This window comes from Mytilus californianus, unplaced genomic scaffold (assembly GCF_021869535.1).
Source record: "Mytilus californianus isolate M0D057914Y unplaced genomic scaffold, xbMytCali1.0.p SCAF_6, whole genome shotgun sequence".
Classification (NCBI taxonomy): Eukaryota; Metazoa; Mollusca; class Bivalvia; order Mytilida; family Mytilidae; genus Mytilus; species Mytilus californianus.
In genome coordinates this window covers 78,781,940-78,854,028 of record NW_026262712.1, presented here as the reverse complement: position 1 = coordinate 78,854,028, position 72,089 = coordinate 78,781,940, and the positions used below count along the sequence as shown (strand labels likewise).

At 34.0% G+C, this 72,089-nt stretch overlaps 1 protein-coding gene across 1 annotated transcript; it reads left to right on the top strand.

The window, feature by feature from the left end:
- The first annotated feature begins 39,802 nt into the window (after window positions 1–39,802).
- On the top strand, window positions 39,803–70,043 carry LOC127705304 (uncharacterized). Its single transcript, XM_052209624.1, has 3 exons — window positions 39,803–39,866; window positions 55,524–56,308; window positions 69,164–70,043. The coding sequence occupies exons 2-3, from the start codon at window positions 55,537–55,539 to the stop codon at window positions 69,205–69,207; spliced, it is 816 nt and encodes a 271-aa protein (XP_052065584.1). The 5' UTR covers window positions 39,803–39,866; window positions 55,524–55,536; the 3' UTR covers window positions 69,208–70,043.
- Window positions 70,044–72,089: the final 2,046 nt, after the last annotated feature.

The window sequence follows — 72,089 nt, the reverse complement described above, 5'->3', positions numbered from 1 at the left end:
TTAATTGTCGAAATGCGTATCTGATGCAGTAAAATTGTTACTGTTTGATTGATATAACACTTTGATTCCTTTTGTAAGGTAGGATAACAAACAACAAAAATGGGTTCGGTTTGCACATGCAATGTCATACCGTACATAATCATAACTATCAGTCGTTTTGTAGTAACAGAAAATGCTATAAAATTTTCAATTAAATAAAAATATCTGAAATATCTTTTGTATTCCATTAAATGTTCTATTATCTTCATCATATGAATTGGGGCAATGCCAAAACGACTTAAATTATATCAAACCAAATAATTATAAGCATCCCTTATAAGACAATGTCAGAGATGTCCATTGCAGACATGATTTACATAAGCCTTTATTACAAATGTAATAGATTTTTGAAAGTAAAGCAATGACATCCTTTTAGAAACAAATTAATATTTGTAGCCATATGACCTTCTCAATCCTTACGATAATTATAAAAGTGATTTAATATCTGCCTCCATGGAAAATTCATTCTTGCTATAATTAATTTAATGAGCACTTCTAACAATAAACCAAAACAAAGCAATTCGTTTCTTAATTTCTGAATCGCAAATTAAAATCAAACGTTTTCCTTAAAAATTCAATTTGTTTGAGTAAAAGAATATTTATTGAAGTAAAAATATAATGCGATATAAAGCTATTAACAGAATTAAATACATATTATCAGAATAGATAAAAGTATCTACAATTAGAAAAAAATCATATTTAAGTTTATAAATTGACATTTAATGGCAATTGAAATTTTCAGAATTGCATTTCATCACTGGTGTTTTCCATTTTGATAATGTAAGCTATGATGTTCGTAATATTTCTTAAACGCATCCCATGTTAATACAAAAATAATCATGTTTGCATTTATATAAAAAAAATATTGAAAACATCTAACGTAAACGCTTTTCACTCTTTCTTTTTTTTGTATTGTTTCAATCATTTTCTTCGGAAATTGCCTGTACCAAATTAGGAATATGGCAGTTGTTTTTCACTTGTTCCGCTGATCGATAGTGTTTGATTTTTTCATTTTTCATTAGACTTCCTCTTTTTGAATTTGCCTTCGAATTCGGTATTTTTTGTATACTTTTTCCAGTACTTGATGATATAGTTTTGGTCCGTATTTGCAGTTATTATTAGGCACGCGGTACATGTAGTACTAACATCTAACTCAATTCCTACGATGAACGATTGTCAGGGTAAGATTTGAGATTATTTTCCCGTAATTTAACTTCCCGAAAACCCTATGTGATACGGCTTCACACAATGAATTAAGTTTTTTGCAAATCTTTAAAAACTCCACAGCTTTCACATTTATTATATCGTCCGCTACATTTTAAAACAGTACAAATTGGTCAAGTCAGTCAATTCTTTCAAATATCAACGGCAGATAAAATATTTTGTTTACAAATAATAATTGTGATCTCTTTTTTAATTGAAGGTTATCATACGTATAATACATATGGTGTAATGTCACAAGCTTGGCCACTGGTAGTTTTCAAATGCTAAAACTGTTCAAAGGCTTTTAAAAAACATCTTAAACAAAACAATAGTTTGACAACGTTTTCATTACATTCATGAGTTTACTTTCCTATTATTGTTATAACTTACCCTGTCGACGTCTATCCTTATTATTCATACGATCCCCCCAGTTTTATGTTGTTTTACTTTTATTTTTATCTTCTTACTAGATTTATCAGATTTGAACAACGGTAAACTAAATTAATTGATGCCTCTGATTTGAAACAACAATACAATGACCAGCAATAAGTATAACATGTTGATATAATACTTTTTAGAAACTAATTTAGATATGTTCCAATCGGAATGCCAAACTCTGTCTCTGAATTAAACAAATACATTTATATCAATTAAATACGCAAGCACTCTAACTATATTTTCCAGGAGTCCTAGGGTATTTTTATGCCGTTATTACTATAAAATCATCTTTCCTCTACCTAAAACCCTAAATGATGCATTTATTGGGTCATCTTCTCTATCAACAATATTATAAAATCCTCATTTTAAGTGTTAGTGGTTCAATGACCTTTTATTGATAGTAAGAAAATCATAATATTTTACATGAAGTGTATCATTCCCGAAACACTATATAAAACATTTAATTCTTAAATAGTCATTTTGATTTTAATATCATTTGAAAATCTGATATTTTCGTACTGTAATTTTGTATTGTTCAGGCTTACACTTTGCTTGCAGTAAATCCAGTACTGTATGGCATCTTTTAAGACAATGCAGAATTTAGTTGTTGTGTACAGGTTAGTAAAAGCTACAGAACAAATCTTAATTAAGTGCAAACGAATTGTCTGAAAAGTACTGAATTAACTGCAGTTGATACAGTGGAGATCACTTCTAACCTCTCATCAAATCTGTCAGAATCTGTCAGGTGAACTGTTCTAGGACAGTATGTAGAACTGTCATCCTGACACCTTTTAGACAGATCTAGCTAGAACAGTTCTAACCTAGAACTGATTTTGTCAGTTCTACCTAGAACTGATTTAGACAGTTCTACCTAGAACTGATCCTGACAGTTCTACCCTAGAACGGTTTTAGACAGTTCTACGACTAGAACAGTTCTACGGCTAGAACAGTTCTATGATTAGAACTGATTTGGTCAGTTCTACGGCTAGAATTGATTCAGTCAGTTCTATCCATAGAACAGTTTTAAGAACTCTTTATCTTAAATATAAATAAGTCAAAAGAATATAATATATATTAAAAAATTGCAGTGATGTCATTTAGAACTGTTCTACAATCCTGACAGGTTTGGTCAGTTCTACGTCTAGAACAGTTTTAAACAATTCTGCTGACAGTTCTACGATTAGAACTGATTTAGTCAGTTCTGCTGACAGTTCTACGGTTAGAACTGATTTGGTCAGTTCTACTGACGGTTCTACGACTAGAACTGATTTGGACAGTTCTACCTAGAACAGTTTTAGACAGTTCTACTCTAGAACTGATCCTGACAGTTCTACATAGAACTGATTTGGTAAGTTCTACCTAGAACTGATTCTGACAGTTCTACTTAGAACAGTTCTAGGGTAGAACTGTTCTAGGTAGAACTGTTCTAGGACAGTTTAGAACAGTTCTATGACAGTTCTTATGAGAGGTTAGAAGTGATCTCCACTGTAAACAAACTGTAATACTTAACACAACTTAATAATTTCTTATTCAGTCCTTAAAGAGCTGTTCAAATCAAAATATCCATTTTCTAGTAAATGTTAAAGATAAACAAAAATGTTGAAAAGATTAACAAACGTCTAAAAATTAAAATAGTTTAGGATTAGTTTTTGATTCAAAACGACTAAATTAAGATTTTTTAAAATAGTAATTCCTGTTTACTATTTCGGAACCCAATTAATGAGGATGTTGCATAAAGAAGTGCCTAAGCAGGAAAAATCAATAAGATGCAGATTAAAATACTTCGTAGAGAGACGGATATCCTCAAATACAGTTATATAGTTTTTGTAGGATAGGAGCAACTGTAGAACATGTTGAAAAACATAGCATTTGTTCGTTTACTTTGTCCGATAAGTTGTGGTATACCTCCCGTACACCTCTGTTTATTTAAGTCTTCTTCTGTACATTTCCTTGAAGACAAAACGAGTTATTAATCCATGATTAGTAACCCCTTAAAGTTGTGATTTGCCATAAACCGATATCGAACTGAGTTGAAAGTAACCTAATGTGTCATCATTAATAAGAGAATCTGATTTTTTTTAATAAATGTCAAATAGTGTTTTCAGCGATCTTGTTGCAAATTACAGATAGTAACGCAGAGAGGGGTTTGAGGTAGATATATTCGATATTTTATTTGTGAAGCGTACAATATAAAGAATTTTTCTTTCCGATGAAATACTCTACCAAGCACATCTGTTTTGCTTTTGTTTTTGGTCTGAACCCGTTTTAATTGAAATTCCGCAATAAAATTCTATAACTTATGTCCATAAACTCAACAATAATGTAAACAGTTGCCATTCTATCTGATTTGATTCAAAGCTTCAAAGTTTCTCTCATAATTAAATGAACAAATGAACAAATCCGTACTCAGCTATTGTTTTCAAGCACTGAACAGGATTTTTTAAGTGACATACATCACAAATTCATAGTATGACAAACCGGAATTAATGACAATGTTTTACACTAAATTATTTTTAATAGTATTCCATGGAAACAGGCACGATGGCTTGAATGAAAGAAATAGCATCTCACTGCCAGTTTCTTCCTGTAGGAAAAGAAGGTTTTGTTTAAATCGTTTGAAAAATAAGAAAATTGTCAATTAAGAAAGAGATCATTACGTTGTATTTTGTTTTAGTTTTAAAGCCAAGGTCAATATTATCGGTCATTGCGGAAATCATCATGTAATACTATTATATAATAGATAACTACAATTATTATATGCAAAAAACAATGACAGAATTTACGTTGGAAAGGATAACTTTGTAAGTATGTAGGTCACTGACATATAAAATAAAAAACAGAGTAAATATACCAGGAACAACAAATCAAAATGTAATGTAGCATTTGATAACCAAGAAAAGCCAGAAAGGAAATAATTAGGAAATTTAGTTTCATAAAAGCCAATTGTATTGGTAAACATTTATACCTTTAATAAGGCAATTAATTTTTATTGACAATAACGTGTATGGTTTTACCCTGTAAAGAGACGTTAATCATTTACGTATGTTGTGGGTCATAAAAGAACCAAGTTTCCTGGGGGATTATTACTGATGGCTTCTTTTCGTCCCTTAATTTGCTCGTTTGTTCATGATAGTAATGATAGTCATGATATCCAAGTCCCTTACCTGAATAAATAAATGAATTTAATTTAAAGACAAAAACCTGATTAGTCACATCCTCGGGTAATAGGTTCAAGTCAATAAAGAACATTAGATATCACATCTGCAAACATGCATGTACATTACTGAAAAATTATTACACCAGGGTTTTCGATATCACAAACACGTCAAAACATTTACTAAATTCTACTGAATATTCTCCCTGGATATTCGGTGGCACTATTAACAGGGATACTTGATGGAATGCTGTACATCAAGTGTTATTGTTAACAGCAAGTTGTGCAATAAAGTATCAATTTGAGTGTTAAAAAAAAAAAAACATTTACTAAATTTTATCATCGGTACAAGGACATCATTCGTAAATATAAATCAACATGCAGACATCTTATACGTTCAGGTATTTCACATCCAATATTTTATGGTAATATTCTTTACAAAGCACAAAAATGTCGGCATTCACCTCAAAAGCTAACCAAACCTTTTAACAGACGTATTCGGAAAGGATATAGTTACGATACTGTTGTCAAGTCATTAAGGATTGCATATTTTGGTATTAATATTAATTCACTCTTAGGGTCTTTGCATCGGAAATAAACCATTTATTCTAAACCCAGTTGTTGGCATGATACGGGCTATGTTCTTCTCATATATTTTATGATGGTATGATACTAAACCCCTAACGGGAGGGATTGTACTTGATTTTCATATGATGAAGACATAATCTTTCAATCAGTTTAATTGAGGTTTGGAGCTGGCATCTCAGTAACTGCAATAGTCCTTTGTTCATTTATGTATCATTGTCATTTTGCTTAGTTTCTTTTGTTACCTATTCTGCCATCGGACTCGGACTTCTTTTAAACTGAGTTTTACTGTGCGTATTGCTATGTGTTTCTTTTTTCTACATTGACTAGAGGTATAGGGTGGGTGAGGGGGGGGGGGGGGGGGGGGGGTGTTGAGATCTCACATAACATGTTTAACCCCGCCGCATTTTTGCGCCTGTCCCAAGGAAGGAGCCTCTGGCCTTTGTTAGTCTCGTATGTTTTTTAATTTTAGTTCATTTATATGTTTTGGAGGTTAGTCTGACGTCCATTTTCACTGAACTAGCACACAATTTTATTTAGAGGCCAGCTGAGGACCACCTCCGGGTGCGGGATTTTCTCGCTGCATTGAAGACCCATTGGTGGCCTTCGACTGTTATCTGCTCTTTGGTCGGGTTGTTGTCTCTTTCACATATTCCCCATGTCCATTCTCAATTGTATGTACATATTCAAAAATAAACATGTCTAAATTGAAAACAACGTTCAAACCTATGATTGTGTTGGAGAAATATCGCAATTTTTATACGTGTGCATGTAAAACAAATTTCCTGGTAGAGGGACCTAAATACAGCACAAACAACATTTTCCAAAAGACCAAAAAAGTGAAAAAGTATATTTTAACAAAACGCATTTGACTAACAGGTCGAACAACGGATGTTCTTAAACCCTGCTGACTGCCATAGGCGATTGCCAAATAAATTGATCACCAGATGTAACAAAATGGATCTTAATATTAATGTAATACCAAACAGAAAACAATAAACTTGCAGAAAAGATGGTATACCACAAACATGAGGTGCAAAAATTTGTACACCATATCCGGATTTCGACAATTAATGTCTCTTCAGTGATGTTAGGGATCGAAACGGTATTTGAAAGGCCATATAATTTCTCTCAATTTAGGATAGACTCTTGAATTTCAAAGAGTCGAAATAGAATGAACGGATCATATAAACCCGAAGGAAAATATAATACAAGCCCAAACGAAAAAAAATAAACAAGTCTAAATTGAAAACAACGTTCAAACCTATGATTGCGTTGGATAAAAACCACAATTTTTATACGTGTGCATATAAAACAAATTTATTGGTAGAGGGGTCTAAATACAGCACAAACAACATTTTCCAAAAGACCAAAAATGTGCAAAAGTATATTTTAACAAAACGCATTTGAATATAAATTTATATGTATACCCAGAAATTTGTTTTGCATGCACACGTATAAAAACTGCGTTTTTATCCAACGCAATCATAGGTTTGAACGTTGTTTTCAATTTAGACTTGTTTATATTTTTCGTTTGGGCTTGTATTATAATTGCTTTCGGGTTTATATGATCCGTTCATCCTATTTCGACTCTTCAAAATTAAAGAGTCTATCCTAAATTGAGGTATATTATATGGCCTTCCAAATATCGTTTCGATTCCTAACATCACCGAAGAGACATTAATTGTCGAAATCCGGATATGGTGTACTAATTTTTGCACCTTTTGTTTGCGGTATACCATCTTTTCTGCATATATTCATATATCAAATTAAATGACGTATTATAAAAATAAGGAGAATGCGGTATGATTGTCAAATAGACAATCCGCCAGAGACAAAGGGCGTGGGTTAATCAACTATAGGACATAGTTCGGCATTAAACAATGAGCAAAACCCATACCGAATAGCTTTAAAAGGCCCTGACAAAATGTGAAACAATTTAAACGAAAAAAACAACACCATTCAACATTATTCTAAAACAATACAAATAAAATGTAAACAAATTCGACATACAACAGCCACTGAATTACAGATTTACGACAGGCAAATATAGAATGTTACGGGGTTAGAAATTTTAGTGTGTCTGCTTTCTTTAGAACAAGATGAGAACAATTTGTTATACACGTTTGTAGATCTCGTTTCAAAAAATAGTTTTTGGTTTTGGTAGATTGAGCAGTTTTTCATCAGGTGAACGTAGATTATAATTTTAAATATTTTACAGAATTTCTTCCTCTAGTTAATTGTTATGAACCATATTATTCAATGATTTAAAATAAAGACAAATGTAACCTTTCATGTCTTTATAATCTGATATATAATTAGTTTTTCAAGTTTAACCCAATTTTGTAAACGTAAAACAATCAAAGATAACCTGTCATTAAATCAGCTTCTACCAAACCCCTTGCAGATTTTTCTGTACATACTGAAGTTTATCCTTTATATTTTCCTTACAAGTACCCCATATTGTGAAATATTAATAGAACAACGAAAGAACATAGACATACAGGATACATTTATGCAAAGTTTAACACTGTTGTATTTTTTGTAATAAGTTGATTCTTTTTGATATTACATCAGGCATCTTATGCAATTGTTCAATCAAATATAAGTTATTGTCAATACATAAACCAAGAAGTTTTTTTCTTCTCATATTTACAGTGTATAATCTTTCTCCTGAAACATATATCTAAATTAATCCCATTCAAACAACGATTAACAAATAAGCATCGATTTACGTTTTATGAGATTTAATTTCATATAATTTTCAGCACGCCAGTTATATAATATCATGTTTACGGAGTTAAAATTGTGAGCGGTCAACCTTTCACTTACCTTGGACATTGGTGTAACAGCACATCATTAGAACAAACTGTTAAAATCAGTTCGAAAGGGTTTGGTTCATAAGATCGACAAAACTGTTAAGATCACTTGAAGGGTTTGGCTCTTTAGATCGACAAAACTTAAAATCGGTTAGAAGGGTTTGGTTCATTAGATCGATAAAACTGTTAAAATCAGTTAGAAGGGTTTGGCTCATTAGATCAATAAAACTGTTAAGATCCGATAGAAGGGTCTTAATAGATTGATACTAAGCACGAAAACAACTTACAGAAAAGACAAACAACACAAATTCAAAGCCGAGTTTAAATTTATAAATCAATGTTTTATCAAACTTAAAAATAATTCAGTACTTCTCAAACGTATTTAGTGTAAAGACGTCATAAGCAGTCTGAGGGCGACATGACCTTATGCAATGCTGAAATATCAACATCGACAGACTGCTATGTCATAAATGTGCATAATGCAATAACAATTCATTTTTAAACCATTAAAATAATGTTAGCACATATAAATACGAATTTTAAAGATCTTACAGCCATGTTAAATAAATAGCCTTTAAAAATAACTTGATTCAGAGGACCATTCAATGTTGTTGGATCGTTTCTGAATTTCCGAGCCCTATAAACATCGTTACATAAATAATTAGTATCTGATATCCCGTTAGTAATTTAAGGTTGCTACAAGTACAGGTAAACTCTCATACTAAATCTTTGTATCTATGAACCGTTTGGGAAAGGTACTAAGACGAAATCTAGGACTTTAATCATTTACCAGTCATAAATAGATTATGTTCATCAAAAACGAAAACGTCACTACAGTCCCGGACATACCGAACGAGCTTTAAAATATACACACCCTACAACTGAATAGACCAAAAGAACCCCATTTACTAATAAATGAAAATGTAGAAATGGAACGACAAATCGTCTCTTTTTCCATACATTTCTTTGTAAAACTTTTCGTGTTAAATTAGAGCATGTAAATCAAGAAACTTATAACTATTTGTACAATGATGTATGAGATTTATGTAAAAGTAGTTTCTTTGTGAACAGTTCTGCAGTATGATTAGAAGTTCTTGATTATTTGAAGCAAAATATCATCAAGGTACCGTTTACTTACGTGTTATTAAATGTTTTTATTAAACGGAATTTAGACGGAGGTATACTGAGTTGTCCAAACTGTAATTCATTTATAAAAAATAGTTACAACTCTGTTATGAAAGGGGCACATGAACTTTGAGGGGTTTCATATAGACGTATTGAATTAAAAATTATGCAGTAAAAACATTTATAGTATCATATGTTTTACAAGTACTTTTGTCCGTGCAATTGTAATCTGTCGTGTTTTCAAAAGTATATCTAGACGTATTCATATTGATATTTCAACATGTCACCAATAACGTTCACATGCACATTATAACGTTGTAAGAATGAGAAATAATACAAGAGTACAAGTCTCATCGGTCTCAATTTATATAAGAATACCTTTTGTTCGCTCGTTTGGCTCATTTGTATGTTTTACGGACAAAATATTTTCTTTTGCGTGTGATAAAATTGTAAAGATAATACTTCATGCTACTTGTTAAAAAGTGTCATGTACGATCGACTCCATAGGTTAAGAGGTCAAAAGTATTACGATGAAACGATAAAGTTCCTTTCTAAGAAGTTATTGTTTATGTTATCGACCCTGTTAAATGCTGGACTTATACATTTTTTGCTTGCCTATAACTCGTTGCTCCCAATATGCTTATGTCAATTCTGTCGCGTTCAATTCTGACATTACGCTTTCTGAACAAGTGGACAGTGCGGCTAGACTCAAGCTAGCAGCCACTCGCTAGCAGCCACTCCGCTAGCAGCCAGTTTTCAGATATGTCTATAAACCCAAAACATGCATAAGATTCAAACTTACTAAAAGTTTTTGTTTTATATAACCACAACAATACATGATTTAAATTGAATTTAGCAGTCGAAAACATAATTCAATGAATTTTGAAATTTCATTTCCTGTTCAATATTTTGAAAACAGTATTATGTGCTTTCAACATCGTGCTGCACGCTTTAAGACTTCAACTGTCAACACTGACAAAATGAAATTATTTAAATATTGGCCAAATATTCTTACTTTTCCATCAGAAAATTTTTGTTCGATATTGTGTGAAATAGCTTTCCATATTCTCGGCATCCTGTAAAATAGTTCCTAAAAAGTAACAATATTTCTACGCTACAAGAATTCATAGTTACGTTCGTACTTTAATACTTTCATGTCAGCCAAATCTGTTTTAGCGAATCATTCTCTTTCTATAACAATGGGTTTCGCGCAGTTTTGATGACATGCAGGGTTCATTTTTAGTAATCAAAGTATGGTGTGCAGGGATATTACTAATTAGCTATATTACCAATATTAAAAGAAAATCCGTGCTATACCCCACCTGGATTTTTTAGTCAAGCATGCCTAAGGGTCCCAACTTTCATTTGCACCTAGTGTGGAAAAAAGTATTGCCGTAGGAAATTTTTTATTAACTTTTAAAGTTAGGGTGGGGTAGGGGGTCGGACCCCAACTTTGGACCAATTTTAAAAAAAATCCGTGCTATACCCCACCTGAATTTTTTAGTCAAGCATGCCTAAGGGTCCCAACTTTCATTTGCACCTAGTGTGGAAAAAAGTATTGCCGTAGGAAATTTTTTATTAACTTTTAAAGTTAGGGTGGGGTAGGGGGTCGGACCCCAACTTTGGACCAATTTTAAAAAAAATCCGTGCTATACCCCACCTGGATTTTTTAGTCAAGCATGCCTAAGGGTCCCAACTTTCATTTGCACCTAGTGTGGAAAAAAGTATTGCCGTAGGAAATTTTTTATTAACTTTTAAAGTTAGGGTGGGGTAGGGGGTCGGACCACAACTTTGGACCAATTTTAAAAAAAATCCGTGCTATACCCCACCTGAATTTTTTAGTCAAGCATGCCTAAGGGTCCCAACTTTCATTTGCACCTAGTGTGGAAAAAAGTATTGCCGTAGGAAATTTTTTATTAACTTTTAAAGTTAGGGTGGGGTAGGGGGTCGGACCCCAACTTTGGACCAATTTTTAAAAAAATCCGTGCTATACCCCACCTGGATTTTTTAGTCAAGCATGCCTAAGGGTCCCAACTTTCATTTGCACCTAGTGTGGAAAAAAGTATTGCCGTAGGAAATTTTTTATTAACTTTTAAAGTTAGGGTGGGGTAGGGGGTCGGACCCCAACTTTGGACCAATTTTAAAAAAAATCCGTGCTATACCCCACCTGGATTTTTTAGTCAAGCATGCCTAAGGGTCCCAACTTTCATTTGCACCTAGTGTGGAAAAAAGTATTACCGTAGGAAATTTTTTATTAACTTTTAAAGTTAGGGTGGGGTAGGGGGTCGGACCCCAACTTTGGACCAATTTTTAAAAAAATCCGTGCTATACCCCACCTGAATTTTTTAGTCAAGCATGCCTAAGGGTCCCAACTTTCATTTGCACCTAGTGTGGAAAAAAGTATTGCCGTAGGAAATTTTTTATTAACTTTTAAAGTTAGGGTGGGGTAGGGGGTCGGACCCCAACTTTGGACCAATTTTAAAAAAAATCCGTGCTATACCCCACCTGGATTTTTTAGTCAAGCATGCCTAAGGGTCCCAACTTTCATTTGCACCTAGTGTGGAAAAAAGTATTGCCGTAGGAAATTTTTTATTAACTTTTAAAGTTAGGGTGGGGTAGGGGGTCGGACCCCAACTTTGGACCAATTTTAAAAAAAATCCGTGCTATACCCCACCTGAATTTTTTAGTCAAGCATGCCTAAGGGTCCCAACTTTCATTTGCACCTAGTGTGGAAAAAAGTATTGCCGTAGGAAATTTTTTATTAACTTTTAAAGTTAGGGTGGGGTAGGGGGTCGGACCCCAACTTTGGACCAATTTTTAAAAAAAATCCGTGCTATACCCCACCTGAATTTTTTAGTCAAGCATGCCTAATGGTCCCAACTTTCATTTGCACCTAGTGTGGAAAAAAGTATTGCCGTAGGAAATTTTTTATTAACTTTTAAAGTTAGGGTGGGGTAGGGGGTCGGACCCCAACTTTGGACCAATTTTTAAAAAAATCCGTGCTATACCCCACCTGGATTTTTTAGTCAAGCATGCCTAAGGGTCCCAACTTTCATTTGCACCTAGTGTGGAAAAAAGTATTGCCGTAGGAAATTTTTTATTAACTTTTAAAGTTAGGGTGGGGTAGGGGGTCGGAGGGGGTCGGACCCCAACTTTGGACCAATTTTAAAAAAAATCCGTGCTATACCCCACCTGAATTTTTTAGTAAAGCATGCCTAAGGGTCCCAACTTTCATTTGCACCTAGTGTGGAAAAAAGTATTGCCGTAGGAAATTTTTTATTAACTTTTAAAGTTAGGGTGGGGTAGGGGGTCGGACCCCAACTTTGGACCAATTTTTAAAAAAATCCGTGCTATACCCCACCTGGATTTTTTAGTCAAGCATGCCTAAGGGTCCCAACTTTCATTTGCACCTAGTGTGGAAAAAAGTATTGCCGTAGGAAATTTTGTATTAACTTTTAAAGTTAGGGTGGGGTAGGGGGTCGGACCCCAACTTTGGACCAATTTTAAAAAAAATCCGTGCTATACCCCACCTGGATTTTTTAGTCAAGCATGCCTAAGGGTCCCAACTTTCATTTGCACCTAGTGTGGAAAAAAGTATTGCCGTAGGAAATTTTTTATTAACTTTTAAAGTTAGGGTGGGGTAGGGGGTCGGACCCCAACTTTGGACCAATTTTTAAAAAAATCCGTGAAATACCCCACCTGAATTTTTTAGTCAAGCATGCCTAAGGGTCCCAACTTTCATTTGCACCTAGTGTGGAAAAAAGTATTGCCGTAGGAAATTTTTTATTAACTTTTAAAGTTAGGGTGGGGTAGGGGGTCGGACCCCAACTTTGGACCAATTTTTAAAAAAATCCGTGCTATACCCCACCTGAATTTTTTAGTCAAGCATGCCTAAGGGTCCCAACTTTCATTTGCACCTAGTGTGGAAAAAAGTATTGCCGTAGGAAATATTTTATTAACTTTTAAAGTTAGGGTGGGGTAGGGGGTCGAACCCCCACTTTGAACCTATTCAAAAAAATCTAAGATATACGACAACCTGGATGTTCTTCCCCAACTTTCGTTTGTAACTAGTATGGGAAAAAGGACTTTGATGAGTTTAACCACTTTTTTGTCATCGTCGGTTTTACGTGATCGCTCAGATTCAGTCGTATGTTTCAATTGAACAATCACCGTGTCGAGGTATTTGGTTTTTGTTTTGCCCATCGAGAACATGCTTTCAACAAGCTCATAAATCAGCTTTTCATTTTGATATAGTTAATGATCATATTTTATAGAAGTAACACGACTGGTGTCACATGTGGAGCAGGATTGCTTACCCTTTAAAAATATCCTTTTGGCATCTTTCGCCTCTCTTTTAATCACAAAGTGAGCAGACCCTAACCTAGCAAAGAGAATTCTGTAGTAAAAAAAGATGACTGCGAATGTAACGGTGCCGGATCAAGGAACCTACCAAGATTTTAAAAACAATATGAGATAAATGAAAGTTCCAATCATAGTGTACGGAAAGTGTTTAGAGAAATGTTCCCTTGATCCGGATGAATTCCAACTAAGGGCTTGCTATATCAAACGAATTAAAGTAGACACGACTACCCAGTAAACATGAATACGCGACTACCTAGCCAGCCTCAATGATAAATGTGTATTGCGTTACTTGCAGTAGAAGGGTTTTTCTTATGATACTGGACTGCGGTGAAACTCGGATTGCAAATTATAAGCTGGAAAAATTAGACAAACACTTTAATTTGCTAAGACCACATGTATGAGATTTACACGAAGAATGGTCACCAAATTTTACTTTACTTTGTCGAAAACTACATACCTCGGCTGAGGTTTGGATAAATGTACCATCTTTTGTGTTCGATGGATTATTTTTTTCGCAAAGAATATATATCACGCAACAGACTGCCTTGATTAATCAATGGTGTTCCCAGAAAGTAAAAAGTAATTGATTGTGACATCACGTTTCCTGTTAAGAAAATCGAAGGAGATATGATAGCAAAAGAAAGGTTACCTAATGATTGTCCACTGGCTCCACAATCTTTGTAAATTAACGGAGTCAAATCAAGAACCAGTAGCTAATCTTCAGAACAAGACAACATATGTGGTGCATCATGTGCACTTAAAGAGATATCTGGCCACGTGGTTGAAACTTAGGAATCTACATAAAGTTATCATGTTCAACCAAAGCCCACGGTTGAAACCTTACATTGACAAGAAAACGAAACTCCGAGCCGAACATATGGCAACATTTAAAAAAGAATTCAATAGGATGATGAAAGTGTTTGCAAAAGCATTGAAAATATCCGGAACCGTGTTGGTATCCGTAACAACACGAAAGCTTTAAAACTAGCAATCATCCCCAAATTCAAGAAACGGACTATATTTAATGATTTATTGGCTGTAATCCACATGACACGAGCCAAGCTGGTATTTGACAAACCAATCTACCTACGTTTGGAGATTTTGGACCTGCTAAAAACACTGATGACTGATTATGAATAAGACTACCTAAAAACCAAATACGGAACGCGAGCCACGATCTGCTTCACACACAATACTAAGTCTCGTTTGCAATATTCAGATTACAGACATTTACAAATACATATATAAACATGTGCTCAGTGGTACGTGTCTCCAATTACCCGACTGACCATAAATCCAAAGTTTAGACTAAGGTCAACAAGAAAGTTCTTGGAATCTTTAACGAGCCGGCTGGCCAATCTAAGATATTCTTCACGTTGCCCATTGTACCAGAGATAAAGGTAGATATTGCCTCTAAAATGGCCAATAGCACTTATGCACTAGACCCGTACGAACTTGTCACATTAGTGTGAGGGGTACATGGTGTGTAACATACTAGTAGTCCAATAACTATTGCCGATTGTCCAAACTTAGATATTCTCCTTGTTGGCAATAGTACCAGAGGTAGTGGGAGACATTAGCTCTAAATGGACTTTAGCACTTATACTCTAGACCCGTTGCTTATTCTCCTTCGATATATCATTGGATTTTTGATATTTATCTTTCTGGTACAGCGCTCAAAAATCTTATTCAAGTTTATTCACAATGATCTTGGCCACTGCATTGTACAATGTGTATAGCAAAGTGGTTCTCTTGTTAACACCCTGTCGTCATAGCACTTAATGATATAGCAAATTCCGGGCGGTGTGTGCTTCTGGTAGGGTTTGATGTCTGGTTTGCAGTCATTCATTCGGCACCAGTGACTCATGATTTCTGCGGCTGAGATCTCTTTCTGTTCATTGATTTATTTTACAAAGTCTTTGGCTTGATTTCTCTTCGATCCCTCACAATTTTTTGACTTGACGTCTTCAGTGTAGTGGCGATGAAGACATATAAAATATACAGCAGTTCAAGTCAACCATTTAATAACATCTTATTTTGACTTCCGCCCAAGACGACGTACCGACGTCGACAAACGAAAGTACACTAAAAGAGGAACGTAGTTCACGCTATTTTTCGCGACATTATCCGGGCACGCAAAGAAAATAAATACAATTATATAAAAAAAAAAAATCCAGTTACCAATTAATGACTTTAAATCAAATAATTCTCAAAACATGTCCATGGTTACGGCAGAAAGTAAAATTAACTTTAAACTGTCAATATTAGATTTCACTGAATTTAACCTTAACTTTCACAAATTATTGTCCGTGTATCCACTTCTGAATTCTTTCATTCGCTCGTACTGATGCTTCTGTCAATCTGATTTTCGGCAATGGTGGCGGGTCAGTTTCTCTGTGTGGTTTCCCGCTAACTTTTCGGGAAGTTATACGTTTGTGTAGAACCTTCTTCGCGTACTGGCGAATGCATGGATCCCAATATGTTTGTCTTATCTGAGTTACTGTAGCTAGTACTCCAGAATGTTTCAATGTTTCATGTACATCCAGTACAACCAATGGAGTAAGTGGGGGATCTATAGGTAATAAATAAGGGAATCTAGCAGTCTCTGTCAGTAGTTCGTTGTGAATCAACCCACCGCAACGAATAGTTCCAATTAAATCAAAAAATAATCTTAACTGTTTCACGAGTGACAATCTTTTGCTGGTCTGTGACTTCAAGTTGTTGTAGTTCACTAGTATAAAGCAGCTGGTATGTTTTTCTCTGTGATTTTTGAATTTTACAGTTGTCTACAAATCTCAGAATAAAGGTGGTCACTCGGATCGTTTTGTATAAGGTGCTGTACCGAGTAATGTTCGTAATAATATCAATTCCTGTTTCCTATAGACTGTTTCTTCCTTCTATTGGTGTGTTGTCCTTGTTGTCGTGTTCTACGAAGCATGATTATGCGGTACTACTTGTGAGTTCCATGTCGGCCATTTTTTCTCATCTGTTAGCCATTCGGGTCCGTTAAACAAGAGTGTGTTCTATAATAACTGTTCCGCAGTCAATCCTTGAGTCAGTAAGTCTGCTGGATTCTCTTTATGTGGACAATATCTCCATTCATCCTGTGCAGTCAAATTTTTTATCTCATCAATTCTTTTCTTAAAGAATCGTTTTAACTGTCTCGACGTATTCAACCAGTGTAGAACAATTTGGCTGTTTGACCAAAATACCACTTTGTTGCTAGGTAGGGTAGTCCTGATGTGGCTAGCGAGGCGAGCGCCGTTAAGTGCTTCCATTAGTTCTAGTTGTGGAAGAGTCAACTTATTTAGTGGTGCTACAAGATTCTTCGCCATTACTACTGCTAAATTACTTTCATTACCAATATATGCTACTGCTTCATATGCGCCCATACTTGCATCAACGAAATCATGTAGTTCATTGTGGTCCATGTTGACTGACGAGCTTGTGAAATAGTGTCTCAGTTCTGCAGTTGTTGTGATATTCCCGATTTCCTGGTTCAATTTTACTTCCGGACTAGTTTGTCTGTTGTTGTATCCCAACGTAGTCCAAGTATTTTCGTTTTGGTGTCTTTGTCCAGTACATTTTCACCTTGTGCAAGTTTTCGGGAGATGGTTACTACTTGATGTCCATGAGCGAAGATTAAACCCAGCTTCTGACATTAACGATCTTGCTTCACGGAAGTATTTAAGAGCTTTCATCTCATTTTCAAGGCTTGACAAAATGTTATCAACATACAAATCCTTCTTCATGGTGAACGCAGTTTCCGTTTTGTATTTATCTAAGTGCTTCAGTAATGCTGCATTTAAGATAAATGGAGAGCATTTGGTGCCAAATAATACAGATTTAAACCTGTAAGTAGTCAGCTGGCTAGTTGGATTATTCAGATCCATATGAAGCGTGTTACATCTCTGTCACTGTTGTCTAGAAAGGCGTTCTCAATATCTGTGCTCACTCCAATTTTGTTGAGTCGAAATCTCATCAGAATTTTTGTTAGATCATTAAGTACTGGTGGTATCTGCATTAAACAGTCGTTTAAGCTGGCATGGTTTTGCGATTGTTTGCAGCTTCAATCGTATACTGCTAGTATTCTAATGGGTGTGGTAGCTGAGTCCTTTCTTACAGCATGGTGTGGAATGTAATGAGTTTTGACTGGAATTGTGTCTTAATTTACCTTTTCGATGAATCCTCTTTTCTCCTGCTCTTTAATAATATCCCCATATCTGTGTAGTAACTCTAGTACCCGACAAAGTCTTCTGATTGGGCTCTCTGTTCCCGATTTAGCGATATAAAAGTTTGATGGCAAGTCAAGGTGTTCATGTTTCCATGGCAATTTGGCCTGGTACTGTTCGTTTTCAAATCTTTTAAGTCTGTTTTCAATTCTTTTCTCCTCCATATGATGACTTGATGATGTTCAAAAGGACGGGAGAAATTGATGAAGTCCTGTTATCGCTAACTGATCCTTACAATAAAAAGCCAATCTTGGAGCTAACTGCTGTGAGTCAATCACCTCGTATCACCTTATCCTATACTATCTTACAGTAAAAGTCTGCTCCTATCAGCAACGAAATTTCAAACTGTTCATGTGAAGTCAGTGGATACGCAAATTTAAGACTTCTCAAATACGGCAGATTTCTCACGTTACGTGTCATGTTGGTCTGCATAGGAACGTATATGGTTGGAACAATCAGTGCGTGAATTGGTATATTCTCTCCAGAATCGGTCTGTATATCAATGGTTGCAGATTCAAGTTGACGTACATTGTTACTCACATCTCCAAATGCAGCAAGTTGAACTGTTTCTTTTCCTGTGGCGTTAACATTCACTTTCCTGGCTAAACTCTCAGTTATGAAGGAACGATGAGCACCCTCGTGAAATAAAATGTTTGGTTCTGCGTAATTGTGTTCAAAATGTACTGGTGCTATTGTGGTTTTCAACAAAACATTCGAGTGTAGTTTAACTTTAGATGACGGGTGCATTACAACTGGTACGGCTTTCTCTCCGTTTTGACCTTCCGTCTTTACTGACTGTGACTTCTGTCCAGCTACAAATCGACCTTCACACAGGATTGTATGCTTCTTGCTGCATTTTCGGCATTTATTCTGTGAATTACATTCTTTGGCAAGAAGCGATCCAAGGCAATTAAAACAAAGCTTCTTACGTTTTACTACGGCAACTCAGGCGCTGGGGTCTTTTACCTTTATACAATCATTAGAATCATTAGAATGGTGTGTTCCGTCACAAAATACGCAAACATGTGTCTCCTTTGGCATTTTTGTCTGTTTATGGTCATAATGAGATTGTTGTCTCGACTTCGCTCCAGCAAAACAAGTAGCTGTCATGCTATTAACTCTGTAATCTTTAGTCTTGCCTACTTCTAGAATGCTGATTTCTTTTACAATCGATTTGCGTAATTCAATCAAAGAAATATTGTCGCTGCCATGTTCTCGTGCGATATTTTTGCGAATTTCAGGTGGAAGTTTTCCATGTACACGGCTCCGTACATCTCATGTGCCTGACCCCCTAACATACGCTTCAAGATTGTCTCCATAACTTGTCAGGCTTTGTGAACTGTTGCTAGGAATCGGCATTTCCATTAACGCTATCATGTAGGTATGATTTCTCTTATGGGGCTGTCCAAAACTCTCTTTGAGTAAATTGATGGCTGTGGTGTAATTTGCATTTGTCAGTGCGAAACCTTCAATTGTTTGGGCGACGTGACCATGGAGTTGGGCCTTCTGGTAACTAAATGTCTGTATCTCGGTCAAATTACTGTTGTAATGGATAGTTGATTCATACGAATCCTAAAAGGTTTGCCATTGTAAAATATCCCCATCAAAGTGCGGTAAATCTAGTTTCGATAATCTGTGGTTTTGACTGCTATTTGATACCGAAGAAAAGCCTTGGTTGTACAAATTACATGTAGACTGCAAGTCACGATGGGTATTTACCATGGAGCGGAAATCATCAAAATGTGTTTGTTGTACATTTATTCCATTTCCATTGCTGTGTATGACATTGTCATTGGTAAGCGATGAATTCGTCGGGTAAGTTGGCGTAAAACTGTTTGCATTTGGATCTAAAGACGTTGATGCGACTCTTACATTTTGAGACAGGGAATCAGTGTGTGACAGTTTTTTTCGAATTTTCCGAAGCTTGGACTCTTGATTAAACATATACTCATCAGACTCTTGTATTTCCTCCGCTACATCCTCACCCGACGTTGAATCCAGTATCTTTTCATTTAATTCCACGATAGTCCTCTGTTTCTGTTCAATGGCATCCGCTATCAGTTTCACTTCGTCTTTGTCTAAGTCCGAATTCTTTTCAATGTCCTCGAATTTCTTTAGTTACCGTGTCACTTGTCCTCTGTGTCCTGCCCGTACTGCTTTCAACTTCAAACAGTCACGGCACCAAAATGCAGTGGCGATAGGAGACATGTAAAATATACAGTCGTTCAAGTTTACCATTTGATAACATCTTATTTCGACTTCTGCCCAAGCCGACGTCATTGACGTACCGACGTCGACAAACGAAAGTACAATAAAAGAGGAACGTAGTTTGCGCTATTTTCATGACACTCAGGAAAGCAGTCAAATTCTGCGTACACTACGAAATAATGGAACCTTCATTGATCTCATGTGGTTTTTAAAATCTTGTTAAGCCTCTTGATCCGGCATCTTTTCATTCACAGTTATCTTGTTATTATCTTACTCTTTTTGCTGGGATAGGGTCACTTTGGAAGTGATTAAAAGAGAGGCGAAAGATACCAAAGAGACATTAAACTCACAAGTCGAAAACAAACTGTCAATGCCATGGCAAAAAACAAAGCACGACGAAAAAATAAACAAGTACACAAAGCAATGTGTCAATCCGTCTTTCTCAATCGTCAACAAGTCCACATTCAGTTCTCTTTTCGCAGTGTCCGATATCATCAGTGGGTGGATCCTTTTCTTTTCTAAACCATTCAAGTTGATGTATATATTTGGATTGTTTTTCTCAAACTTGGTAATGTTCTTGAGATTCACTGGGAAATCAATCTTTTCAACGTTAACTCATCTCCCATCGCTGGTACTTGTTCACCCGGCCGTGACTTTTAAGGTCTACCATTCGTGGTGTATTGATGCCAAAACATTGCTCGTCTGGTTCTTCAAATCCACGATCGCTTTATTGTCTGCCAGCCAATTATGTAAGACCTAGTATTGAGATCCGGCAATGGATCTATATTTGCCGATATCAAATTTTATACTAATCACCTCTTTCAGTGTCTCATCACTTTTATCCTATGTTCAACTTGCAAATTTCTCTCCAAAGCTATTATACATCGTTTTCAACATATCTTCAAAGTTGGTCGCCTTTGTGAATACTTTGTCCAGCAATGCATAATTACTAAGCTTCTTCTTCTTCCTTCTTATCACCAACCATCTTTTCAATCATTCAATGTAAAATCACATAATCCATCTAGACTGTGAGTTTAATTGTCCTTGACTCGAGGCAAATAACCCATCCAAGGTTTTTTCCTAGGGTTTCATACTTCTCTTACGATTGTTTCTTGTTTCTACTGGTTTCTTCACAACACTTTTTAACAAAGCAGTCTTTTTCATTCCACTAAAACCCTTCATTCTCTATTTCCGGGTCCACCTTTAAGGTTCCCTGTATGTCTTTTCCTTACCTTTCCTTTTTGTCCGTTTTTTTTGAATCAGTTCAATTATATGAGCTTTTTCTAATCTTTTAATTTTTTCAAGCAGTTGATTCCTTGCAATAACTGTTTTACTATTTTAACATCCAACATCCTTCTTTTTGTTAATGCCATTTCGTTATTGTATATCTTTTTATCATCCTTCTAAACAATTGTTAATCATTTCAAAGTTTATTTAATATTTTTTTTTATACCTCCCCCGATACTAGTGACTTATGAACAAGGAGGGAAAATAAGCCTATTTTGATTTAGGGTTTATTTGTAAACCGTTACTTTTAACATAGGTTCTCACCAATTCATTTTCTTTTTTCTAGTCTAGTGAAAGCCCAGACTGTATTAATTTTCAGTTCTTCTATTCCTAAGAATTAAAAATTTTACTCTGTCAGAATTTTACATCCAATTCTGTAATTTCTGTGATTTTAAATATCACATTTTCTGGTATTTTTTCCCCCATTTTATAGCTTAATGATTCGTTTTCATTCAGATCATCTGTGTAAATACAATCTCTCTCACTTTCCATTTTATTTTTTTAATGTCATGTCTTTATTGTATTTCTCATTTTTATCATTCTCATGCCAGGTCAAATGTTCTTTCGAACTAGACTATTATTTGTAATAGTTAAGGGTTAATGTTTCGGGTTTATATCTTAAAACCCAGTGCTATGTTTTTGTGCAGCCACACTGTCAATTATATAGTACTGGCCTAATGTTTTCTGGAACAAAATACCTAGGGGGAAAAACCCTCGATAGATCTGACCACAGATCCAATATCGAGGTCTGATAATACTTACCTCCTTCCTATGGTCTAAATCTAAATCGAAAAAGATCCCAACTGCAGTACTTTTATCCTGACTATAGCATATGGAAGATAGACTATAAGGTTTTAACGACCAAAAGGCCAAAGATGTGTTTACTAACAGAGGCTCCACATCATAGGCTACAAATCGGGGTCTGAGATTAATGACCCCTTACCATCACTTAATTAAAAAGATTCTTACGACAATATTTTGATCCGCGCATGATGCAAATTAAAGATGTCAGACCACCAATTCAAAATCCCCATCTATTCAACCAATTTTTTCCATTTTCACAGCTTTCGAAATATTGTACCTTAAGATTAACTTCATGAAAACCAGTTATATCTGGAATTGTATCACCTTTCTACATGCTAATTTTCAACCCATGTTCAACACATCCAGCAGCGGCTGCATACGGAGTATATATCTCCAAGTTGATACGATATTCTAGAGCTTGTATTTTCTGTCATGATTTCCTTGATAGAGGGTTGCTGCTCACAAGGAAACTTCTAAACCAAGAGTTCCAAGTGGCGAAGTTGAAATCATCCCTTCGTAAATTTTACGGACGCCATCACGTGTTGGTTGACTGTTATGGAATACCGTATAGCGGGTTATTTTCGCGGGGTGTTTATTTTCGCTTATTTTGGCGGGTCAGGGGAAATCACGAAAATAAATTCCGCGAAAATTTATGCATACGTTCGATACTTTCTAATAGCTAAAGCGTTTCGTAAACTATCTATGTTTTTCCCGTTCAACGGATCAATAACGGTTTATGTTAATTCAAACAACATAAATGCAAAAGGCCATTGTTCACTGGCTGTTAGGTGTTAATTAGTTTATTGGTTACATAATAAAATGAATAATAATATAAGAGTGTTAGGTACGTTTGTCAGGTATTTCATCCTTATTAATTAGTGTCAAATTATATAAGAGTTGCAAGTCACTCATGATAATTTTATAATCTAATTAGTACATCAAAGGTCCGGTCAATTTTGTAACTAATCAACCGTAACATTTACAAGAAGTTTGTACACCTGTGACAAATAAATATGTTCCGGTATTCTATTCATTAACTGATATGATCAATAAATAAAACGTCATGCAGGTAAAACAATCATTTAACCATAACAATAGACCCTTGTTTGTCAATTTTTACAACTTTTTAACTGCAACCATTTCATTATCCGCCAAAATATTTAACTGGGATTAAATAATTCGCCAAAATAAAAACCGCCAAATTTTTTCGTATACTTTGTTGCCCCTAAATCGCGAAATTTTACACCTGCGAAAATAACCCGCTATACGGTATCCGATTCACAGATGATAACCGATAACGGATATGTTTCGATTGTCGTAACTACAATCCCGTCCTCCCTTTCCCCGAATATGACCTACCGAATTAGACTTATTACTGGGTTCCAACATAAGCAACACGACGGGTGCCACATATGGAGCAGTATCTGCTTACCCTTCCGAAGCTCCTGAGATCACCCCCAGTTTTTGGTGGGGTTCGTGTTGGTTAGTCTTTAGTTTTCTATGTTGTGTTTTGTGTACTGTTGTTTTCTGTTTGTCTTTTTCTTTTTTAGCCATGACGTTGTCAGTTTATTTTGACTTATGAGTTTGAATGTCCCTTTCGCCTCTCTTTAAAGTCTTGTAGTAAAATACCAACGTTCCGAAGGTAACTACTACTGTCAATAACCCCTTGTTTTCTGGAAATCTTGAATAAGTATACTATGGAGCGCATTAATCCTCAATTCTTAATGCAAACTTATGGACAAGTAAATTTTGGCTCAATATATATTTTTCTTTCATCAACAGTTTCATTTCTACAAATTTGTTGGTCAGTATAAGTAAACAATGACATCAAAAGTACTATATATATAGTCAAGAAATGGGCTACTTTTACGTTCTAGATTGGAGTGAGTGAATTTTAGGTCTGACACCTAAAGGCAATGACTTCAGGTTTCCTAGACTAAAATGTTCCGGTATGAGGACTCACGCAAGGACTACCTTATATGTTGAATATGGGGGTCTGATATAACAGACCCCTAAGCTACTCTAAATTTTTCTCCATACGTCAATGCTTTTATCCACACTAGTAACAAAATCAAACCAGTGACCTACGGTTTCTTGAGTCAAATTGCACATTTTGACACAACTCTTGGAAGGTCTACAACACATTTCTATTATCGAGTTCTGACGTTACTGACCTCTGTGGGTTGATATGAATTATCATTGATAATTATGGTCATAATCATAAATTAACAAAACTTTAAACTTTTATAAAAAAAGATTTTCTACCTCAGGAATAGGCTACCTTATAAATTAGCTGTATTTGCAAAACCTTTCGGAATTGTTTGGTCCTCAATGCTCTTCAACTTTGTACTTTAATTTACCATTTTAAACTTTTTGATTTTGAGCGTCACTAACGAGTCTTTTGTAGACGAAACGCGGGTCTGGCGTACAAAATTTTTATCATGGTATCTATAATAAGTTTCTTTTCACAGCCTGAATTTAATCTGTGAAGAGATTCCTACGTCGATAATTTTATTTGCACTAGGCGCATATGAAAGATAGAGGCCAAATATTTATTGGACTAAAAGGCCCAAGCGAGACAACTCAAGGAAGGTCTACAGCATTGGTTCCAAATCGTGGTATGCAATACCTGACCCCATACCTACCCTAATTTCAACCCCCCCCCTCCCCTCCCCAAAAAATTGATCCTATAAGGCTTTTTATTCACAAAAGGTACAAATAAAAGCAAGTGGCCTATAGTTTTCTAGATCAAATTGTCTAGTGGGATACCTTTTACGCCCTAGATGCAAATGAAAGGCAGTGGTTTATGGATTATTTAATCAAGAAGACCAGATAGGATACTTCACGGAATGTCTAAACCATATATAATATATAGAATATAGAATATCGGAATTACATAACTGACCCTATCAACCATATTTCCATTCGTAAAAGAAGAATTAATACTGCAATGCTTTCATCTGCACTATAATGTTCAAATACAATCCAATAGCCCTATATTTCCTGGACCAAAAGGCTCAAGGGTGAAAATTCACAGAAGGTCTATACCATGGGTCCAATTTCAAGGTATGACTTATCCAACCTAAATCTAACTCATAAACAAATCCTTATGACCATACTTTTATTTGATCTCCACAAGGTATAAATGCAAACGAGAGGCCTAAGGTTTCCTGGACAAAGGCCCGGGTAAGAAATAGTCTAGTTCGAAAGAACAATTGACCTGGCATGAGAATGATAAAAATGAGAAATACAATAAAGACATGGTATTAAAAAATAAAATGGAAAGTGAGGGAGATTGTATTTACACAGATGATCTATCTGAATGAAAACGAATCATTAAGCTATAAAATGGAAAAAAAAAATACCAGAAAATGTGATATTTAAAATCATAGAAATTACAGAATTGGATGTAAAGTTCTGAAAGAGTAAAATTTTTAATTCTTAGGAATAGAAGAACTGAAAATTAATACAGTCTGGGCTTTCACTAGACTAGAAAAAAAGAAAATGAATTGGTGAGAACCTATGTTAAAAGTAACGGTTTACAAATAAACCCTAAATCAAAATAGGCTTATTTTCCCTCCTTGTTCATAAGTCACTAGTATCGGGGGAGGTATAAAAAAAAATTATTAAATAAACTTTGAAATGATTAACAATTGTTTAGAAGGATGATAAAAAGATATACAATAACGAAATGGCATTAACAAAAAGAAGGATGTTGGATGTTAAAATAGTAAAACAGTTATTGCAAGGAATCAACTGCTTGAAAAAATTAAAAGATTAGAAAAAGCTCATATAATTGAACTGATTCAAACAAAACGGACAAAAAGGAAAGGTAAGGAAAAGACATACAGGGAACCTTAAAGGTGGACCCGGAAATAGAGAATGAAGGGTTTTAGTGGAATGAAAAAGACTGCTTTGTTAAAAAGTGTTGTGGAGAAACCAGTAGAAACAAGGAACAATCGTAAGAGAAGTAGGAAACCCTAGGAAAAAACCTTGGATTGGTTATTTGCCTCAAGGACAATTAAACTCACAGTCTAGATGGATTATGTGATTTTACATTCTATGATTGAAAAGATGGTTGATGATAAGAAGGAAGAAGAAAAACCTTAATAATTATGTATTGCTGGACAAAGTATTCACAAAGGCGACCAACTTTGAAGATATGTTGAAAAACGATGTATAATAGCTTTGGAAAGAAATTTGCAAGTTGGACATAGGATAAAAGTGATGAGGCACTGAAAGAGGTGATGAGTATAAAATTTGATATCGGCAAGTATAGATCCATTGCCGGAACTCAATACTAGGTCTTACATAATTTGCTGGCAGACAATAAAGCGATCATGGATGTGACGAACCAGGACGAGCAATGTTTTGGCATCAATACACCACGAATGGTAGACCTTAAAAGTCACGGCCGGGTGAACAAGTACCAGCGAAGGGAGATGAGTTAACGTTGAAAGGTCTGATTTCCCAGTGAATCTCAAGAACATTACCACGTTTGAGAAAAACAATCCAAATATATTCATCAACTTGAATGGTTTAGAAAAGAAAAGGATCTACCCACTGATGATATCGGACACTGCGAAAAGAGAACTGAATGTGGACTTGTTGACGATTGAGAAAGACAGATTGACACATTGCTTTGTGTACTTGTTTATTTTTTCGTCGTGCTTTGTTTTTTGCCATGGCATTGACAGTTTGTTTTCGACTTGTGAGTTTAAATGTCTCTTTGGTATCTTTCGCCTCTCTTTTTATCACTTCCAAAGTGACCCTATCCCAGCAAAAAGAGTAAGATAATAACAAGATAACTGTGAATGTAAAGATGCCGAATCAAGGGGCTTAACAAGATTTTAAAAACCACATGAGATCAATGAAGGTTCCATTATTTCGTAGTAGTGTACCCAGAATTTAACTGCTTTCCTGAGTGTCATGAAAATAGCGCAAACTACGTACTTTCGTTTGTCGACGTCGGTACGTCAATGACGTCGGCTTGGGCAGAAGTCGAAATAAGATGTTATCAAATGGTAAACTTGAACGATTGTATATTTTACATGTCTCCTATTGCCACTGCATTTTGGTGCCGTGACTGTTGGAAATAATGGATTCGAAGTTGAAAGCAGTACGGGCAGGACACATAGGACAACTGACACGGTAACTAAAGATATTCGAGGGTTTGAAAAGAATTCGGACTTAGACAAAGACGAAGTGAAACTTATAGCGGATGCCATTGAACAAAAACAGAGGACTATCGTGGAATTAAATGAAAAGATACTGGATTCAACGTCGGAGGAGGATGTAGCGGAGGAAATACAAGAGTCTGATGAGTATATGTTTAATCAAGAGTCCAAGCTTCGAAAAATTCGAAAAAAAAAACTGTCACACACTGATTCTCTGTCTCAAAATGTAAGAGTCGCATCAACGTCTTTAGATCCAAATGCAAACAGTTTTACGCCAACTTACCCGACGAATTCATCGCTTACCAATGACAATGTCATGCACAGCAATGAAAATGGAATAAATGTACAACAAACACATTTTGATGATTTCCGCTCCATGCTAAATACCCATCGTGACTTGCAGTGTACAAGTAATTTGTACAACCAAGGCTTTTCTTCGGTATCAAATAGCAGTCAAAACCACAGATTATCGAAACTAGATTTACCGCACTTTGATGGGGACATTTAACAAAGGCAAACCTTTTAGGATTCGTATGAATCAACTATCCATTACAACAGTAATTTGACCGAGATACAGACATTTAGTTACCAGAAGGCCCAACTCCATGGTCACGTCGCCCAAACAATTGAAGGTTTCGCACTGACAAATACAAATTACACCACAGCCATCAATTTACTCAAAGAGAGTTTTGGACAGCCCCATAAGATAATTCATACCTACATGATAGCGTTAATGGAAATGCCGATTCCTAGCAACAGTTCACAAAGCCTGACAAGTTATGGAGACCATCTTGAAGCGTATGTTCGGGGGCTAGAATCAAAAGGCCAGACACAAGAGATGTACTTGTTCTGCTGGAGCGAAGTCGAGACAACAATCTCATTATGACCATAAACAGACAAAAATGCAAAAGGAGACACATGTTTGCGTATTTTGTGACGGAAAACACCATTCTAATGATTCTAATGATTGTATAAAGGTAAAAGACTCCAGCGCCAGAGTTGCCGTAGTAAAAGGTAATAAGCTATGTTTAAATTGACTTGGATCGCTTCTCGCCAAAGAATGTAATTCACAGAATAAATGCCGAAAATGCAGCAAGAAGCATACAATCCTGTGTGAAGGTCGATTTGTAGCTGGACAGAAGTCACAGTCAGTAAAGACGGAAGGTCAAAACGGAGAGAAAACCGTACCAGTTGTAATCCACACGTCATCTAAAGTTAAACTACACTCGAATGTTTTGTTGAAAACCGCAATAGCACCAGTACACTTTGAACACAATTACGCAGAAACAAACATTTTATTTCACGGGGGTGCTCATCGTTCCTTCATAACTGAGAGTTTAGCCAGGAAAGTGAATGTTAACGCCACAGGAAAAGAAACAGTTCAACTTGCTGCATTTGGAGATGTGAGTAACAATGTACGTCAACTTGAATCTGCAACCATTGATATACAGACCGATTCTGGAGAGAATATACCAATTCACGCACTGATTGTTCCAACCATATACGTTCCTATGCAGACCAACATGACACGAAACGTGAGAAATCAGCCGTTTTTTTAGAAGTCTTAAATTTGCGTATCCACTGACTTCACATGAACAGTTTGAAATTTCGTTGCTGATAGGAACAGACTTTTACTGTAAGATAGTATAGGATAAGGTGATACGAGATGATTGACTCACAGCAGTTAACTCCAAAATTGGCTTTTTATTGTAATGACCAGTTAGCGATAACAGGACTTCATCAATTTCTCCCGTCCTTTTGAACATCATCAAGTCATCATATGGAGGAGAAAAGAATTTAAAACAGACTTAAATGATTTGAAAACAGTACCAGGCCAAATTGCCATGGAAACATGAACACCGTGACTTGCCATCAAACTTTTATATCGCTAAATCGGGAACAGAGAGCCCAATCAGAAGACTTTGCCGGGAACTAGAGTTACTACACAGATATGAGGATATTATTAAAGAGCAGGAGAAAAGAGGATTCATCGAAAAGGTAAATTAAGACACAATTCCAGTCAAAACTCATTACATTCCACACCATGCTGTAAGAAAGGACTCAGCTACCACACCCATTAGAATAGTATACGATTGAAGCTGCAAACAATCGCAAAACCATGCCAGCTTAAACGACTAATTAATGCAGATACCACCAGTACTTAATGATCTAACAAAAATTCTGATGAGATTTCTACTCAACAAAATTGGAGTGAGCACATATTGAAAACGCCTTTCTACATGTTGGCCTAGACAACAGTGACAGAGATGTAACACGCTTTATATGGATCTGAATAATCAAGCTAGCCAGCTGAGTACTTACAGGTTAAAATATGTATTATTTGGCACCAAATGCTCTCCATTTATCTTAAATGCAGCATTACCGAAGCACTTAGATGAATACAAAACGGAAACTGCGTTTACCATGAAGAAGGATTTGTATGTTGATAACATATTGTCAAGCCTTGAAAATGAGATGCAACTCTTAAATACTTCCGTGAAGCAAGATCGTTAATGTCAGAAGCTGGGTTTAATCTTCGCTCATGGACATCAAGTAGTAACCATCCCCGAAAACTTGCACAAGCTGAAAATGTACTGGACAAAGACACCAAAACGAAAATACTTGGACTACGTTGGGATACAACAACAGACAAACTAGTCCGGAAGTAAAATTGAACCAGGAAATCGGGAATATCACAACAACTGCAGAACTGAGACACTATTTCACAAGCTCGTCAGTCAACATGGACCACAATGAACTACATGATTTCGTTGATGCAAGTATGGGCGCATATGAAGCAGTAGCATATATTGGTAATGAAAGTAATTTAGCAGTAGTAATGGCGAAGAATCTTGTAGCACCACTAAATAAGTTGACTCTTCCACAACTAGAACTAATGGAAGCACTTAACGGCGCTCGCCTCGCTAGCCACATCAGGACTACCCTACCTAGCAACAAAGTGGTATTTTGGTCAAACAGCCAAATTGTTCTACACTGGTTGAATACGTCGAGACAGTTAAAACGATTCTTTAAGAAAAGAATTGATGAGATAAAAAATTTGACTGCACAGGATGAATGGAGATATTGTCCACATAAAGAGAATCCAGCAGACTTACTGACTCAAGGATTGACTGCGGAACAGTTATTATAGAACACACTCTTGTTTAACGGACCCGAATGGCTAACAGATGAGAAAAAATGGCCGACATGGAACTCACAAGTAGTACCGCATAATCATGCTTCGTAGAACACGACAACAAGGACAACACACCAATAGAAGGAAGAAACAGTCTATAGGAAACAGGAATTGATATTATTACGAACATTACTCGGTACAGCACCTTATACAAAACGATCCGAGTGACCACCTTTATTCTGAGATTTGTAGACAACTGTAAAATTCAAAAATCACAGAGAAAAACATACCAGCTGCTTTATACTAGTGAACTACAACAACTTGAAGTCACAGACCAGCAAAAGATTGTCACTCGTGAAACAGTTAAGATTATTTTTTGATTTAATTGGAACTATTCGTTGCGGTGGGTTGATTCACAACGAACTACTGACAGAGACTGCTAGATTCCCTTATTTATTACCTATAGATCCCCCACTTACTCCATTGGTTGTACTGGATGTACATGAAACATTGAAACATTCTGGAGTACTAGCTACAGTAACTCAGATAAGACAAACATATTGGGATCCATGCATTCGCCAGTACGCGAAGAAGGTTCTACACAAACGTATAACTTCCCGAAAAGTTAGCGGGAAACCACACAGAGAAACTGACCCGCCACCATTGCCGAAAATCAGATTGACAGAAGCATCAGTACGAGCGAATGAAAGAATTCAGAAGTGGATACACGGACAATAATTTGTGAAAGTTAAGGTTAAATTCAGTGAAATCTAATATTGACAGTTTAAAGTTAATTTTACTTTCTGCCGTAACCATGGACATGTTTTGAGAATTATTTGATTTAAAGTCATTAATTGGTAACTGGATTTTTTTTTTTTATATAATTGTATTTATTTTCTTTGCGTGCCCGGATAATGTCGCGAAAAATAGCGTGAACTACGTTCCTCTTTTAGTGTACTTTCGTTTGTCGACGTCGGTACGTCGTCTTGGGCGGAAGTCAAAATAAGATGTTATTAAATGGTTGACTTGAACTGCTGTATATTTTATATGTCTTCATCGCCACTACACTGAAGACGTCAAGTCAAAAAATTGTGAGGGATCGAAGAGAAATCAAGCCAAAGACTTTGTAAAATAAATCAATGAACAGAAAGAGATCTCAGCCGCAGAAATCATGAGTCACTGGTGCCGAATGAATGACTGCAAACCAGACATCAAACCCTACCAGAAGCACACACCGCCCGGAATTTGCTATATCATTAAGTGCTATGACGACAGGGTGTTAACAAGAGAACCACTTTGCTATACACATTGTACAATGCAGTGGCCAAGATCATTGTGAATAAACTTGAATAAGATTTTTGAGCGCTGTACCAGAAAGATAAATATCAAAAATCCAATGATATATCGAAGGAGAATAAGCAACGGGTCTAGAGTATAAGTGCTAAAGTCCATTTAGAGCTAATGTCTCCCACTACCTCTGGTACTATTGCCAACAAGGAGAATATCTAAGTTTGGACAATCGGCAATAGTTATTGGACTACTAGTATGTTACACACCATGTACCCCTCACACTAATGTGACAAGTTCGTACGGGTCTAGTGCATAAGTGCTATTGGCCATTTTAGAGGCAATATCTACCTTTATCTCTGGTACAATGGGCAACGTGAAGAATATCTTAGATTGGCCAGCCGGCTCGTTAAAGATTCCAAGAACTTTCTTGTTGACCTTAGTCTAAACTTTGGATTTATGGTCAGTCGGGTAATTGGAGACACGTACCACTGAGCACATGTTTATATATGTATTTGTAAATGTCTGTAATCTGAATATTGCAAACGAGACTTAGTATTGTGTGTGAAGCAGATCGTGGCTCGCGTTCCGTATTTGGTTTTTAGGTAGTCTTATTCATAATCAGTCATCAGTGTTTTTAGCAGGTCCAAAATCTCCAAACGTAGGTAGATTGGTTTGTCAAATACCAGCTTGGCTCGTGTCATGTGGATTACAGCCAATAAATCATTAAATATAGTCCGTTTCTTGAATTTGGGGATGATTGCTAGTTTTAAAGCTTTCGTGTTGTTACGGATACCAACACGGTTCCGGATATTTTCAATGCTTTTGCAAACACTTTCATCATCCTATTGAATTCTTTTTTAAATGTTGCCATATGTTCGGCTCGGAGTTTCGTTTTCTTGTCAATGTAAGGTTTCAACCGTGGGCTTTGGTTGAACATGATAACTTTATGTAGATTCCTAAGTTTCAACCACGTGGCCAGATATCTCTTTAAGTGCACATGATGCACCACATATGTTGTCTTGTTCTGAAGATTAGCTACTGGTTCTTGATTTGACTCCGTTAATTTACAAAGATTGTGGAGCCAGTGGACAATCATTAGGTAACCTTTCTTTTGCTATCATATCTCCTTCGATTTTCTTAACAGGAAACGTGATGTCACAATCAATTACTTTTTACTTTCTGGGAACACCATTGATTAATCAAGGCAGTCTGTTGCGTGATATATATTCTTTGCGAAAAAAATAATCCATCGAACACAAAAGATGGTACATTTATCCAAACCTCAGCCGAGGTATGTAGTTTTCGACAAAGTAAAGTAAAATTTGGTGACCATTCTTCGTGTAAATCTCATACATGTGGTCTTAGCAAATTAAAGTGTTTGTCTAATTTTTCCAGCTTATAATTTGCAATCCGAGTTTCACCGCAGTCCAGTATCATAAGAAAAACCCTTCTACTGCAAGTAACGCAATACACATTTATCATTGAGGCTGGCTAGGTAGTCGCGTATTCATGTTTACTGGGTAGTCGTGTCTACTTTAATTCGTTTGATATAGCAAGCCCTTAGTTGGAATTCATCCGGATCAAGGGAACATTTCTCTAAACACTTTCCGTACACTATGATTGGAACTTTCATTTATCTCATATTGTTTTTAAAATCTTGGTAGGTTCCTTGATCCGGCACCGTTACATTCGCAGTCATCTTTTTTTACTACAGAATTCTCTTTGCTAGGTTAGGGTCTGCTCACTTTGTGATTAAAAGAGAGGCGAAAGATGCCAAAAGGATATTTTTAAAGGGTAAGCAATCCTGCTCCACATGTGACACCAGTCGTGTTACTTCTATAAAATATGATCATTAACTATATCAAAATGAAAAGCTGATTTATGAGCTTGTTGAAAGCATGTTCTCGATGGGCAAAACAAAAACCAAATACCTCGACACGGTGATTGTTCAATTGAAACATACGACTGAATCTGAGCGATCACGTAAAACCGACGATGACAAAAAAGTGGTTAAACTCATCAAAGTCCTTTTTCCCATACTAGTTACAAACGAAAGTTGGGGAAGAACATCCAGGTTGTCGTATATCTTAGATTTTTTTGAATAGGTTCAAAGTGGGGGTTCGACCCCCTACCCCACCCTAACTTTAAAAGTTAATAAAATATTTCCTACGGCAATACTTTTTTCCACACTAGGTGCAAATGAAAGTTGGGACCCTTAGGCATGCTTGACTAAAAAATTCAGGTGGGGTATAGCACGGATTTTTTTAAAAATTGGTCCAAAGTTGGGGTCCGACCCCCTACCCCACCCTAACTTTAAAAGTTAATAAAAAATTTCCTACGGCAATACTTTTTTCCACACTAGGTGCAAATGAAAGTTGGGACCCTTAGGCATGCTTGACTAAAAAATTCAGGTGGGGTATTTCACGGATTTTTTTAAAAATTGGTCCAAAGTTGGGGTCCGACCCCCTACCCCACCCTAACTTTAAAAGTTAATAAAAAATTTCCTACGGCAATACTTTTTTCCACACTAGGTGCAAATGAAAGTTGGGACCCTTAGGCATGCTTGACTAAAAAATCCAGGTGGGGTATAGCACGGATTTTTTTTAAAATTGGTCCAAAGTTGGGGTCCGACCCCCTACCCCACCCTAACTTTAAAAGTTAATACAAAATTTCCTACGGCAATACTTTTTTCCACACTAGGTGCAAATGAAAGTTGGGACCCTTAGGCATGCTTGACTAAAAAATCCAGGTGGGGTATAGCACGGATTTTTTTAAAAATTGGTCCAAAGTTGGGGTCCGACCCCCTACCCCACCCTAACTTTAAAAGTTAATAAAAAATTTCCTACGGCAATACTTTTTTCCACACTAGGTGCAAATGAAAGTTGGGACCCTTAGGCATGCTTTACTAAAAAATTCAGGTGGGGTATAGCACGGATTTTTTTTAAAATTGGTCCAAAGTTGGGGTCCGACCCCCTCCGACCCCCTACCCCACCCTAACTTTAAAAGTTAATAAAAAATTTCCTACGGCAATACTTTTTTCCACACTAGGTGCAAATGAAAGTTGGGACCCTTAGGCATGCTTGACTAAAAAATCCAGGTGGGGTATAGCACGGATTTTTTTAAAAATTGGTCCAAAGTTGGGGTCCGACCCCCTACCCCACCCTAACTTTAAAAGTTAATAAAAAATTTCCTACGGCAATACTTTTTTCCACACTAGGTGCAAATGAAAGTTGGGACCATTAGGCATGCTTGACTAAAAAATTCAGGTGGGGTATAGCACGGATTTTTTTTAAAAATTGGTCCAAAGTTGGGGTCCGACCCCCTACCCCACCCTAACTTTAAAAGTTAATAAAAAATTTCCTACGGCAATACTTTTTTCCACACTAGGTGCAAATGAAAGTTGGGACCCTTAGGCATGCTTGACTAAAAAATTCAGGTGGGGTATAGCACGGATTTTTTTTAAAATTGGTCCAAAGTTGGGGTCCGACCCCCTACCCCACCCTAACTTTAAAAGTTAATAAAAAATTTCCTACGGCAATACTTTTTTCCACACTAGGTGCAAATGAAAGTTGGGACCCTTAGGCATGCTTGACTAAAAAATCCAGGTGGGGTATAGCACGGATTTTTTTTAAAATTGGTCCAAAGTTGGGGTCCGACCCCCTACCCCACCCTAACTTTAAAAGTTAATAAAAAATTTCCTACGGCAATACTTTTTTCCACACTAGGTGCAAATGAAAGTTGGGACCCTTAGGCATGCTTGACTAAAAAATTCAGGTGGGGTATAGCACGGATTTTTTTAAAAATTGGTCCAAAGTTGGGGTCCGACCCCCTACCCCACCCTAACTTTAAAAGTTAATAAAAAATTTCCTACGGTAATACTTTTTTCCACACTAGGTGCAAATGAAAGTTGGGACCCTTAGGCATGCTTGACTAAAAAATCCAGGTGGGGTATAGCACGGATTTTTTTTAAAATTGGTCCAAAGTTGGGGTCCGACCCCCTACCCCACCCTAACTTTAAAAGTTAATAAAAAATTTCCTACGGCAATACTTTTTTCCACACTAGGTGCAAATGAAAGTTGGGACCCTTAGGCATGCTTGACTAAAAAATCCAGGTGGGGTATAGCACGGATTTTTTTAAAAATTGGTCCAAAGTTGGGGTCCGACCCCCTACCCCACCCTAACTTTAAAAGTTAATAAAAAATTTCCTACGGCAATACTTTTTTCCACACTAGGTGCAAATGAAAGTTGGGACCCTTAGGCATGCTTGACTAAAAAATTCAGGTGGGGTATAGCACGGATTTTTTTTAAAATTGGTCCAAAGTTGTGGTCCGACCCCCTACCCCACCCTAACTTTAAAAGTTAATAAAAAATTTCCTACGGCAATACTTTTTTCCACACTAGGTGCAAATGAAAGTTGGGACCCTTAGGCATGCTTGACTAAAAAATCCAGGTGGGGTATAGCACGGATTTTTTTTAAAATTGGTCCAAAGTTGGGGTCCGACCCCCTACCCCACCCTAACTTTAAAAGTTAATAAAAAATTTCCTACGGCAATACTTTTTTCCACACTAGGTGCAAATGAAAGTTGGGACCCTTAGGCATGCTTGACTAAAAAATTCAGGTGGGGTATAGCACGGATTTTTTTTAAAATTGGTCCAAAGTTGGGGTCCGACCCCCTACCCCACCCTAACTTTAAAAGTTAATAAAAAATTTCCTACGGCAATACTTTTTTCCACACTAGGTGCAAATGAAAGTTGGGACCCTTAGGCATGCTTGACTAAAAAATCCAGGTGGGGTATAGCACGGATTTTCTTTTAATATTGGTAATATAGCTAATTAGTAATATCCCTGCACACCATACTTTGATTACTAAAAATGAACCCTGCATGTCATCAAAACTGCGCGAAACCCATTGTTATAGAAAGAGAATGATTCGCTAAAACAGATTTGGCTGACATGAAAGTATTAAAGTACGAACGTAACTATGAATTCTTGTAGCGTAGAAATATTGTTACTTTTTAGGAACTATTTTACAGGATGCCGAGAATATGGAAAGCTATTTCACACAATATCGAACAAAAATTTTCTGATGGAAAAGTAAGAATATTTGGCCAATATTTAAATAATTTCATTTTGTCAGTGTTGACAGTTGAAGTCTTAAAGCGTGCAGCACGATGTTGAAAGCACATAATACTGTTTTCAAAATATTGAACAGGAAATGAAATTTCAAAATTCATTGAATTATGTTTTCGACTGCTAAATTCAATTTAAATCATGTATTGTTGTGGTTATATAAAACAAAAACTTTTAGTAAGTTTGAATCTTATGCATGTTTTGGGTTTATAGACATATCTGAAAACTGGCTGCTAGCGGAGTGGCTGCTAGCGAGTGGCTGCTAGCTTGAGTCTAGCGACAGTGCGGGTTGGATTGAATCAAACTGGGTGATTTATATAAAAATGAGGAGATGTGCTATAATTGCCAATGAGACAACTATTCACCAGAGTTGAAGTAAAGTGGTTGTAAGTAATAATAGGCTACCATTCAGCCTTCAACAATGAGAAAACCAATACCATATAGTCGGCTATAAAAAGACTCGACAAGAAAAATGTGAAATAATTTAAACGAGAAAACTAGTCAGGCTCCTAACTTGGGACGGGCACATAAAGAAAGTGTCGGGGTTAAACTTGTTTGTGAGCGCTCAACCCTCCCCCTAACCTTGGACAGTGGTGTAACAGCACAACGAAAGAACCAACTGTAAAAATCAGTTGCAATTGACTCAAGTCAAAAGATCAGTACGAGGCACAAAACACCTAGCATAAAAGTACTTGCAGTTACTGAATGTTAGTTCACATCCAATTACAACTAATAAGTAAACATGTTCTCCCAAATAGTTTTTTTTTTTATCTTACATCCTAAATCCTTTCCTGGGTACAAAATGTGTACAGATTATTATGTCTAATTTCTTAACATTACAGATTCAAACTCTTCTTATATCCAAATGCTAGATATATACAATGATAAAAAGGCAGAATAAAACTTGAGAGAGAGCTACCTTGCCGTTGTATGGATTTTTTTCTTTCAATTAATTTTCATCCAAAAATAATCGCTTCTTTCATAGTACAATGCAATATTTTCCTCGTTATAAATTAGCAAAAGTGATAAAAGAACCTATAATACAATTGCATAATCCAAGTACAAGTAAATATTCTGTTTCTGATGTAGAAAAATTGAAGTTCAACATTTTAATTATTTAAGATTGTCAATCAATTTTTCTTTAAATATCTTAGTAGATGTTTAACGACGTAGGTGTCCACTATTTCTTTAATTGCTTTCTTTCGATTTTCCGGTACGATATTGCAGAAAAACTTAGGCTTTTAATTAAAATCGTTCTTAAATAATTATATAAAAGTTTCTTAATTATATGCTTTCAATTGAAACTGCTACAACAAGCGTCTTCCCGCCTTTCACTTTCCACATCCAATAATCAATTGTGATCATTGCATCAGACCATTGACCTGATTGGGCAACTGCTGAGTTTGAATAACAAATCAAAAATCGTAAAACGCCTCCATGTAATTACTAAAGAAAGTGTCTGATGTCTTTGAATGATAGTGAGTAAGGAATGAAGATAGGGTAAATCTGTACTAATAAGGTAGGTTCCTGATTTCATTAAATGTCGTACGACTTAACAGTATTATCAAATGCTAATCTTTGAAATTGTATTGCAAATGCACAATATCCAAATGTAAAAAAGAATTTTGGTTGAATATCTTTGACCTATAATAAAGTTGTGATTTGATGGCAAACAAGGTGAAAAATAATTGTAAAACGTGTTTGTTTTACATTCTATTAAAAGTTAATTTTCAAAATGCTTATTCGAAAACATTCTTTGCAAAAACATAAGATGTTATGGTTTCAAATAAATTGACTGCGGTAAGTCAAACTCTGATTATTTGTTAAACTGAAATATGAGAATATGTTGACAATGATCAGTCAAAAGAATTTGTTAAAATACATGCTTAACTTTTAGGAAGTTGCCTTGTGTACGTGTAAAATATTCAATAGTAGTATTAATCGTATTCCGTTGTCGAATTAAAAATATCCTCTTCTGCTACATATTTGTAGATAAAGTACTTAAATACATTTATTCACTTGCGCAAAAACATAAATTTTTGAATTTTCCTTGTAGTTCGGTATTTTTGTTATTTTACTTTTTATCTCGGTTTTGACCATAAATTTCGAAATATCTGAAATACACCGCCAGTAACACCAAAATGGAGAATCTGATTACTTTTTAATGAGAATTAAGAACTGCTAGATATATGAAAACTGCGTTTGATCTGATCAACTTTATTTTAATTTGAATATGTAAATAATCACGTTGTGATCACTTGAGCCATAACAGCTTAAACATTCTTAATATGTCAAATGCAAACACAAATCGGTGGTTTGGGTTTTGTGAAATCACGCTCGTCTCTAGTGTATCAGGGTTGTCTATTCGTCAAGCTTAAAACATTTTAATAAGCATTTTCTGCATCTTTGTCCAGCACGTGGTATTTTGGGGCCAGATCAAAGCCTTTTCGACTCGGAGTAAGAATGTGTATGAGAAGGGTAGTATGTCGTTGAAGATTTGATTCCGCGTTTCGGTATAGTACGAAGCAAGGTGTATTTAGTTCCAATAGATGTTATCGTGCTGATTATGCATGTAATGTTTGCAGCTGGACGTTAAGCTGTCGTCACTCAATCACGAAGAAATTAACCAACGTCAAAAATTAGTAGTTCTATACTGCGCATGCGTGTAATAATATGTCCTGATTGATTATAAACATAGTGCATTTTATAAATTTCGAGTGCCTGAAGCGCTTTTCTTGCTTTATCTTCACCAGGAACACTCGAACCAAAATAGTTGAAAGCCAGTGTTGTATAAATACTTAGAAAGGTTAGGAGCTATATGAACAAAAGGGACCTTATAATAATTGCCTTCATCAAAGTCAATTTTGCCTGAGGGAGTAAATATATGATTCTAGACTGGTATATCAAAATGACTACTTTGACTTTTATATTAACGGAAACCAGTATTGGTTTATTATCGTAATCTTATTTGATACTGCCTTGTTCATTAACTGTCGTCTATTTCACATGTACCTTCATATTGACTCCTTTATGTTCAAAATATTTATCAATGCCGTTTAAAGGTGGAAAATTATTACATATATAAAGGGTAAATCCTGCGTTAAAATCAATTTGTTATTGAAAGTAAGATTTCTGTAACATAATAGTAATTTCAGAGTTAATTCTTACATAAATATTTCTTAAATGACTTTTGTTCATTTTTATCGACAAGTCATGCCATGACAATCAAGTGCTTATATGACATTCAGAGATCTTGATATTATAACGGAAATTCGATAAAGCTTAAAAAGCTGTAATTTTACCGACAAGTTTCGAAAACGTCGGTATTTAATCCAAGTATAAACTTTCGATAAAAAAAAATCAAATTTTGAAGAAAATGTTGACAAAAGATTATCAATGTGTCTATTTGAAAATATGTTTTTGAAAATATGCTTAAGCGTGAGACTTCTTACTGAACAGGGTGATAATACATTTGTAACTATCTTAGACATTCAACTACATGTAAAATTTGAAGTTAAAGAATTATTTTTAAATCTCGATGGCATCAATACATGCAAACATGTGACATATCAGACAGAACGATACCCATTTATTTAACAAAAACACGTTAACTTTGGCAAAATGATTTCAATGTTGTCATAAAAAGTACTATCAGCTATTTTTCTATGTGTGTGTCTGTTTTTTTTTTAAATAATTAAATAACATTGGAATGATCCACGTAGTATATTTAAAGTGTTATTTGCACTCAAATGTTTAATTCTTTTAAATTGTTTTAAACCTGACTTGCATGTACATCAGTATATGCCAGCTGTATATTTGACACAGAAATTTCAAAAACAAGGTATCAACCTTCTTATGTTGGCATAGTGTGCAATTGATAATATTTATTTTTGTCCATTTTTTCTGACTGCTTTCCGTGAAAAAAGGAATTCCAAAAAATATATCATGTTGAACAAGAAGTCATGTTAAGCTTGTTTGATCAAAAACTGCAAACACAACAACATTATAAAGGTATAGTTTTAGATCTATTAAGTACTTTCATGAAGAGGTATTATAACCCTTACTTTTCAAAGGTTTCACATAAAGAGTTTTCAATCAATCTGAAATAAACTATAAGTTTATAATTTATGATACATATATACGAGTGCTAGATATTGCAAGACTCAGTATCTGCATTTATTTCTCAAACTTAAAACTGCCTAGGTCAAGTACTACTGAAATTGAAAACGAGGTAACACGGTTTACTTCAATCTTTTTTTCTAGTAAAACCTCTTTTGGAAATCCACTTGCCATTCGATTTCTAAAAACAAAATACTCACTAGTATAATGATTATGTATATCAAACCTCACGTGTTCAGTACGGATTTATTTGTAGTGATACTTATCATGTTTTGCTTTCGATGGCAAATAAATGTTGTAATATTAAACATATGTTATATATAATACAGTCTTATTGATACTAGTAACTGGAAATTAAAATATAATATTGAACTATTCTCGACATTTGGAAAAAATATGGATTCCCAATGTTACATTAGTATCAGGAATATATTCAACAATGACAAGAATATGTCCTACATTTTGTGTATTTCTTCTTCACATTCTGTATCAGCACTATTGCATAAAAGCAAGCGGTGCCCAGATTGAAAATGGATTTTACCCTCTTCATTTGAACCTTTCATTTATGATATTAAACCATTACTTTAATTTTACATGTATAGTGTACGAAGCGCAAATTTCTTCATCAAACAAAAGGTAAAGTGCCGGGTCTCAAGTTATTGTCCTGCTCAAATTGTTTTGTGAAGAGCAACAAATAAATAATACACTAAACCAACTCGTGCATCTTTCATGTTAATACGATGCAAGCGAAGTTTCTATTTTGATAGCGAAAAAATATACACGGTGATTTTGAGCAAGTAGTGGGATCCTATTAACTAAACACTGATATACAGAACTGCAAGCTGTCTTGGGCGAAATGGAAAAGCGTAAATGTTTATCTCAAACTTAGCATCATCATATTAAGACCATCACAAGACACATAAATGCTAATTATGAGAAAAATCTACACATGCGTTGATATAGGTTGGATAAACACATTTATGACTTAGATATATGCGAAGATGGTCTTAATATGAAACTGAGGAGATGTAGCATGATTACCAATGAGATGTAGCATGATTACCAATGAGATGTAACGTTCCACCAGAGATGAGATGTAACGTTCCACCAGAGATGAGATGTAACGTTCCACCAGAGATGAAATGACGTAGATGTAAATATCTATAATCACCATCAACCGTTTAACAATGGATAAAACCCATACAGTAAAGTCAGCTATGATGAGTTTTTTTTTTTAAAAGGCCCCGACATGAAATTTTTTTTGAACAATTCAAACGAGAAAACCAACCGGACTGATTTATGAAAAAGACACATCCTAGTCATACAATGTAAGACACCTTCGACAAACAGGCCACTGGTGACATTCGAATCGTGATTCGTTTTGTGATCATGCTTCGTTATTATTACAATTATTTTGAGGGGGATACCAAATGGAGCGATATACGGCACCCAATTTGATCATTTAAGTATTAAGAAGGAACAGAACGTATGAGATACTAAAACGCTGAATGAAACATATGAAAATATAAAATCAAAATTAATTTGAATTGTCAAAAATAATTTTAATATGGATAATGTCACGTGACCATTTGTTAACAGCCAAATGAGGGGTAAAATTTGAAAAGTGGTCAAATCTCTTGAGAGGAAATCTGCTAAAGTACATGTATTTCATTTGCATTGGCCTGGGAGAGAGATAATGCAGATAACAAGAAAAAGGCCACGTGAACAGATGTACATTTTCTACCGCCACTAGTCCTGAACTCTATTGCCCTACGTGTCATCGGAACGGACTTGTATTTAACACGTCATTATTGTTGTGACGGTGTAGGAGTAAGTTTTATCGACTAATTATTCAAAATCATAAACAATTAGCACCAAACCACGACAATTAAGATCCTTAATAACAATAAAAATCGCTAGCATTGCACGGTTTCCCTCGTGTCTAGCAAGATTATTATATATACCATTATCGCTAAGTTATGGATTTAATTATTAAATTTTTAAGTATAGACAATTAACATCATAAATGTTTGTCTTATCGTATATAAGCATTGTGAGGTACAATACTAGTGTGCTTAATTTTATCTGCTGAAACAAAGGTAAGAGAGAATTCTTAATTTTTGGGAAACCCTATTTATGTCAAATTTGATTTAATTTTTCCCCATATTTTTGTTTAAATGTAGCAATATTTGCAGTAGGTAACATTTTGCTTACTGTACTGTAACTTATGCTTTTGTACCTGAAATTCACATTATGTCTTTCATTTAGTGCGAATTAATTAGAACTATTGTTTTCTAATATTCATTCATATTTGCACGTGTTGTTAAATAACACCTTTTCGCTAGTTTGTTCGTACGTAGTATACGTTATACTTACTCACACGAATACAAGACTTCACCGTTTCAACATTAACTTGGCGTATTTCTGACTGTGTAACAAAATTTTATTTTAATGTAAAACTGTAATTTTGATATAGAGTTTGTTCATTTTTTAGTGTTTATAAAAAATGACGTTTTGTCTTAACCATAGCCAAAGTTCTATCGGAGGAAGAAATTAAATGTATTTTTTGTGATAACTAAATTGTTATTACATGTTTAAGGATGTTCTTCGATTCAAAAGTGTACACAGCAATGTATAGCGCTGAGTATTTCTTTGCTTTTTTATGGCTGTGTGTGAAATTGTTGAAAAAATTATATCGTTCGAGACTCTTTGATATTCAAATTTCGCGTTAATGTTTCTTCGACCTGCTTACCTCGTGATTGAAACACATTCAGTGTAACCTGTCTCCTTGATCTACAAATGTGCTCCTGCTTACCTCGTGATTGAAACACATTCGGTGTAACCTGTCTCCTTGATCTACAAATGTGCCCCTGCTTACCTCGTGATTGAAACACATTCAGTGTAACCTGTCTCCTTGATCTAAAAATGTGCCCCTGCTTACCTCGTGATTGAAACACATTCAGTGTAACCTGTCTCCTTGATCTACAAATGTGCCCCTGCTCACCTCGTGATTGAAACACATTCAGTGTAACCTGTCTCCTTGATCTACAAATGTGCCAAGTCAAAATTAAGGTTTACGTTGCCAAATTGTATACGATACATGAATTGTTGTTCAATCTTTTCAATTATGTGTAGCGTTTTGTGTACTGTTGTTTGTCTTTTCGACGTTTTTCTTTTTGTTTGTTTTTCATCGATGTATGTAATTTGATTACCTCTAAGTATCTTCAGGCTCTTTCTTTTTATTACATACCAAGTTTAAAAATATCAATCAAATTAAATATCTGATAATTAGAGATCCTCATAATAAAGACACTGGTACTATATGGCTCTCATCTTAGAGATCCTCATAATAAAGACACTGGTACTCTAGGGCTCTCATCTTAGAGATCCTCATGATAAGACACTGGTACTCTAGGGCTCTCATCTTAGAGATCCTCATGATAAGACACTGGTACTCTAGGGCTCTCATCTTAGAGATCCTCATGATAAGACACTGGTACTCTAGGGCTCTCATCTTAGAGATCCTCATGATAAGACACTGGTACTCTAGGGCTCTCATCTTAAGAGATCCTCGTGATAAGACACTGGTCCTCTAGGGCTCTCATCTTAGAGATCCTCATGATAAGACACTGGTCCTCTAGGGCTCTCATCTTGGAGATCCTCATGATAAAGAGACTGGTACTATAGGGCTCTCATCTTAGAAATCCTCACGATAAGACACTGGTACTCTAGGGCTCTCATCTTCATGGGAATATCGGCCAATTGTTGTTGTCCATAAAAATTGTTCTATCAAAACATTCTACAGAATCGTTTAGCTTGACACTATAAAGTAACCAGCGCAAAAGCGGGTATGAAGAGTGCTTTAAAACGATAACTATGAATACAAGCCGAGTCGTTCTTTACTTTTTGTTATTTCAGTTTCAATATAAAACATGCTCATGATTCAAATAACCATCGTTAGTGTTTATCAAAGAACTGTGATAGATTATACTATGGAAATTGAATTTTTCCCGCCAGTGTATAACATTTGTATCTCTGGGTAAAGTGTATTTTTTGGATTATAAACAATGGTAAAACACAACTAGATACGTCTTCACGTCTATCTAAGTACCTAGTATGAATATTTAAGACGTAAAAGAATTTCAGAACCTTCTTATGTTGGAAGAATTTAAATTTTCAAAGGCGCATAAAAAATGCATTTGTAAATAAACGCAAACAAGGTTTTTTGCTTGTAAGAGTAGATATGCTAACTTGCACAATCTAAAATATCTATTTCGATTCTAGACGTTATGATTATGGCATCGCTGAACAGTACATTATTTCATGATCATTGCGGAATATCCTTATGCCTAGGTCCTATCTAGTTTCCAATTAATGTCACAGATCTTCAAAATACAATTTGAAATAAAAAAATTATCAATGACCTTTGACAGACCTGAGCTGGTGTTTCTTTTGGAAAAGAATAATCTTTTGGTGTACATGAAAATTTCTGCATTATTATTTAAATGGTTACCGTACACTTTTTAATCAGTTTTGAGGCAATATTTCAGCTTTTTAAAGATTTTTGTAAAACTGTGTATTTTTGTTATCTGCACAACAACAAAAAATGCGTAACATTGAATCAACAGAAACGCATATGAATCGAAAGTAAAAACAAAAATAAAAAAACATCGGACTCGGACTTCTTTTAAACTGAGTTGCTGTGTGTTTGTTTACAGAATTCTACATTGGCTAGAGGTATAGGGCGAGGGTTGAGATCTAACAAAACATGTTTAACCCCGCCGCATTTGTGCGCCTGTCCCAAGTCAGGAACCTCTGGCCTTTGTTAGTCTTGTATGTTTTTTTTTTAGTTTTGGTTCATTTATATGTTCCGGAGTTTAGTGTGACGTCTATTTTTTCTGAACTAGTATACATTTTTGTTTAAGGGCCAGCTAAAGCCCGCCTCCGGGTACGGAATTTTCTCGCTGTGTTGAAGACCCATTGGTGGCCTTGGGCTGTTTTCTGCTCTTTGGTCGGGTTTTGTCTCTTGTTGACGCATTACCCGTTTCCATTCTCAATTTTATTTACAGTTGATTATTGATGGAACGGCACAATCAAGATAATTACATTACTTCCATCAAAAAAAGATGATCGAAGATTGGCACGTATGTGACGCTGCAAAAAAATTAACAGCTTGTAGTTTTCTTGAGATATTTTATATTACCATTTTTTTTCTAATGATGGAGGGGAGTGATTCATTTATAAATTTAGGCGGTTTTGGAGTTTTAAAGGAAATCTTTAGGTATATGCAATGTACATGTACATTTTGTAGACCTTAAACTGTGTGGTAGTTTTTTCTAAATATTGAGGTCATTATTGAATTAAGCACATCAGACTTACCAAAATAAAAAGATATTTGGCCATAAGACATCTTTAAGTTCTATAAATATTGATGTGTGTAAAACTATCTTACTGAATATGAACGATGCATACAATAATGTATATAAAAAAAATATCCAAATGGCTATTTTAGATCGAATATGTTTATTTTGACATGTATTATATATGTTATTCGGGTCTCAGACAGGGTATATAATGTGACATTCTCGGCTTAGCGATTATATTCCCTGAGCCGAAGGCGAAGGGGATATAAACACTAAGCCGGGAATGTCACATTATATACCCTGTCTGAAACATGAATAACACAAATATTACGGATTACCCCTTCCTAAATGTATTTTTCCGGACCGAACATTTGTTAACTGTGCCATTCACCATGCAGAATAGATATTCAGTACATGTATTATTGACTGATCCTCAAAATTATTTCCCTATTGTTAGCCTCTACCATTCTTCAACTGTTCTGTATAGTTTTGACTACGTCACATAGCAACGTTCGTTATGATGACGTTATTGAGGTTCCACATGGGTAAAAAAAAAACGTCGTATACACCCCGGCAGTTTCCGGAATATATACTGACATCTCTGTGTTGTTATCCAATCACAAAATTCGACTCATTTGTAAACAGTAATATAACGTAATATTGACGTAACAGATGGAAGTTCTGTATTAAAGTCACCACATATATACATGTATATCATTATATTCCTTTATATTAAAAAAAATACAATTACGAAAGGATTGGAGTGTTTAACTTTATTTTTTAGAAATTTCCGGAGCAAAATATTGTCCTCATTATCCCCCCCCCCCCCCCCCCCCCCCCCCCCTGTCAGTCAAAATAGCCGCTAATTGTAACTGTTTTTACTAGACGTCAACTTACTTATTAGGATGTACAGATTTACAAATGTAATTTAAAAAGACATTGATATCAGGGAACAAATTTTCCACACTTACATTTTTCAGATATTAATTAGCTTCCATAAAAATTGTCTGGATTTTTTTCATGTCCTTTTTTCTACATATTAACAGATATTGTTGCGTGACACTGATTTTCTCTAATGAACGCGATTCTTTTTTTTCATGTATTCCTAGACAAATTTGTGGGAGAGAAAATCAATTTTAAGATTTTATTATCTATTAAAAAAGAAAATAATGTATAATCCTGTTATTGCATTGTATATTGTATAATGAGGAATGAAAAGTTTGATAAGAAAATTATTTTATCGTTATTTAGTTAAAACTATTTTTATTCTGAGCAAAAATATAGAGACGATAAGGTTAAAGAATATAAAAGATTACACCATAATTCACAAAACCATGTCCTAATAGATAAAACTTTATTTGCTACATTAAATTGACATCGCCAGTAAATCTTACGTTGATCCTATAAAACTGTAATAGAATTATGAGTTTTGAAAATCTCAGTGTTACATGCAGTCAAGTAATTAATGTTTTGTCGAGAACTTAACGAGAGAGAATTGGAACCAACGTTGCATTTAAATCAAATTTAAGGAATTTTTAGAAATCTTTCATGGCAAAACTGTACATGTCTGTTAGAGGTCTATTTTATAAGCAGATAAACTGTAAAACAATTACGTAGCTGATTTCTATAATTATGAAACATAACACGTATAAGCAGTTAAACAAAATTATTAGCGATAAATAAGGACACAAAAGGCTAGTCATAGACAAATGATTGAAAATGAAATTTTTCATCTATTGCACGAAAACTCGATCATCCCAATTTTAAGTACTTTTTATCCGTTCCACTTAAACTTACTCAGGTTGGGTTTTATTCTGCCAAGGTATAATTGTCGGTTTCTCTTCGACTTTTGTTTTATGATTGTGCCTTAGGTATCCTGTGCATCTTTTTTTTTTCTTCTCTTCTGATAGGTTTTGTTTACTTCTTTATCGATTACGTATAGCATGAAAAGTTTATATCATTACCATAATTAAATACTGTGTAAGTTTATATGAAATATAACTCTATAATCGCAACATTTGATAATAATTGAGTTTGCAATCATTTTTCTCCAATAGATTGAAATTAAAATAAAAAGCCTTTTATGTACTCTTATCCATTAAAGAACACGCACAAAACGTGTCCTACGTTTTCAGGGAGGATCTTTGGAAACATAGGCAATTACCTCGAAGTTCGATTTTTCTCTTGTAGTATCAGTCTTAAGACTAAATTCAATTTAGACGTTCATTATCCCTAAAACGACTGCAGCATCACAACTGTCTATTGTGAATTTTTTGTTTCCTTTAATTGTCTTTTAAACGTTTAGTTTTTACGACATTGTAGAAAGAAAACTGGTGTTTAACGTTTTTTCTCTATTGGTAATTACATTGTAATGTAAATTATATTTACTTGAAAGTAAATGTCGTACATTAACTCATTCTATTAGATTCGGTCTAACCTAATTATCCGATTTTCAGCTTAAATAACTAATGCTTTTCATCTGTGGTAGGCTAATAAAGGTAAATAGGCTTTCCTTTGGCATACGATTCAGTTACTTCTAAATGCAATCGGAAAGTAAGTGATTCCTACAGCATGTCATTGTCAAAATGCAACATAAACTTTTTTTCCGATATGCATGGAGCACTACCAAGTCTTTAGTAGGTGCGATGAATTGTCGTTTCTTGCTAAATTTAATATGGCATGCAAAAGAAAAACATTTTTCTTTATTTGGAACTTTTTAGAAGATTAATTGGTTGATGTTTAACAACACCTTCATAACTATTGTCTATATCGTGGCGATTAGTTTTTATTGGTAGAGGAAGCTAGAGTACGCGGAAAGAACCACTGAACTTCGGCAGAAAAAAACTGGCAATCTTCGTCAATTAAGATAGGGGTCGAACGCACCTGCCACGAGCGGGGTTCATAGTCTCAGTCTAAACGGGATATTGACCAATGTAGACGAGCTACTAAGAGCATTTGTCCACCTTGTAGTTTACATGCAGAGTGCAGGAGGTTGTGGGTTCGATTCTGACTTTGAATTTGTATCTTCTGTTTCTTCGCCAAAAACGCGAGAAGTAAGAACAACGACTGGTTGGATCGGAGTCAAATTAAAGTGTCCAAAAAGAGTTCTGCGTCTTCCTACAGACTGTTACCGTGTGAGCATGCCTGCTTAAAAAAACGACTAAGCTCGTCTTTCCAGTACATTTATATCTCATTTTCTTTCTATCATCCTAGATACGCATGAAGTATTTGCTGCTGTACGTTAAGCAACCATCAGTCAATTAAATAATCCTTAAATTTTTTATCTATAACTGAACATTACGACAATTAAAAATTATGATTTTAAATTTCAAGTTTTGAACCTTCATCATTCCAACATCACCTGAATGTGAAGTATTTAATTATCTCTCTTTAGTTACGATATTCCAAAGTTTGTGTTTCAGATCAGGATTTCCATGATAGAGAGTTAACTTTACTTCTTACAAGGAATGAAAGAAACCCAATTGTTCTAATTGGTTAGGGTTCATGTGAACCCTTTGTCAAAAAAAGCTGCGTTTTCACCTCAAAATTTACTCTGAGTACAGACAAACCTGTGCATCTGGAAAAGTTTTAAGGCATAGCATGCCCTAGATAAATAAAATTTAAATGCAATGTATGTTTTAGAAAATTTAAAACTTAACTGGATTTTGCAGTGCACTTTTTTTCGTCCCTGCAGAAGATGATTAAATTAACAAACAGTTGAGTTTCACTTGATATGGTCCACTCATGTACACAGTTTAAATCGCCATTTATTGTCAGGTATCTATTGTCCATCTATTGTCCATGTCAATAAATACAGTTCACTTCAATTATTACCTGTGGGGAAGTTCTCAAACCTCTTTCACAACTTACTTTATTTTGGCACCTTCTGGAGGAAGGAAAAAAAGTCCACTGCAAAATCCTGTTAAGTTTATAATTTTCTAAAACATAAAATATATTCGAATTTTATTTATCTAGGGCATGCTATGCCTTAAAACTTTTACAGATACACAGGTTTGTCTGTACTCTGAGTAAATTTTGAGTTGAAAATGCGGCCATTTTAGCCAAATGGTCCACATGAACCTTAATATGAAATCATCTCATACAAACATTTACGGTTTCCATCATTAAGTCGACCGTTACGAAAATGATACGACATTTGTGTTCAATTTGTCATACATTTAGCCATTTAAACCGTCCTTGTTTCGTCGTTCGAGACTATCATTTAATGGGTCTTTTCATGTGTTTTTAATTTATCTTGGGCACTACTATTGAAGAAAGATTCATTAATCCTTCCGGAGAAAACGATTTCATCCCCGTTTTTGTTTGTTTTTTTTGTTTGTTTTTTTTTTTTTTTTTTTATTTGGTAGAGCTAATTAATTAAATCTTTAATGTGTCTGTGTACAGTTTTTAGTGTACTCTTGTTTGTCTTTCTGTCTTTTTTCTTTTGTGTTTTTTTTAAACATATGAATTTGATTGGTACCTTGGGATCTTCTAATTTTATAATTTTTAACCGATTAATGTTATACGTATTTCTGTCTCTGTTGTTTGAAAGTTGTAGTAATATACATTGTAAATAGTATTTTCATGGAAATGTGTTATGCAAGAGCTGCAAACATTTGCATATCAAACACAATGTAAAATGTTTGCTTAGTAAACCAACAATAATTAATGAATAAAGTTAGTACAAAAAGTTCAATCAAAGTAGAATTTTATAGTAGCTTAGCATATATTTTTCCATATCGTTCTTCAATCGCCGGACTATTCACTGTTCTGTACCAATGTTTTGTGTTTTATAGTTTTAATCACGATTTTTTTCACTGCTTTTAATCTGTTATTAAATATAGTTTGACATATGGCATTGTGGACGCGCAAATGTGAATCAGTTTTATATCAGGATTGTTTAATCTTGTCTGAAACTCCCAATATTACATTTGCATATATATTCATAACATGTTATGTCATACATACTGTTGAATACTTATTCATAGCAAAAATTATTCATAGATGGCTTCAAACGTTTTGTACACTTGAACAAATTTTAGAACTCAGTTAGAAAATAAACAGGTAGGATATTTCAAATCAAAAACCCAAATTTTACCTTAAAAAAATAAGGATATTGAATTTCATAAACACATTTAATAATGTCAGTGCCGATGATTCCGTTACCTTTCCGCTTCCAATCTTGCTGACTGTTCGTATTTTTAATATAGAGTGTTTTGTTTAAATTGCTAGATGCTTGAAAACAAATGCAACATGCGTATTCTTCTGTGTTTTTTTAACATAAAATTTATTACGAGTTGATGTGACGTGATAAATAAATTTTCTGACTATGTCCAGAACGGAATATTTGAAATAGAATACACGTTGTTTGTGAAACAAACAGATGGCAGGGAACAAATAGCTTTTAACTAGAATCAAATAAAAAGATATCTCTTCTGTTTAAATTGTAGTGATTTATGTTCCCTAAACATGCGACAGTTCCGAGATCAATTTCAGTCCAATCAGAATTTTAAATTAAATCTTTATGACCGTAAACTGTCCAATGTAGTACAAATAAGGTTTCTTAACAAATTATTAATAATAAGTTTAGAACTAAAAAGTGTTAAATGTAAAAGTTTAAATGAGTATGACCAACAGCTAATAACATTATTTGAATCGACATTAACCCATGGTATAAAGGACTTTAGTACAATTTATTTCCTTAAAACGAAAAATCTATTAACCAGCCATTCATTTCATACAGTAATTTACCCTATAACCATAATAATTCAGCATGGAATGTTGAACTGTCTCGAAGACACTTCTTTCACATCTTACAATTAATCATCTTGTCTCCTATTTGCTAAAAATGCATTTCTATACATTTGACATGAACTCAATTGAACACAAAAATCTAAGTTGAAGATCGTGTTTCCTGAGAATAAGATTAGTGATTTTCGATGAAAAGATTGTGTTTGTAGTGACTAATGAATCGAAATGGCGATTAATAATTTGTCTTTTATTTTATTACGTGTAATAAAATTACAAAAATCAGTATTATTGGAAAGTGCTACGTTAAGGTCACTTTTGGAAAGATCATAAAAGTATCGGTCATAAGAAAATGAACGAGTTCAGTTTGATAGACGATAAAACTGCATTAATATTGGATTTAAAAATATTGCTCTGTTTATTGAATAATAAAGATTTTAAGTAGATGATATAGAGGCAATATATTTGATTTGACAAAAAACAAACACACACAAATAAATTTCGTATTCATATACTTAAGCTCATATTTGTTATAAACTAATTCAAAATATAACATCAATTTCAACAGAGCATAGTGGCAAGCTGTAGCCCGTCTCCTGGTGCGGGATTTTCTCGCTGTGTTGAAGACCTATATATTGTAAGTGGCCTTAAGCTGTTTTCTGCTCTTTGGTTAGGTTGTTGTCTCTTTGACACATTCTACGTTTCAATTCTCTATTCTATGTATAGTGAAACACGTACTCTCTTGGATATTATCTAGTCTGCCTATCATACATACGTGTAGAACAGGTTAAATGCTAACCTTTAAGGGGTAGGTGTGAAGGGTCTGGGCTGTGTAAATTTGAAGTCAGCTGTATCAGAGTTATTTATTACTCTTTGCTTGATTGTCGTCTTTGTATTATACATTTTTATTTTAAAATAATTTGCTTTTGTTTGTGTTTGTTTGTGTTTTGTTTGTTCTTTTGGCTTTTGTTTTACCCCCTCTAAATTGTCCCTATTTAATATTTAAAAAAAATGGAGGTATCATTTATAAATCTCGCGGTCTCCTCATCACAGTTTTTTGTTATACTTCTCAAGAAGTTTCTCTTAATTGGAGTATAACAGCACTTCTAAGAAAACGTTGTTCTGTAGTTTTCATCATCCTTAATATAGGTCACTTGTTCTCTAGACCGTTTAAAGTGCAAATCATTCAGAAGACCAGAATTGTCTGCTAGAATTGACAAAAGCTATTGAGTATTTTTTTAATTTTTTTCTCCAAATTATTGAAGTCGATATTGTGAAATGCTATTTGTTTCTTTTGCAAATGCATTTAGTATTAAACTGTAAATCAGTTGGCTTTGCAATTTGTTAAAACTATTTTTACCATTCATGTCAACGAGGTTTTATAAAAAAATCAAGTTGTTCACATCTTGTTTTTAGTTAACTTTTTCAAATGCAAATAAAAATCAATCTTGGAATTGAATTCTTGCAAGTTTAGATTTTAATGTCATTCCGATTGAATAATCTTTTTTCTTCTCCATTTGAAGTTTGACTTGAAATTTAATAAGTTTTGTCGTCTCTCTGGGTTTGTTAAGAACGAAGTGTATCGAGAGTATGTACGTTAATCCAGCTGCTACAGCTGACTGAAGTGGGTGAACAGTAGATGAAATCGCCATTATCAAATCATCGTTGTATTTTGCTACAGGAATGAATTTATTTTCTTTAAACAGCCTCTTATGGCAGTGTTCAACAAGCCCAAAACAAATTACTTGATCAACTGGTTGTCACTTTGTCGCTTTATCGCGATTTAATTGACAAATCAATTGATATAAAGGCTTGTAGAATAGTTTCAAACTGAATGAAACGAAGGAGGACGTCTCATTAAATTATATTGATATACCTGCTAGCATCTTATCTGCAGATGAAATAAAAATCCAATCTAAACATTTTGCACGGTCTTTTGGAAAAAATCTTCCGTCGATAATGCAAGACATACATAACCTTCAGGATGTTAAAATCAAGGTCATTTTTTTCCTTTCGTCTTCACGAGTTTAGTATATAGTGAGTGAGTAACTGTTGATATACAAATATATTACAAGAAGTTCCATCTGAGGAGTACGGGTAACAACAAGAATCCTACTATACACGTAGTTCTTGTGTTGTTTATTTTGAGGAAAATATGATCATTCTGTGCATATGAAAATTTTATAACCAATAACTTTATATGGCGCAAGATTTCTAAAGCCGATAAATAAACTCCATTACACTTTGCTGGATTAACATAGATTATGAAAGTAAATGTGAAATACTGGGAATCTAGACAAAATCCTTGGACACTTTAAGAAGAATAAAAAATAATTATATAAGGTCAATCTTGTTAAAGGAGCTGAACATTAACTTTTAATTTACAATGTATAAGCTTTATAAAGTGTCTACTATTTTTCTTTTTAATATATGCAGTAAATCATGAGTAAGTTTTTTAGATTGTTGATTTATAAGCATCGCTCAGAATAGAAAGATTGAAAAAACACACATCAAGAGGAAGAAGGAAAGCTATAATTCTGTAACAATGAGGAACTTAAAAGTCAAGAGCATTGATTAATTGTTTAAAATCAAAAGAAAATACTAGTTGACCTTTGCCTTGTATAATTTACATGAGTATTATGTAATATGTCAACTTTATATAGTGTCCTCTAATTAGTTGAGGTTTTACCTCAAAACGCCATTAACAAGTAAAACGACTGTCGAAGAAAGTCATAAAGCATAAGTATTATATATGTGTGTGTACATAATATGTTTACGTCATTTCGAATCTACAGTTGATGGGAAACCTAAGCATACTTATTCTAAGTGATATTTAATTGTATACTACAAGAAAACTACAAACAAGTTAAAGGATTTTTGTATATAATTGTTATTGAGTAATATGAATACAGTCATAAAAAAGGGAGATGTGGTATGATTGCCAATGAGACAACTATTCACCAAAGTTCAAATGAAGTGGATGTAAGCAATTATAGGCAACCGTACGGCCTTCAACAATGTATATGCATACCACAGATCTCCTTTTATTCATACAATTTTAAGCAACAGAAACAATCGAGGAAGTATTTTGTGTAGAAATTCATATCACTAGTGCCGATCTTTTAAATCTACTTAGCATTGACTCCATCCAAATCAGAAGCCAGCAGATTTTCGTTACTTCAAACATTATTTGCAACCTTTTAGCTAATTAAGTCTCTGAGCAATATCCTTATCACATCGGTATACGTCGTTCAATATAAATAGATATAATAATGAAATAATTTTGTATTTATTTTTCTTCAGGGTTATAAACAGAATGAAACTCAACATACAGAACAGTTTAATATCATGTGTGACTTTTCTTTCAATTTTTGTGATATGCAACAGTGCCGAAACCTTGAGTAAGGATGACAGTAATAGCGATGAGTTATCTTCTATTATTGGACAAAATCTAATAGATACCGCAAATCAAGACATAGACAAACGTAAATGGTCTTCAGTTGCAAGTTGGGGTAAACGGGGGTGGCCGCTATATTCAGGAAAAAGATGGTCCGTGTTACATACTTGGGGAAAGCGTGCCTCGCCAGATTCTGATGACATTGATAAAAGAAAGTGGTCAGGTTTTACATCTTGGGGTAAACGAGCAATCAAAGATTACCTCAATAATGAAGATAAAAGAAAGTGGAGTGGTTTTACATCTTGGGGGAAACGAGATTTGCCAGACTATGAAAATGTTGACAAACGTAAATGGTCTGGTTTTACTTCTTGGGGAAAAAGATCTGATTCTGATGATATTGAAAACGATAAGCGAAAATGGTCAAGTTTTAACACTTGGGGTAAACGTACACCTTTATTAGATGATTCTGAATTAGACAATGACATGGATAAACGTAAATGGAATCAAGTCGGAGTCTGGGGAAAAAGGAGTGAACCTGACAAGAGAAGATGGTCTTCTGTATCAGCATGGGGAAAACGAGGATGGAACAACCTCCAGTCATGGGGAAAACGCCCATGGTCATCATTCAAATCATGGGGAAAACGTAATCCATGGCATTCATTGTCAACATGGGGCAAACGATCTGTGCCAGGTTAGTATATTATAATAGATTGTTTTTAAATTTCTTAAAGAATTTTCACCAGTTATGATAATATGTGTACATTTTGCACATTATTTTCAAAACAAAAGATGGGGGCATTACGCGCCTTATTTGGCCTTCTTGTTTACTGAAATTTGAACCATAAAGTAAAGATTTACATTTATGTCAATGCAAATGTTGATGTAATTATATATATAGCAATAAACAGATCTATACGTGACGATCCATGACGTCACAATGTATGTAGTTGTGACGTCACGGAAAAGTCGCCTATACGCGTTTTGGTTAAAAATATATATAGATTTTAGTCAATTTAAAAACGATTTTTTGGACCCGCAACTAAAAAGCACATGCGAGTGCCAATTTTATTAAATACCGTGATGTGAGTCTGTATGAACAACACCTCTCGAGTCAATACTTGTGGTACTTGCATGTGCTCGATATTTTCCACTCACAAATATATGTCAAAATATGCAGATTTTGTCATATTTTGTAGGAAAATAAAATGAATGCTGTTTTTTTACCATAAATTCTCCATCAATATTCATAATATTTAAAAGATCTTATAATTTAAACCTTTAATTTCGCATACATCATTATACGTATCTATTAATTAGCGGCTTAATTCTTCCTCATCTAAACCAAAATAAACCCTCATGACGTTTTTAGTCCTTAGTGTTATTCCTTTTAATTTCATTTTGAATATAGAAATTAGGAGATGTGGTATGATTTCCAAGAAGACAACTATTTACAAGAGACCAACGGACGAGGATGTAAACACATATAGGGCATTGATCGGCCTTCAACAATGAGCAAAACCCAAACCGTGTAGTAAGCTATGTGAAACAATTCATGGAAAAGAGAATACAAAAGGCCTGATTTATGTTAAAAATAACAAATGACCAACAAATGAGACGGACAGCAAGCAACAATAACTAGTGAATTACAGGCTCGTGACTTGGGACAGGAACATACAGAATGTTTCTGGGTTAAACATGTTTATGTTTGATACATTTGATTTTATTCTAAGACTATTCATTTTGTTTTCAATTAATAACGTCCAGTTACATCCGAACCCTTTATTAGCATAGGATGGTAGGAGATTTGGAGCGTTTTAAATCAGTGTTTTTTTTGTTTTGTTTTTTGTTGTTTTTTTTTTTTTTGTATGTGTATTATTTTAAAGGAATTCGAAGAGAGATGCGGTATTATTTATTATTTTATTATCCTCTTACATCTATGAGCACACACTGGACGTTAAGCAACCAACAATCAATCAATGTATGAGTACAAGCAATTGCTGGGGTTTTACGCCAATGACACGGCAACCTAGCAAAACAACTTATCATAAATCAAAATAGTCATGGCAATATCATTTTTTTTTTGTATTATTTAAAAGGAAGAGATGCTGGATTATCTATTATTTTATTACCCTCTTACATGTATGAATACAAGCAACCAATGACACGGCAACATTCTAGTAACAAAACAATATATCGTTAAACACAAAAGACATGTAAATGTCATTAGACGCTTTACAACGAAAGAAAAGATTCCACGTTAACTTTTGTGACTCTTGAAGAAACATATGAAACCGGCATACAAACAAATCTACAAACGAAAGTAAACACGTCACGTTGTCTGCTAATCAAGGATGTACTTTTGTAGGTATGAAATTGCCCAGCAATGAATTCCTTTAATAAATTTTTGCACGTAACAGGTGTTTTGTCAGACTTTATCTAAGCTATTATTAGATATGCATTGAACTAATGACGATTTCATAGTTAGTATGACGAAAATTGGTAAATATAACAGCCGTTTCATAATATCATAATGACTTATGGGTACTGTTTGTATGATCGACGCTGTATCTTCAATTTAAAGTGAGTTTTTTTATGACAAAAATGTTTCCACTTTTCTACATTTTCCGGATTCGTTTTTACTTCTTGTTCATACGCTTAACTGCCTTAATGTCATGCTATCATAACAAGAATGACAACCTTTTATACTGTGAATTAAATATTTTAAAATGTGGCTATAGATCAAAGAAATTCTTATTATACTATGATAATGTCTAAAAGACTGGTCATAAAATGAAATAATAGAGACATCGTGAATACCATCATAGTCATCCCGTTGTTACATTTAACGACAACTAGACAATAGCTGAGTGCTATAGACTCCTTAGTCTGAAATGTCAACAATATTTTCCTTTTGTGGCAACTAATTGATTTTAGTATTGAAATTGTGGTTTAATGCTTTTATTCATTAAGTTATGCATATCTCAAAAGCTTTTTTTCTTTTATTTTTTGTTATTTCGTCCCATACATCATTTTTTTCAAAGCAACTGACAATTGATGTATTTTTATTTATTTTTTCACAGCAAAAATTCTAGGAGCTATAATGATTTGCCATTTTCATAAAATCTATATTAAAGATAAAATTCAAATGCCTTAGCCGACAGTCTTACTAAAATATAACCATTAAACAAATACATCCCAAATATATATATATATATGTATGAGATAATATACATTATAAACTATAATGGAGCTAACTAAATTGCCTTTTTTGTACTCGATCGTTTCTAGAAAGGTCATTCATTTTGTAAAACAAAAAGGATTAGTATTTTACATGCAGGCATTCTACTTTTTGGAAAAGTGAAACTAAAAATTATTTCTGTCTATCTTTTTTATGAATCGCTCGTTATAAAGCGCTTTAAACCCATGGCGGTTGTTTTGTTCCAGTGAAACGTGTAACTAGTTACTGTATTGAGAATACAGAAAGATGAATTGCGACACAGTCATCCTTTTTTCAATGATTGCTGTCATTGGGGTTGTCATATGATGTTCATGAAAGAAAAAATTAAATGCATCTTTTTTTCAATCTGTTTCAATCGTCTACACTTACAGGTTTGCTAATTTAATTTTCTATTTACGCCAAATGTGTGTCTAATTTATCATTCCTACCACCACTGACGGTTCTGTGCGAAAGCTAGATGATTTTTTCAATGTTTTGTTGTGACACTTACATCAAGCCATCAAACAAACTCATGCTAAGTAATATAGTCTGGAGATGTTTCGACAACATTTTTTCTTTGCATGTTATTAATTAATCAAATCGTCTGGTATACAGTGTTTTCTTTTGAAAAAAAAACATACATCGATTTTGTTTTATCCTAAAAAAAGATGCATTTGTATACACGTAACGCTCTTATGTATTACACTTCAATCAAATATAATGATATACTAATGACTTTCAAAACAAAGTAATCCGACTGTCCGGGAGTATAATTTGGGGGAAATTAGTTGTGTGAATATAAAGAAGACTAGTTCAAGACTGATAACGTTTTATCTATTTTATTCAGTGTTGGGAGGTGAGTCAATTATACAAACGAACTTTGATTACTTGAAGGAAGACTTCCTTATTTTTTGAAGGCACATTATTCATATATTGCTTAGAGACTACCCGCCAATTGATATATTGATGCTTGAAATAGTCTTGATCTTGCTTGAATGTTGTTAGCTCTGTAGTTCATTTTAAAGACCTTCTAGCAACTGTTAAGACGATGAAGACAATTAGAAAGTGTTTCTTCTAAAACGTTGGTTATTTTGTAATGTTTTAAGGGTAAAGTCTTTCATATTAGGTCTCTTATGTGCATCCACCTACTTCGCCTTTTTCCAGTTTAGAAAATGTTGGATTGTATTGAACGCTCACCATGCTCTGAAACGCTATAAATTTTGGCTTTCACAATTATGAGCTCGAGCTTACCTGAAAAATGTTACACAGAAAAGTGCCCGGTTCGCAAAAAAATCGTTACATAGTTTGCCAAATGTTTAGACGTCTTGTGGCTTATATTTATAGTATCATGTATGGCGCTGAACCATGAAATCAATTGGAATTATATATTTTAAAATGTCTTGAATCAGATATTGAGTAGGTTCAAAAATGAGTGAAAAGCGTGTTCATCGTTGACAAGAAACACATCCTGCTTACGTTGTCAATATTTTTTTCTTTCTAAACCAGAAACTCAACCTGACATAAAGTTGTATTACTGCTATGCACAAATTAGTTTTTGGTCTCTTGGTATTTGCCACCAATTGACTTGCAACGACTAAAAGAGACAATGAAATGTGAAATTTAATAACAGTAACAAGCATAATCACCATAAACTTAAATGATACAGCAATAATAATTGTCCGAGGTAAAAAATAAAAAGAAATATGGCTTTGTTCTAAAAATAAATCCACGGTTAAAATCTATTTTCTAATTGTCGTATAACAATGTCATAATAGGCATACACATTAATTTCTACTTTGTAGGTTGCATAATTATTCGGGATGAATTCAATATTTTAAATGATAATATTTTAAATGATAATATTTTAAATGATAATATTTTAAAAGGATAAAAGGAATTTACAAAAACATTGGAAAGTACATTGTATGTTCTATAGTATTTGTCACTAACAGTGCTGTTTACGGATCGCCTGAAAATGTAATTTTTTAATAAGAAAAAAATTGACATTCATTGAATGTGGGATAAGATATTACAATTAGCGATTTCATTCAAATCAATAATTTTACTATAAGGCGGAATAATAGCTGATATTTTCTGTTTGTCAAAGACTTTCTTAGAACATATTGTACTAACTACATCTTGTATATCATACAATAGTCCCTTCCTTCGAAGGCTAATGGGCAGTTTTATGAAAATAATTATTCGGATTAACAATACGATTCTAAAAGAAGAATTAAACCTTGAAGCGTACACATCTTAATAAATCTAGCCTTTTCATAAAACAAAACTCGTGATAAACATTATTGTCATTTTTCTTGCGTTACTCTACTTACACAGACTTGAATAATATGCATACCATGGTCAAATTAATTATCTGTGAGAAAACAACATGTGTTGAAGAAAATTACAATAATTTAATGTCATTATAAATATTTGGAGCATCCTGTTAAATAGGAAATGAATCAGATAATTAACAATATATCAACGTCTTTCGTCCACACGACGGATCAGTCAGTTTCCTCGAAGCAACGTTTTTAGGGGGAAATAATGATAGAAAACGTCAAATATTGTGGCTTTAGACGTTCCTTTATTCCGCATTGATGTCTTATGACAATATGTATCGTAACAAATTTTTAAATTTATTTTGATGAAACGGAAAATCAATCAACTTTGAAAGGCATATTTTTGCTCGTTATAGTTGTTAGCATCTCGTACACTTTAGCTATATAAATAAAGATTTGAATGTCATTTTATTTTGGCTACAAGTTCTTCATTTATTTCATACAAATCACGTTTCTCGATCAACACACACCAGGTACGAATGTGAGTTTGAAGATATAAGAATATGTATTTGGAAATTGTATAAATTAAGAAGATGTGGTAATTGCAACATCACAGAAATCTATCCACCACAGACCAAAGGACGAGGATGTAATTAGTGTACAAAGTATGGGTTTCAACAATGAGCAAAACCCATACCGCATACAAGCTTTAAAAGACCCCGGCATAACAAAATGTTAAGCAATTCAAAAGAAAGTAAAATCAATGGCCTGATTTATGCTAAAAACAATTAAAATTGTATGACAGACCAATCAAGGACCACCAGTGGAATACGGGCTTCTGACTTGGGAAAGTAACATGAAGAATGTTGTGAGCGATGAACCTACCCCTTACCCGGGACAGTGGTGTATAACAAACAGCACAACATAAGGACAAATAAGACTATTTGGAATAGTCATATTGCAAAAAAAAAAAATGATCATATATGCATGGCCGAAATGACATTTGTATTGAACATATTTGTTCACTGTTTTGATAATTTATCCTTTCTACTTGGGCCTTTCAATCTTAGAAGTTAGGTTACAACTATAATACTGTATTGTGTAACACGTTTTGAACAAATTTATCATTACCAGGTACGCTATTAAAATCACAATAAATGAAAATGGCAAGATTCAGTAAAACAGTTCGGTAATACATTTATACGTATATTGTTAAATGGTCAACTTTCCAGTTGTTATAGTAGAATTTTTATGGTAACAATACCTCGTTTTTCCGCAAGAACCGAATTTTCTTGCATTTTATCCACTTATTTTTTTTAATGGTGCACAGATGAAATTCTAAATAATAACTTGTAACTCCAATTACGCATTCTGTTCTGTTTTATCTATTGGTTCAAGGTTCAAACAATTTCTATATAATAAAAAATATTAATTTGATTTAGCTTGTTACAATATGCATCTGGCGCATATATTCTTACGTTAATGAAAAGTTCCAAAGTTTTATTCTAAAAGGCACCCACGCGCGGCATTATTTACGGTAGTAAAAGAGTCGTTCGGTAAAATTTGTGAGCTTCAAATTAGATCTACCACATATGCTCATGGGTTTCAAGGATGGGATTCTTAATATAACACACATTGAACGTTTTTAAAAAACGTCATTCACCTAGATATTTGATCGTATATTAACAATTTCAATGCATAATTTAACGAAGAATGTTTCTTTAAAGAGAATAATACAGTAATTAGATGTAGATGTACATATAATTTAGGTCTTTCAGTACCAGGGAAATTGATTTAACGGCTATTTATTGGTTTAAGCTCTTTAACCATTAATTATAACGGTATTGAAGAAGATTGGCAAATCTTAATAATTAATACCCAATTTTCTTCTTCACAGTTTTTGATATGTAAAGTATCGATAAATTTTAAAGTAGCTTGTTAAAATGTCTAATACACGCGTTCTTGACACTCTTCAATATGCCACATTATCTGTCATTTGACAGGAATATAAGGATAACTATTCTGTGAAGTCTTGTTCCGTCACGTTTTAGAACAATTCCATATACAATATAAAGTTTAAGTGTCCTAAATACCTTATAATTGCTGAATGTTCATGCTCTAGTGCAAATAATTATTTGAATACAATGTTTATTGATTAAACAAATCTTCCTTTTCATTTATTTTCTCTTTTCAGAACTTTTTACTTTACTTTTTTTGTAAAATGAATATGTGCAAGAGCAATATTTAATTACGTAAAACATCAAATGTTGTATCGCAAAACTAATTAGTTAGCATAGTAGTTACAACCACTGATCTGATATTACTGCTCAGGGTAGAATAACCACCCTTCATATTACCTTGGTGATTTTAACAGAATAAACTGACCACAAACACCGAAGGTGAACTCGAGTGCTCATCTATACTTTACATATATAGTTAATTGTCAGTGATTTTACTCGTTTTACACCCTTGTTTGAACGATTTCACGTGGGAATGTGCGTGCTTTGCGTCAAGCGTAAATACAGACATGCACACAAAACCAGAATAATGTAAACGATAAACACCTCTTACTACAACAAGACATCAAACATTCAACAATCGATCAATCAGTCACAACTTCCAGTGTGTTTAAAATCATACCGGCTAGTGCATTTGTAATATCTAATCGGCATTAGTTTGAAGGAAATACAGCCAAAAAGGAACCACTACAAATCTCAATTGTATCTGTTAAATATGTGGTATCTACTTTTTCGATAACGTTTGACATTTATCATTGTTTATACTTTAAAACCAAATTTCATATCGTGCATTATGAAATATTCTTACCCAAAACATATTCAATATATTATTTTTTTGTCAATTTTCACCAAACATTAATGGAATATTCTGTCCCAATCTGCTGTCTCTCTTTTATGCTTAAAGGAATAGTATGTGACCATAATTTCCTTCAAATGTCTGGTAATTATTATATTTAAATTAACTGTGTGTCAATGTTTTAACCTACAGGAAACACTGGTGGTTTATTGTCGTAGAGTTCCGTTGATTATAATCATAAAATAATGTCTGTCGCTCAGTTTTCCTACGGTGAAAATAATTTTCAGCCTTAAAAACAATTCCTTATTTTGCAATTCAAGAAAAAAAGTACTGAAATTATCAACAATGAACTTTATATGTATTTATAGTGCAGATGTTAGTCTTCACCTAAACAAAATATGGACGCCGTTCTTTTTCACTGTATGATTTATTTTACTGTTGCCTATTCCCTGAGAGTATAGATCTTTCATAGATATTCATGCTTTATTCCGAAATGTGCAGAATTGTGCACATTAATACAATTAATTCTATTTGATACCGCTTTTGGCCTGGGACAGAACTGCTGCTAATAGATAGTGAATGTAATGTATACCCCTTATTGTATTATACAATCGTTGACTTTTGATGAGGTTGATATAATGATTTATCACCCCTAGAGATATGATATTCACCGAGGCCAATGGCCGAGGGGGAATGTCATATCTCTGGGTTGATAAATCATTGTATCAACTGATATCAAAAGTCAACAATAATTGTTGTTTTATTATATGGCTTTTTTAATCCATCTCCATTTTTTTAATATTTGCTCTTGCTCTAACTTCTCCGTGTTTTTATACTAAGTATATAATCTGCCTTGGTAGTTGCTAACTTTTTTAAGTTGATATACTGGTGAACAATAAAATCTACTAAAACATATTTCATCAGTGGAAAGAAGAAGAGAAACGAGAACTTGAGTGACTTTGCCTAGGAAAATAACTTTTTAGGTACACGTTACCTATTCCAAATCTTATATTAACCTCTCATTATTTTTCCCGCGGTGAATATGATGTTTTCTCAAAGAAGATCACTAATGGCTTTAGCCAATGAGAAAAGAGATATTGTATGGTCATATAATAATATCTCATATTGTCTCTTTGGCTCGGACATGGGGTGTGTGAAATAATGGACAAACTATAATTACATGAACGTTTGATATATGTTTATGAACACAAAAAGTCAAACAGAAAATTCAATTTCTTTTTTAACCAATCGTTCAGTAATAAAAATGCTTCTCTTTTTTCAAATAGTCCATTCACCGTTTAGAAATTAACGTTAGAACGATTATATAAATGACTATGGATTTTTTTATTTAGTTGAGCCGACTTGATCTGCATGTGATTATATATTCATTTACACGAAAAGTACGATACATAAACAGGGTATCAGGAATTTCCAAAAAAGTTTGACAGTTCAGAAGACAACACAATATACTATAACTAGCACCCGACTCCTCCGAGAAAATAGACAGATAAAGATAAACAAAAATAAAATGTGTTTCATGATGATAGCAAGTTAATCAGTGTAATCAAGGGTATAGAAAACCAATGCTGACAAATATTCTGATGGCAAATGTCAGTTGTTTGTCAACTGAAGTTTTGATTGTTTTGGCTTTATGCTGCTTTGTTTTTTTTTTTGTATGATCATTTCATGCGTATTTTATTTGCCAATCGATTGGTCTCGAAAAATTCAGATAACTTGAGCTCCTAATACTAGACTTCATGCATCATGACGCAAATATAAAGGTGGCTAGTTTATTTTGTTTCCTTCAAAATGAAAAAAAAAAAGATATTCAACAACAAATCAAAGCAAGAAAGCACTTGCTTATTGATGTAATAGCTATTGTTTTTTTGCGCAGCATATGTTTTGTCAGACACATAAATCATTCGTATTTCAAGGTTTTCATACACACTATCTGAAAACAATACACAGATTCTTCAGTATGATTCACTACTTGGGTTATAAGAAGCAACATCTTGCTCTCCGTGTTTATCATATGAAGATTAAACAGTACAAATACTTTTCTTGGGCTTGGGCTTGTCATCTTTGTAGTAATAGTCAGAATGCTTAATGTTAAACTGATTATCATTGTTACTGCGTGTATGTAGATATGTCATCTCTGAAAAACAACATCAATAAAAGTAATTTTACGCTATTTTATATTGCAATATTTACTTCCTTTAGGAAAAGACTTAGCAAATTATCTTATTCCCGCTTATTCTTTAACATTACATAATCTTTTTTTTAAAAGTCAAATTAAACAGCAATCTTTCGGAAGTTGTATTTGTATGCACGTATGGGGCTTGCTACTTAACTCATTTGCGCAGTTTGCAAAAAACTCCGATGTAGGAGTATCAATAATGGATTCAAATTAATCCAAGCACTGGGTAAAAGATTTTAATTAATTTAAACAAATAGGAACAAGACTAGAAACGGAAGTTGAAATGAATTTTCTATCACACTGAATGGATTAGGCTAATTTTTTCATCCTTTTAGTTGGTACTTGAGATTTTAAGAGCTTGTCAATATACTTTTCTTCAACAAAGTGCATGCTTTGCATAAATGATGTTTCACTCATTTTTACTGTAATCATTCATATCTTTTTTTTTCACTAGGCATTCTCACTGATGTGTTTTGAGTTACACTCAAACGTGCATTCGCTTGTACATCATGTTTTAGCAAAGGAGAGGGTACATATGATAAGGCCACTTAATTGGCCCCATTTTTTTTAAATAAAAAAAATATCTTAATTCTGTCAAATAACTTTCTTCAAATCTTCATAAAATATTAGTCTTTCAGATCCGTATCAATATTTTTATTTACCTTTACACTTCGTGCATTTAAAAAAACTCAGCAAACATAGCCTCATTTGATATCTTGTCATTTATATTTTGATATGAGCAATAGCCTTTCCCCCAAAAAAATTGATTTGCTATAAGGTACATTTTGTACTTTATACAATAACATTAGTGGTGCCAATTTTTCTGCACAATTTTTCTGCACCAGATGGACATTTCGACAATAATTGTCTCTTCAGTGATGCTTGAGGCCAAATTATTTGAAAATCCAAAACTTATTAAAAAAACAACGAAGAGCTTATAAACCAAAAAGGACAAAAAAGTAAAGCCAAAGTTAGGCAAAATCCTTAATGTAAGTCAAATTTCTTGTTGGGTAATGCTGTTGCTCAAATTTAGTTTTGTCAAAAGTTTGTGTTGGATTTGCATTTTTAAGTCGAATATGTAATTTTACACATGTTAAAGACACCATTACTGATATTTTTGCGTTTGAGTGAACAGATTTTAGTATCCTTTTTATAATATATTTACCAATGACATTAACAAAATATTGCAACGATTAAAGAATTTTACAATTTTTTTCTGGTGCCAAATAATGTCTTTTCTCTTAGTTACATGTACCTCTATTTATATACACGGATGAAAATAATCATATTGCAACTAAGTTTAAACTTTATAACAAATACAGTACTAGTATTTGTTGTGGAGGTGTGTTTCCACTTGCATTTTAAAATTTTTTAAAGCAAACAAGTTTAGAAATATCCATTCGAATTGTTCTTTATGGCTTAAAGACTCATTGATAAAGTCAGATTACAATTAAAATACGTGCTTGTCATTGAAAAACAAACAACGCCATGAACAGTATAGGGAAACTGCTCCACAAAATTGAAGTATAGAAAAAATTTCACAAACCCGTTTCATTTTATGAATAAGCGATCGGATTGCCAACTGTTCTATTTATCTTTTAAAAATGACCTCTGCGAGCTATTTATCAATATATGTTTACTTGACACATCAATTTGAGCAGAACCAGAAACTGTTAAGATGACAAGATTTCAGAATGAAACATTCTTATCAAATTAGTTTCGTCAATCAGTCAAGTAGACTTCAATAACGAACCTAAATGGCTACTTTTCTTCTTTGTATAAACTCACATTAGACAATTGTTTGTTTGATGGGCTATGAATCAGGACTTTCAAAGTACTGTTAAGGTTAATATCTAAATTAAGAACTTTGAAGGTTTATAACTCAATCAGAAAAAAATATATGCTTTTATTTAACATTAACTTAAGAACAGGAAGAATAGAATGAAATCCGGTATAACAGGTTTAATAACTCCTGCATATGTATCTTCAAAAACAGTATTAGAGTTTGTCAATAAAAATCAACGAGCACAGGATTAAAATACGCTATTAAATCAGTATACAAATCTTCAAACTTTTATTTTATAACTTTATTCCTCTAATACTTCTTTTGAAGAGAGACTATTCGCTTGTTAAGGAGGGATTACTAATTCAATATTTTTGCTGATTATATAAAACATCATGACAAATGTGATAATTAAACTTGCTGCTCTCTTTGATGTTGTTTAACATTTAAGGCCATGTGTTTAGCCTGACATTGTGAAACAAACACTTATTTAAAATGATTACTGCAGAAACGTTATGGATTGACAACTGTTACTTTTGTGGTGATTCCAAAAAAAAACCCCATTTCACAATGAGCGACCTATAATAGTTAATTTCTACTGCAAAAATCAAGTTGTTATATCTTTAAACTAATGACAGGATTGGTCCGAATTTTCCCAAATGTTTTTGACATAATTAAGAAAAGCAAATTTTGTACATTGGAAGAATTTCGAGCCAACTATTAAATTTTGAAATTTTGTTTTCTTTTATTCAAAATGCAATGTGTTAACACTTGTAGAAAGAGAACGCGAACGTTTCCTGTTTTCTGCCCCACACACAATGTCAAAAACTTTAACATTCCTGAATTTAGATTTTCGATATTTTCCTGCAATAGTATTACTGGTAGTTAAGATTCCAGTAAATGGTTAAATTTTCAGAATAATTTAAACGCAAGTAAGGGGAAACGAGATGGTACGTTCTTAGTATTGCTAAGTTTCCTATGAATGCGATTTAACTTATGAATAAATTTCTTTATAATATGATATAAACATTTGATACAAGATTCGATTTTACCATCAATATTCATTGTACACTGACCTCTTATTAACGCATAATGTTGACTATCACAAGTGAAGCGTTGCCATTTATTGTTAGAAGTGAAAGCTTTATTGAATTAAGCAATATCTCTTACTTGACATGTATTTCCGATATGTTGTTTTATTGAGAAGCAGGTCAACTAACATGTCTGATCGGCAATATCTTGTCTATTTTCAGTTGAGAGTGACCAAGATGCCACCTACACAGCCCAAGCTGTTTGAAAGGGGAAATAACTCGACATGTACAGATTCCATTATACCAATTAGCAATAAACAAATTTCGTGACAAAGTATATACTTCGCTATATTGTAATTTGTCTTAAAGAATCTTTTTATGTATTTTAGTGAAATGTAATTTGATTTTCGAGCCTGCTGACATTTAATTGAAAGGATGCTAAACTATCACCTCAGTCCCGGCAATCTAATTAAATGTTTGTTAATATGTTGTGTAGGACTAAGTGCGTCCGGTAATGGCGGACATAATAAGTTGTTTAAAAGCTGCTTCATTTCAGGAATATTAAGTCACGAAACATTTAGAATGACAGAAGAATGATTTTTGTTCTAAAACTGTTGATGTATTGAGTATGCACACGAGGAATGTAATTATTATTTAAGGAGAAAGTTGTTTTTCTCTTTTTTTCTATTTTAATCATTTGTTTTTTGTAACCTTTAGTTCAATTTATTTCGAATTCTAAGAAGGTTTTTCTGTCGGTATACCGAATGATAGAGATGGCAAGTACTTGTATGACAATTCATAGACTTATACATACGAACTTAACTTTTTGATTTTTTAAAGTCTATGGTTGATAGAAATTACAATATATATATGTATATTGAAATATAGTAAGAGAACAGTATAGAATTAAAGATTTGTTATTCTATTCAAAAAACTTAATTGGTCCGTTTACTTTTCAGTGTTTTGTGATTGGTAAATAACATTGAAAGTCAGATATTATTTTGTGATGCACTACTATAATGGAGATTTATAATATTATATATATATATATATAGCAGATTTAAAAAGTATTTTCAAGGAAAATAAAATGCTGATTTACAAATAGTGTGTCGGTTTCTTTGCACGCAACTTGGCAGTATGTTTTAATTCTAAACGGCAAGGTGGTCTCGTGGTAGCGTGATCGCCACGATTCCGGAACTGGGAACTCGTAGGTTCGATCACAGGTCAGCTGAAATCAAAGACTTTGGTCATTTGCATTTGCTGTCTTTCTTCAGCACGCGGTATTTAAAAGTAAAACAAAGATAGAATCTATTTAATTCCGACAATCCCACGATTGTCGGGTCATGCTACGTGTGTATTTAAATATCTTCGATTTACTTATTCTCTGTTTAATTTTCAGAAAAGGTACTTGAACTTTTATTTAACAAGTTAAAGTCGTAAATGGTCGATATCATCATTTATACTTCAAATAGTAACTACTCCATGATCATAATAACAATACAAGAACGCACGTCTAATAGAACGACAATATCACTTTCAGTGAAATGAAGGGTATCTCAGAAATTACAAATCGCATTACTGCAAAATCATTCGTACAATTACCGTCGTGCACCTGTATTTGTAATTTGAATATTTATAGAAAAAGGTAGATATTATAACATCAAATTATCCTAGCTGAAGACCTTTCGATAAAAACTTGTTTTAATTGATTGCATGAACCGATCACAAGTTCAAACATGTATTTATACAATAAAAAAAAATATATAAATATAAAAAAAAAAATTACGATGATGAAACAGCTAAGCAATCGCCACACCGTATAATAAGCTATAAAAAGGCCTGGGCATACCAAAATGATAAACAATTCAAAACAGAAAACAATATTAACAAAAAACAAGTATGATTTCAAAATAAGAAGAATCAGATGTGGTATGATTGCCAATGAGACAACTCGCAACTAGAGGCCAAAATGACGTAGAAGTTAACAACTATGGGTCACCATACGGCTTTCAAAAATGAACAAAACACATACCGCAAAGGAAATTAAAAAAGGCCCCGAAATGCCAAATGTAAAACAGTTGAAAAAAGAAAACAAACGGCCTGATGTATGTGCAAAACAATGAACGAAACACAAATATTATATTTAGTAACAACAGAAAGCCACTAAATTACAGGCTCCTGACTTGGGACAGACATATATATATATATAACCGTTTCGATTCCTAACATCACTGAAGAGACATTAATTGTCGAAATCCGGATATGGTGTACAAAAAATCTTTGCACCTTTGTTTGCGGTATACCATCTTCGCCGAAAGTTTATTGTTTTCTGTTTGGTATTAAATTTATAGTTAAGATCCATTTATTACACCTTGTGATTCGTTTATTTCGCAATAGCCAGTGGCAGTCATCAGCAGGATTTAAGAACATTTGTTGTTCGACCTGTTAGTCAAATGCGTTTTGTTAAAATATACTTTAAATTTTCACTTTTTTGGTCTTTTGGAAAATGTTGTTTGTGCTGTATTTAGACCCCTCTAACAAAAAATTTGTTTTACATGCACACGCGTAAAAATTGCGGTTTTTATCCAACGCAATCATAGGTTTGAACGTTCAAACCTATGATTGCGATATATATATATACAAGTCTAAATTGAAAACAACGTTCAAACCTATGATTGCGATATATATATATACAAGTCTAAATTGAAAACAACGTTCAAACCTATGATTGCGTTGGATAAAAACCGCAATTTTTGTACGTGTGCATGCAAAACAAATGTCTTTGTAGAGGGGTCTAAATACAGAACAGACAACATTTTCCGAAAGACCAAAAGAAGTGAAAAAGTATATTTTAACAAAACGCATTTGACTAGCAGGTCGAACAACGGATATATATTTGGCTTTCGTCAAGTGCATGTATGGATTTTGTATCAAAAACTAATACACCCTTCATTAATGGCTGGAATTTTTGCATGATGATATATATTGCGTTTCTTTATTTCAGTCTACATTTCATACGAGCTAATTTAGAAATCGTCTACACCATTGGCAATTGTTTACCAAAATAGATACCGGATATCAAGTGGACAATCAAAAATTATAAGTGAAAAAAAAAAAACAAAAAAAAAACAGAAAATGCCATGGCCAA

What these genes read in the sequence shown, in the direction of transcription:
- LOC127705304 (XM_052209624.1), top strand. Translation starts at nt 55,537, where the DNA reads ATGAAACTCAACATACAGAACAGTTTAATATCATGTGTGACTTTTCTT. An exon ending in GGGCAAACGATCTGTGCCAG is followed by an intron (nt 56,309 to 69,163) that starts GTTAGTATATTA and finishes GTCTATTTTCAG; the next exon opens with TTGAGAGTGACCAAGATGCC.